Raw genomic sequence first — 56,440 nt, 5'->3', positions numbered from 1 at the left:
TTTGTATGTTAAAAAACGAGCCTCATTGCGATGCCAATCAGTACTTGAAGATAGTTGTACGAAAGGTTGTGCAATATTTCTTTGTCTAATCTGCTTTCTGTTGTCACAGACTTTCCAAAGAGCCATAAAATGTTTAAATCTAATGATTGCTCTTGCTTTTGAATTTCCAAAAAACGTTGGCTTTCTCCCTCCATGTAAGAGATAACTCATTTAATTTAGTGAAAATGGATGAAATTTCCATTTATTTCAATACGTTTTGAATCCGTTTTTTTTAAATATTTTAATCACAGGATCTTCCATTGGTTTTTTTCTAACACTGATGAATCAGAATAAATAAGAGATTTAGTAACGATCGGGATTAGCCGCTGGAAAAGATATTTAATGTTCTGATATCTGCTCTAATCGAATAAAGTTTAGAAGATTCAATTGAAAATTTTAAGTTACTACTTTATCTTTGTTAAAACTTTAACCACTTACATGATTACTATTTGTATTAAAATAAAAACATAATTCAAGTTTAAGTATTTTGGATTAAAATAAAGGATACATACATGACAATTGATACATAACACAGGATACATGATACACGATACAAAATACAGAATACAATGCAAAATACAGAAAAATAACACAGAATACCGAATATTGTATACACAAAATACAGGACACATGATACGATACAGAATACACCATATAGGGTACACGATACAGGATATACGATACAGGATACACGATACAGGATACACGATACAGGATACACGATACAGGATACACGATGCAGGATACACGATACATGATACAGGATACAAGATACAGGGTACACGATACAGGATACACGATACAGGATACAGGATACAGGATACACGATACAGGATACACGATACAGGATTCACGATACAGGATACACGATACACGATACACGATACAACATATGATACCTTACGGATTGGAAATTATAAATCTCTAAAAGAAAGCAAATCAAACGTTTACGCAATGATTTCTGGCGGAAGTGATATTGTTATCAATAATTTGAACAATCAACTCAAACTGATTCATTTATAAAAAATCTATTTTCTGTAGCTCGCATTTCAGTGATTCAAATTTTCTTTATATCACAGCTCTAAACATGTTTGTTTAGAAAAGATACTTAATTAAATGTAAACTAAAAAAGGCGAAACTTAATTTGTTTGTTGTTAAGCCGTAGAAAAAAGCTATTTATCTTTTCATCTAATTACATAGAAACAATAGTGTCTTATTGGTAAACCAGTGTAAAGTGTAAAATACATATGTGTTTTATAGAATTTAGAATATTTTTCGTGTTCAGCGGATTGAACGAAATTACACCTTTTCTCGGTGAACTTTTGTGATGAAAAATAGCTTGGTTCCCTTTTTAAAGTTTGAGGTGTTTGAATTTTAAACGGTACAAAAAATCTGATAAATTAATTTCTTCTAAATATTTGATTTCCAAACACCTTGCCAAATTTTAACCCTTAAAGGAGACATATGCAATACACTAATCAATCTATTTTTTATCTGAGGAAAATACATAAAATTAAAAAAAATGTTCACCACAAAGCAGCGTGCATTTAGAATTATAAACTGTTATAAGCGTTCTATGAATAAGTACACAAGTACCACAGCCTTGATCAGATCACAGCTGGAATGGGAAATGTACAACTGCAGGGTCAAATAAATAAGATCTATATATGGTATTACCTGTAAAGCATTTATTATAATTTCATTAAAGATATTTTCCAATGTCTGGAAACACAAACTCCTTTGAAATCAGGAATAGAGATGGGCATGTTCGACTTTTTTCATTTCGTTCATTCATCTTTCGTGAACGACCCATTTCGTTCGTTCTTTTAATCGTAAAAAAATAATAGATTTTGTTTATTCTCCAAATTATAGTTCATTTTTAATCTATTTCCTTCGTTTTCTCATTGAACGATCGTTCAGTAAAATCGTTCGTTCAGTATAATCGTTCGTTCGATAAAATCATTTGTTAATTCTATAAAAAACGAAAGTTTTTCCAAATCTTTTAGAAAATTCGTTCGTTCAGCATAAAACGATAGTTTTTTATGTTCTTTTTTTAAAAAAACGATCATTTTTCTCATTACCCTGAACAATTCAGTTCGTTTGTCAATCGTTTTCCCATCCATCCATCCATCCATTTCTTTCGTTCTAAAACTTTTGTGCGTTCTAAAGCTTTTGTTCGTTCTAAAACTTTTGTTTGTTCTAAAAAAACTATGCCCACCTCTAACCAGGACTGATGGTGCCCCTGCTCCAGAGCCGGTCAACCGAAATCCTGGACGAACCAAGTTCAAATTTGTCATTATAGGCGATGGTGCAGTAAGTAGATTGTACAATAAAAAAATAACAACCATTGAACCGATATAGAAAATTATTTCAAATCATCTTCAAAAGAATATTGATCTTAATTATTATTTTTGGTTCAAACTTGAATTTAAGTGAAGTTTTCTTTAAGTAAATGCTGCTCCTAAAGAAAACGTAATTTCTATTTTATTTTATTATTACTTTGTGTGTGGCTAGTTCACAATATAAAAAATACTGATTATAATGTGAATACAATTACGAAGTTTGTAAAATTTAAATATTTTGTGATGATTTCAGGTTGGAAAAACATCAGTTTGTCAGGTTTTTAAGGATAAGGTAAATAGATTATGTTCATGCTACAAAAAGTAAATAAAAAAAGGGTTCCCCAAAACCTTTTCTGTTTTTCATTAATTTACAATCATAAAAAGGGTTTTGTTAGAAAGAAGAGTCTTTGCAACAAACTCTGATTTTTTTATCTCAAAATTAATATGAATTCTGTTAGATCAAATAATAAAAGTTTAAAATAACAAAGGTTAATGCTACCTGAGTCCAAATTTAATGAATTTGAGCTGCCCGGCTTAAATCCGCGAAAACCCGGTTTTTATTGAGCGCCGGCTTAAAACTTGAAACATTTGATACAATTTTAAGTGGAACCAACCATATTTAAGCCGCGGCTCAAATTCTTTAAATTCTATGATATATGAATTAGAATGTTTGAGATGTTACAAAGATTCCTTTATTCCAAGACAAAATGAGTTATAAATAGATTATAGAAAATTCTCGAAAATTTTGTTACAGAAAAGAAAACATAAATAAACAGTACTTTTTCAATAAAATTTACTAATTAGGTAATCCTATAATTGATCCGTTTCTTTTTACGTTTTAAGATATTTGTCCTTCTTGGAGCTCCAACTCTTTTAATATTATCGTAATATTTTATTCTCTATAACTTTACATTATACTTAATATTGGCTCTGATAGAATATGTAGCTTGAAAAAACGGACAATATGAAAAATCGTTAACGATAGGAAAAATCGTTTCAGTGCGCATTTTCCTATCGTTGGTCAGTCCATATTTTGCATCTATGGAATATGTATATAAAACTAGCTTGCGAATCCAAAGTTTTCTATATAAGGGTCAACCTATTTAACTAGCTAAGGAATTTTAATCCAAGCTAATAACATTTCCGTGGTTCTGTCGAGTTCCTCAGTCAAAATTTGAGGCAAATCGGTCAAGGGGTTTGTAATTGTATATATGATAGGACATACAAACATCATAGCAGAGATTATAACTTTTTTATATTATATAGCCTTGTAAAATATCTAGCTTAGAAAGCTTGGACTGCAAGGCCAACCTGGTAAAGTAATAAAACTTTTAGAAAATACATTTCAAGAACTAATCAAGCACATTTTAGGAGCCTATTGAAACCAAGAAAAGTTTAAATGTTAAAAACGGAAAGAACTGCTTGTTACAATACAATATTCATAACTTTTGTTTAGAAATTTTCAACTGATATGTATATACCAACAATATTTGAGAACCATACAGTAGACCTAACATATCTAGATAAGGTAAAATCAATATCATTGCTCATGTAAAATATGTAAAATCAATATCAATGCTCATGTAAAATATGTAAAAAATAGTTTGGAAGACTGATTCTAGATGTTAAAAATGGACGGCACTTACAATATAAATTACAAAATAAAAAAATTCTCATATTTGGCAGAAAAAGTTAAATCGCTTGTTGCAAAATGATCAATTTTTGTTGAGTATAAGCGATTTTTTGTCGCTTCATTGGCAGCTATCTAACTGTTGTGCCAAAGAAGTGATTTTTTAGTTTTGTAATTTAGAGTGAAAGGACCGTATAGTAAAACAAAACCTTTGGCCATTCTTGTAGATATATTGTAAATGGTAAAAAAGCAGTGATCAATAGCTCTAAAATTTGATTTGAGAATAATAATTAGAAAAGTTACGATTTTTTCTTGACTTCTGGACGATGCAAGTTGTAATTCTTCATACAAGCCATTGTGAGAGTTCTGACAAATTTTGTTCAGGTTTATCAGATAAATCTCTCTGATACAGCAGCAAATTTTGTTCAGGTTTATCAGATAAATCTGTCTGATACAGCAGCAAATTTTGTTAAGGTTTATCAGATAAATCTGTCTGATACAGCAGCAAATTTTGTTTAGGTTTATCAGATAAATCTGTCTGATACAGCAGGCCAGGAACAGTTTGATAGGATACGAAGGTTGGTTCATTTTAAAGTTTACTTTTTTAAAGATAAACGTTTTTTAAATGACATTAAGATTAAAGATTCACAACAATATTCTTTAAAAACTTTTGTTTGAGCCATAGAAAAAATCTTCGTTTTTCTATCTAAATGATAATTCTTGTTCTGGTTTTCTTTAAACATAAATTGTGGATTTTATGCAGCTGGGAAAAATAACATAATTTAAAAAATTCAATATTATTGTTTAGCTTTTTCCAATTTTTTAAAATTTCAATTGAATTTTCTGACAGGTTTGATTGATGATAATAGAATTTATTAAATTCTAGGAGAACCATACTTGAATTTTTTTAATAAATTGTGTTACACATACTTCTACTTTAAAAAATTTGAAAAATTATCCCGCTTTTCCATTTTTATATTTAGATTATAGTATCCAGGATATTTTTATATTTAGATTACAGTATCCAGAATATTTTTATATTTAGATTACAGTATCCAGATTTTTATATGCAGATTACAGTATCTAGGATATTTTTATATTCAGATTACAGTATCCAGGATATTTTTATATTTAGATTACAGTATCCAGAATATTTTTATATTTAGATTACAGTATCCAGAATATTTTTATATGCAGATTACAGTATCTAGGATATTTTTATATTCAGATTACAGTATCCAGGATATTTTTATATGCAGATTACAGTATCCAGGATATTTCTATATTCAGATTACAGTATCCAGGATATTTCTTCATTCAGATTACAGTATCCAGGAACAGACGTTTTCCTGGTTTGTTTCAGTCTCGCCAGCAAAGATTCTTTTGAAAATGTCAAAAACGTGGTAAACATGTAAACTTTTTAAATTAATGATTATTTTTTAATTTTTTCCAAAATAAAATTAACCATGGTATTTATATAGTAATGAAAATCTTAAAATGTTTTTTAGTGGCTTCCAGAAATAAATCAAGGTAAATAGCTTTTCATCAAAAAAATATTAAAATTTGTATTCAATTAATTGAACTGTCGTAGTAATTTAAAGTGCCCCATCGTTTTAAGGAGGTGCGTCCGATTTACAAGGGTACTCTTGAAACCTTAATATGATAAATAATGTGGAAGGTAGCGTCGTCTTTTCCAGCTCACCCTTTTAGAGAGGTAATGTTGTAAATCGGACATGCCTTCTTCGTTAAATAAAAATCCCTTGAATAACGTTTACAGTCTCTGTAATGAAAATATAATTATCAGCGAATCCAAATGCAATAAAACTGTTGGTTGGAACTAAATCAGATCTTGTAAACCCAGCTTTAGGTGGCACCTTGGCCAGGTACATTCATTCATCATTCATCATCCATCATTTATCATTCATCATTTATCATTCATCATTCATCATTCATCATTCATCATTCATCATTCATCATTCATCATTCATCATTCATCATTCATCATTCATCATTTATCATTCATCATTTATCATTCATCATTCATCATACGTCATTCATCATTCATCATTCATCATTCATCATTCATCATTCATCATTCATCATTCATCATTCATCATTTATCATTCATCATTCATCATTCATCATTCATAATTCATCATTCATCACTCATCATTCATCATTCATCATTCATCATCATCATAATCCATCATTTATCATTCATCAGTCATCATTTATCATTCATCATTCATCATTCATCATTCATCATTCATCATTCATCATTCATCATTCATCATTCATCATTCATCGTTCATCATTCGTCATTCGTCATTCATCATTCATCATTCATTATTCATCATTCATCATTCATCATTCATCATTCATCATTCATCTTTCATCTTTCATCTTTCATCATTCATCATTCATCATACATCATTCATCATTCATCATTCATCATTCATCAATCATCATTCATCATTCATCATTCATCATTCATCATTTATCGTTCATCGTTCATCATTCATCATTCATCATTCATCATTCATTATTCAGCATTCATCATTCATCATTCATAATTCATCATTCATCATTCATCATTTATCATTCATCTTTCATTTCTCATCATTCATCATTCATCACTCATCAATCATCATTCATAATTAATCTTTTATCATTAATCATTCATAATTCATTTGGTCAGCATTTTGTTCTTAATCATCTGAGCTGAAATCTTTAGAATTGTGAATAACGTGATCAATGCAATTGATCTTCTCTTTTTGTTAATTTCAAGATTAATTTCATCTTAAATTTATATCAACATATATGTGTATAAAGATAAACCAATCGAGTGGGGTTTGGAGATTCCAGAACATCAGCCAATCACAAAGGTCGGAAAATTTAAAATTTTGCGCGCCATTTAAGTGAACTCTTATTGGTCGGAAACTGACAGAGAGAGAGAAAGAAAGAAAAAGAGCGGATTGAGAAGGAAATTAAAAGTGTCCACATTGGATATTGAGATGACGCGATCGGATTAACGGTATCCAATTCTAAAGTTTTCAGCTCTGATTTTCAGTCCTTTATATGTATTTACTTCTGTTCTAATTATATATATAAGGCGGTTCTCAAGAAAAACTGAGATAGTTATGAAACGAGATGTCGAAAAACTGTTAAACCGTGGTTTAGTGGATGGATTAATTGATTGCAGGTGTGTAATATTACGTTGCATTTGAGAACATGGATATAGGTGCTGTCAATGTTAGTTGGAGTTGAGAAAACCGGTTCATAAACTTGAGAATGCCACAAAGTTTTAGATGATCCGTCCTCACTCGTTAAAACCACAGAACAGGTAGCATAGAAAGGATTATTGACGCGGACCACCCTGTCTGAGTGGCCTTGAAGGGATTAGTTAACCAAACAGCTGCATATTGGTGTATATTTCTGAGTAATCAATCAATCGACCTGTAAAGGTTGGGGTCATTGTATATGCTGTTCACCATTATTGTCTGCACAACAACTCTCCACTCTAATGATTATTCAATTATTGATCACTAATTAACCAACTTTGTGATATATCAAGATGCAATACAATACTCAGTCAAATTTGCCAAAAATTGCAATGTAATACAGTTTAAGAATTCAACACGCAAAATATTAATCTTAAGTAGAATTGAAAAAATAGTTTGAGTTGTGCTTTTATGTGTGACGCGGCTGGATTTTTTAAAATCACACTTTAAAGGCCCTAAAAATACCATTTAAAAAGTAGTTTTGCCCGGAAGAGTCAAATGTGGTGATACGGAAGGGGAAATAGTGGTGGCTCATGGCTGCCGGAAGAGAAAAAAGCTAATACGTGGCACGAAAGGGTAAATAGTGGTGGCTCATGGCCGCCTGTCTTCCCCCGCTCATGCACAATGCACATGTGTCTTAATGAATATGATCCTTGTACGCTAACTGTTTTGTGATAAACATTTTTCTAAATATTGTTTTATATTCCAGAAATATTGATACTTACTTTTCGGAATTCGCAGAAAATAAATATTTACATTAGAATTTTTTAAAACTGCTTTGGACATTGAATATTTAGGATTTTCGAGAAATATATTCAAAGTCAGCTTTGTTGAGTTCAAAATGTACTCTTCGGCAATTTTGTCCCCATTTTAGAAATAAATACATGAGTTCTCGGACGTAGAGGATCAGTTTTAAAGGGTACCGTTGTAAACTTTAAGAACGGAGGGTAAATTGAAGATACTGTCACAATACCATTAATCCTAGTTCAGGCAAAGATTTGTTAACACAAATTCGAAAATATAAGGAAGACGATTTTTCCGACTCAAATGCCGTAGCCTTTTCTCTAGATGCATGTATACTCAAGATCCATTTCCGCCATGAAGCCCACATGTAACCCCCGCTTCTTCTCCCCCCCCCCCTTCTACAGATCCCAGCCTCGGCAGTCAGCTATAAACACTCAAGACATTCACAACTCCGTCTCAACCCTGGCTCCTTCATGATGATGATGCAGATACTCAGCGCAACGCACCTGTTGATCTGCCCCACCAACATGAAGCTCTACATCACCCCCCATGACTCCTTCAGGCTGATGATGCAGATACTGAACTAAAAGCAGGCGTGCTTTCACCTCTGATCTCCCTATTAACTTCTTGAGAAGCTTACTTAGGAAACTAAAACGGATCTGACCGAAGTTTCTGCTATCTCGAGTTGCATTGCCTTCGATCCATTGATAAGCCCTGTTGTCCCAGTTCCCGGATCTGCTCCACCAACATGAAGCTCTACAACACTTCCATGAAGCGCCATCTAATATCCAGCATTAATTCCTTTGTTAATTTCTAAATCAACCAATTTTAACTCCGCCTTAAATGCAAATATTTCAAAACACTCGTTTTTTAAATAAATGTTAGAAATATCCATTTTAGATCTCTTTATTTTATTATAGTGACTTTTCAAGTCAACAAGATTATTTAAGATAAGATTGTTTAAATTTGTTTTCATTTTATATCTGTCAGTTTCGATTTTTGGAAGGTTTGCTGTCAAAATTGAAAAATTTGGCCCAGAAAAAAAAAATGGCGACATTTACGATAGTTTAAAACCCACCAACTTACACAGATAATTGTCCGCAACATTTTTCGTTTTTTGAGGTACAATGAAAATGAAGGGTTAAAATCACGACCCACTGGTGTAACCGTGTACATTTGAATGTCCGGTGTACATTTCCGAGCTGGGCCAACCTTTGCAGTCCCACTGTACCGCAAATTTAGAATTACTTTAAAGCGACAGAGGAGTGTGAAATATAAACTTATGACTAGAGAAGTGAGGCGAATGTCTTATATTTAGAACCAAAAAATTAAATATTAACATCCTATAACAGGTTAAAAAAATATACCTTCGAGACAGAATTTAAAAAAAAATAGTTAAAATCCTAAGTTTCATTTTATCTTTTACATGTTTAGTGCAAAACTAGGAAGCGACAGTATAGACCCAGTTTTTAAAAAGGTATTGTTTTATTTCAATTTTTTTAAATGATAATTTTGATTTTAATAAGAAATGAATTTAATGTAAAAAGTCTTAAAAAATAAGGCCTTAATCATAATTGTTTTTTTTTCTCTTAATAATTTGTTAGTTCTTTATACTGATTTTTAAAACTTTTTTTCAAATCCAGCTTTAATCTCTTGCAATTGTTTAGCCGCACCTTTAAAGTGTTTTTACACCTTGATCTGAGTAATATCTAAGTATAGTGCAGGTCGACGTCCTAAGAAAGGAAGAAAGAAGGAATGAAAAGAATGGAGTACACTTTTTATATGAAAAATACACACCCTGTATAATCAAATATGCATAATTTCTTCATATTTAGGCCATGCATCTGCTTTTGTTTGGTCCTGAAGAATGCACTAAATTTTCATTTAATTGTAAACTATTCTAGAAGAGATTCGAGAATTTTATATAAAACCTTCCGTTACATAAAATAATTATATTTTAAATATAAATTTATTTAAAACTTAACAACATCAAATTATTCCTATTGGTTCTGAATATGAGTTAGAAACCAATTTTATTATTTAAAAAGATAAACAAGGTATGAAATAATATAACGCGGATCTAGGTTCACTCCAAATAATTGAAGTAACAAAATAAATCAAATGATTTCTTCACACCACCCTGGAAAAAGTACTTTTACTTCCCCATTAAAGCATGAATTAGCTACGATGACTAAATTTTCCAGGGCTCTAAAAACTAGACTGATTTTCCTGAGGTTTGTAAACTAGACTGATTTTCCTGAGGTTTGTAAACTAGACTGATTTTCCAAAGGTTTGTAAACTAGACTGATTTTCGGTGTGGATTTTTTAACTAAGTGCCCCCCCTTGACTAGCTTTGACTAGGTTAATTACCTCTCTATATGACTAGCTCATTATTTATATCACTGTGGTTTTCTCCCCTGAATCGTTGTCATGCCAGGTTCAGATTTCGGGGATTTTGGCGAAAAAACTTATACTTCAATTCCAATAAATGCCGTTTTGACATATTTTAGCGCCAGATTTGTTCACTCAATATACTTTTTGCAATTCCATTAGATATGTGACAAAAAATGGGACCGTGTTCACTTTTCTGAACTGAATAACGTTTCTGCGTTTCTAAAAACGGTTTCCAGTAATATCACTTCACATTGTCCAAGATCCATCCTCGAAACTGGGATATTCTGAAATAAAAGGTTTAAAGGGACTGTAAGCTTAATATCAAGTGTGACCCTCTATGCAAAAGATGGCAATGCCCGATTTACAAAGGTACTCTTGAAACCTTAATCTGATCGAAAATGTGAAAGATACCGTTTTCTCTACTGGAAAAGTGTATTTTTCTGTTAGTTTCTCGATTGCTACTTATAAGAAGAATTGTGCGCAAGTCACTTTCACAGAGAATACACAAATGAGAAAAAAACAGTTTAAAGAAACAAAACCATTGATATATATTTCATACTTGATTAGACAACAGTTTCAAGGGTACCGTTGTAAATCGGGCATTGCCATATTTGCATGAAGTGTCAGTTAAAATTATGCTTACCTAGTTCCACTAAAACTTTATTAGGAAAATAACAATAATAAGTTTTGTATAAAAAGTAGTAAATTTAATTACCTTGTACATACACCTGGTAGATTAGGTTCGGCACAACCAATGCCCCAACTAAAAATATATTTTTTTTAATCTTTACTCTAATCTTTAAAAAAAAGAAATAAAACATTTTTCTTTTTCTAAGAGTTTCAAGAAAAATTCTAATTTTGACAATTGGCAGAGAAAGACAATTACTGTTTTTCCTCTGAACAAAAGAAATATAACAGTTGTTAAATTTAATTTTTAGTTCTAGTGTTATGAAGGGGGAGTTTTAATACAAAGCGAACAACAAATAAGCTAAATTTATGACTTCAAATTATATAAAAAAAAATTAAGCTCGCTGTTCATACAATTTCATTGCATTTGTAGTGAGAACAAAAAAATAATTGAAATACAAAGACGAATTTAAGACAACAGTTATGACTTTAAATAGTCCAATGAACATGACCCTAAGCAATGATGCAGTGAAAAAGACCCATTTAACTTTATAATTAGTTTTATAAGTTTCTAATAAAACTACTTTCTTTATATTGCCAGAATATCGTCTTCCTAACCCATAGATTTTTGGTTCTCACTGTAAACTTAAGTCCCATGGAAAATTAAGCATGAAAGAAAGTCACAGATCGACACAAACTTTCAACATGATTTTAAAATAGCATTGACATTTTAAAAAATGTTTTACCTAATAATGCCCGCGAGGAACCATCTTCCATCCTTCCCCTTCACAACTAAGGGTCCTCCTGAATCACCCTGTAAAAAGTAAAAACATTTTTAAGGTTTTCTTTTTTTGTATTAACCCTAGCTCTACATGACGTCCAATTATTTATTGCAAAATCCAGTTATTAAACAAAATATGTGCGAAAACCAGGGAAAATAATTGCCATATTTTCAAAACCTAAACATGTTATTAAAGAAAAACTGAAAATGTAAAATTAATTTTTAACGGGCAAAAAACTGTGCAAAATTGCTTTTCAAAACATCTGCAATCTGCTTCCAATTTTGTCATAAGCTTTTCGAAGAGCTAAATAATGTTTAAATCAAATGACTAGAAGTTGTTCTGAATATACTCGTATTTCAAGATCTGAATATTTTATTATTTCGTAAAAATTTTGTTATAGTTGATCAAAATGCAAATCTTTGAAATATCAAAGATTTACACCACCAGGTCGCAGAGATCTGGGATTAGAAAATTGTAGTTTGAGGCAAGTAATTATTTCTATAAGTTTATTTAGTTAATGTTCAAAGAGAAATGTTTACTAATAAAAAAGCGTACAGTTATGAAAACGCTCAAATTCAACAAATTTGAAAAATAAATTCCTAAATTATCATTTTTTTGACTAACCTGACAAGAATCCCGTCCCCCTGTTTCATATCCAGCACACATAAATATATCTGGTATAACCTAAACATATCCAATATCCAGCACACATAAATATATCTGGTATCATCTAACATATCCAATCAGCACATATAAATATATCTGGTATCATCTAACATATCCATCTAATCACATATTTCCTGAAAGAAACTATTTAGCCATGCCATAAATCTAGAGTCTTTTAGTCAGATAGATGAATAGACATGTAGGCAGAGTTAATATTAGGCAGGAGGATAGGTAGACAAGAAGACATGTAGGCAGGTAACAGATAGACAGAAAGACAGATGGACAGATAGACAGATAGACCGTTAGACAGTTAGACAGTTAGACAGTTAGACAGTTAGACCGATAGACAGATAGACATATAGACAGATAGACAGATAGACAGATAGACAGATAGACAGATAGACAGATAGACAGATAGACAGATAGACAGATAGACAGATAGACAGATAAACAGATAAACAGATAAACAGATAGACAGATAGACAGATAGACATATAGACAGATAGACAGATAGACAGTAAGACAGTAAGACAGATAGGCATGTGGACAGATAGACACGTGGACAGATAGACAAAGGTAGACAGGTAGACAGAGAGACAGGTAGAAAGCATGACAGAGAGACAGGAAGAAAGGTAGAGGTAGACAGGTATACATGTGGACAGATATACACAGGTAGACAGGTAGACAGGTACACAGGTAGACAGGTACACAGGTAGACAGGTACACAGGTAGACAGGTACACAGGTAGACAGGTACACAGGTACAGAGGTATACAGGTACAAGGTAGACAGATAGACAGGTAGACAAAAAGACGACCTACCTCGTGTCTTCCCGCTGCTAGAAACATACTTTTACATCTTTCATTCGATACAATGGGAACTGAAACCTAAAAGAAAAGATTATATATATTTATTGTATTTAACTATAAAATAATCAACCAGTGGCCGAATTTAAAGAATTTGAGCGGCGGTTTAAATTTGAGCCGCGGCTTAAATATGATTGGTTCCACCTAAAATTGTATCAAATGTTTCAAGATTTGAGCCGCCGCTTAATTTAAACCGGGTTTTGGCAGATTTAAACCACTGCTTAAGTTCAGAGCAGTTTCAGTGTGTCATATTTATTACTACAAATGATTCTGATTGCTCCTTTTTACATGATGAAACTGGTGTTTTAACAACAAAAATTGTATTTAGTTGCACTTTCTTAGTCTATATTGTTTTTTCTTTTAAAATTCGGTTGTTTTTTTCTTTTATTTTATTATGAATTGTATTTAGGGATTTGTTAACTTGTAATTAATCAATTTTTAGTAATGTGTCCTAAACATATCCAGAACAGAGTTTTTGCCACAACTTTGGATTTTCTAATCCCATTATCTTAGCAGCCCAAGGTCGTAGACCTTAGATATATCAAACTATGAAGTCTGTAAGATCATATAATCCACGTTAGAAATATCAAAGAATTACATCATTAGGTTGCAAGGATTAGAAAATTTGTTTGTGGCAAAGTCTCAGTTCCTTCGTCAATTATAATAATTACAAATTGCAACGTCCTCAGCAATATTTCTCCTTAATGAAATAATACGACAATCATTAAGTTGTTTACTACTGAAACTACTAGAATTGAAAATTGAATTGTACAAAAGCGTCATACATTGTCATACATTGTCGAAAGAATTTTATTTTAGTCTATTTTCCAGCAGTTGTTCAGTACAAGGTTCAGTAAATTGTTCATATAATTTCATTTTATTTTTATTTTGTATTTAGAATGATTTTACCATCCTTGAAGTACGTGTTAGCGATGGTTTTATATTTTAACACATGAGTGAATTCATTATTTGGTTTCAACTGTAAATTATACAAACTAATATTTTTATTTGAATATTAATTGAATGCACGAAAAGTAGAATTTAACATTATTAGGTCCTTGCTAGATACTTGGGGTACATGCATCGTTTTCTTCAACGGACGAATTTTTTTTTTAACGATGGTGTCGTTAAGAAATATTTACAAACCTTGGACCAACGAATTAAATCGTTCATAGAAACTAAAATAGAAATAGAAAAACAAAAACGATCGATTTCTAAATAGTTCGTTCGGAGATACTTGAAAAAAAAACTTATTTTTTTCAGTTAAGGAACAATTCGTTCGAACAAACTTTTAAAAAAACTATCGTTTTTTTACTAAACTACCGATTTTATTGCATGAAAAATTTTACAGAAAGAACGATCACACTGATTGCATGAACTTTTAAATAGCTTTCCGAAGCGAAGTCCTGTAAAAAGTTTGGTATTCCTAAGTCCTTGGTGTACTTACATGTTGTAAAATAGAAGGAAGAACTCCTTTCTCACTTAACCTGCCCCATCCAGCTACTGTTCCAAATTCACCTGAACAAATATCAAATCAAATAATTTTAATGTAACAGAGTGGCATGTCTGATTCACGATGGTATCTTTAAAAAATTTGTCTGGTCAAGAATGAATGAGATATCCATGAGTTTCTCTCTAGATATTGGTTATTTCGATTTTTCTATCAAAGTTATTATAAAAGAAAAGGAGATTTACTCCAAAGCTTTCTGACTCTCACTGAGATATGCAATGGATATGAAAATAATTGTAATATTTAATGTTAATATAACAAAACAAAATGTTAACAGAATTACTTCCGAAAAGTGTCCAGAACAAAATCTTTCTTATGTAAAAGTAAAAACACACTCGACATTATATCACCCTGGACTAACCAGGGCAAGATTCCATCGGTTTCTTCAATTTGAATTCAATCGTGTTTTGGTATATAATTTAACAATCTTTAAAATTACGGTAATCACTTTTTCCGCCCCTGCACCCCCCCCCCCATAATAAAATAAAAAATAAAAGCAAAACATGTATCTTGATAACGTCAAATTGTGCTCGAAACTGTCACTTTGCAGGGAAGAGAACTGAACAGTTAAATCAGTTTCCTGGCTCTCATTGTCAGTATATGCAGGAAATCATGAAAATACTAATAATTTTGATAATAAAAACATTAATAATACCTATAAGCAGATCATCGTTTCCTGGTAGACATATTGGAATAATGTTATCAGCAAACTTAATTCTTTTCTCAGCTCTAACCAGCGCTAGATCATTCTCATACGTGAAGAAATTATACTTCGGGTGTACAATCTAAAATATAAAGAGAGTTTAAATGTGTTGAAGAGACTGTACGCGTAATTTCAAGTGACCCTCCATTTATAGAGAGGCATGCCTGATTCACATCGGTACACTCAAGGAATAGGAATAAAGGGAAAGGAAATGGCGCTGGTTTCGTATGAGAAAGCTAGTCGCACTGCTAGTGCACACTCTAGGTTACAGTGTACACGTACACTCCGTTCTGGTGTACACTCTAGGTTACAGTGTACACGTACACTCCGTCCTGGTGTACACTTGCGCGGTTTCTGAGCACTAAACTTGCCGCTACATAAATATCTGAATAACAACGCAATCCTTGATCATACAAAAGTTTCAAGGGTATTGTTGTAAATCGGACATGGCACTCTATAAATGAAAGGTCATTTGAAATTACGCTTACAGTCCCTTTAATTAGATTAGGAAGCAAAAATAGAGACTTCTGTGCCGACAACACAGGGTTTCCCTTGAAGAATGAGATATCAGTGACGACTGTACAGAATTTTATTTTTTACGTTTATAATTTGCCCTTAACTTTTTTTTTCGTATGCTTACTCATTAAATTTACCATAAAATATACCATTAAATGTACCTTTAAATATACCATTAAATATACCATTAAATATATCATTAAATATACCATTAAATATATCATTAAATACACCATTAAATATACCATTAAATATACCATTAAATATGCCAATTATTATACCATTATTATACCATAAAATATACCATGAAATATACCATAAAATGACTATATAAAGGACAGAAACCCAATAAATTTGTACCTTCAGATTTTTATAGTAAAAGAGTTCTAGGTCGTCTTTAAAATTTCATTCTTTGTGGTTAACCCTTTAATATCCGAGCCAATTGCAGAATAAGTTTAGGTTATCATATTTTTATACAACAACTTTTATTTTGTGTCAGGATGTATGGCTTCGTTTTTTTTTAAAACAACTCGAATTCAAAATAATGAGTTGTGATTGAACAATTTAGCATGAATTTTATATTTTTTAAAACTTTCATTTAATTCTTTGATAGCTTTATAAAAATAAAACCTTACGCTACAGTTTGAAAATGTTAATTTTCTCATTATTTGAAACGTTAAATTATTTATGTTATTTTCTTCAGTGTTCTTTCTTTCCCAAGAAAATTATGATAAACTTTGCTTTAAAAGTATAATGCTTGGTCGACAGGGTGGGTGGTTGGTATTTTTTAAACTGCAGTAGCAGTACTAAACTATTTAGAGAAAAGTTAGACGTATAGAAATGTCCTGAGAAGAAATTGGAAAACACATTTAAGAAATTGAATAATTAAAGAGAGATAATGGAGTTTAGAAAACAAGACTTAATACTTTATAATGCCTTTCAGATAAATTACAAACTAGAGATTAGTCTTGTGATGATAATCTTCTCGTTAAAGGAACTCTTGACGAAATTTCAAGTAAACCGGTCCATTAACAAATTGATAATAAACTTCTAAGTTTTAAGATTGACAAATATAACCTTTAGTCATAAATAGGATTAGCCATTTGTCAGATTCAGAATCTACAGGGTGTCATAATAAACATGGGAATACAGAGACAATTGGAAATCGTCTTCGTTTCCAATAGTTGATAAATGCCAAAAAGTGTATCTTGAAAAGATTGTATTTCTTAATAGATATGGTAGCTTGTTTATTGTGACGCCCTGTAGCTTAATATATATCAGCCTGTTTATTGGGACACCCTGTATCTTAACAACTGTTGAATTCTCACAATTTCCTTCTCTACCCTGAAACCACAATTTCAATTAGAACTTTCCCTGCATGATAAATAATCTGTAAAGACGACCTTTTTAATCGCTTTTACTTCAAGATGAGGATTAGGCTCCGACTCTGACGAGAAATCCCATTCTCCCAACCTCAATCGGATCTGAGATATCGTCAAACTAAAAAGAATTAATTAACTTTGTGTATTTTTACAAAGAAAAAGCTATTATTTAAATGCAAAATAGGACGAGGGAGGAATCCCCCGGCTGCCAATAAGCCTCCGATATAAAGACCGAGCCTCCTATATTTTCTATGCAGTACGAGCCTCTGCCATACAATATAGAGCCTCCTGTATCCACCTACAACAAGCAGACCCATTTTAATGTATTGCGCATGCATATTACTGTATAGTTGAGGCACATCTTTATATGGGTAAACCAGGTACAAAGAAATCACTTCAATTACTTTTCGATAGTAATTAAAAATATATAAAAATTTAACTCGCAATGTAAATTAAAAAATAAAAGTTGACAAATAAATATTATTGAGCGGGAAGTTTACAGTTAAGGCTTTAGATTACTGATTATTTAACATACGGTAAGCACAATAACACTGCAGTTGAATACGAAAATAAGTCTTAGACTCAAAATGGATTTTAAATATTTCAATGGACATTAGACATGAAACACATCATTTATGCAATGCTCTTTATACACATACCCAAAACTCCATTTACTTGAAATGTTGATTTTTAAGTTACTGGAAACACTAATTGCCTTTCCTTTTAAACAACATCAATGATCAAATAATTAACTATAGAATTTTAAATGTCGTCTTCTTATTTCACAATTTTATCTTAATCTCAAACATAGTCCGGTCCAAGCAACTATATAAAGGAACGCCCAACTCAGATGTACGCAAATTATGTACTGTACACTGTGGGAGGAATGCAAACGAACCCAGTGCCCCCAGAGAAGTTGAAGGGAAAGGACTAAAGCTCTGATGTGACATTTCAGTCCAACAAAAAACAAGTTAACATATCAAGTTATAGCGAATACTTATGATTTGATTGGCTTTCTGGTCAATGTGGAAAATACAATAGCAATATATTCTTATTCCAACCCTTGGGCCCTTTTCCCTCAAAAATGATGCGTTGCCCCTGAATTCTTTGTTTTGATCTCCTCCCACTACAGTACACAGATTTGACGCATCAGATATGACGGTTCTTGGTCTATATATTTCTTGGTCCGGTCAATGTTTTTCACCTTTTAGAATAAACGTTATCGAAAATTTTAACTTTTTAATAAATTTTCAGATGAAAACATTTAAACACAAAATTTAACCTAAATGGTATAAATGTCGTAGACACATAAAACTACAAACTTGCCCCAAATTATTGTGCAATTTCACAATGTTTTATCTTTATTTAAAGGGACTGCTGACATAATTTTAAATGACTCTCAAATGTTGGGGGAAATTGTCAGAATAAAAAAAAATTTCAAAAAAAGAAGGAAAAAAATATTCCCACAATCTTGACCAGAAAAGGTCCTCTCATTTATATGAGGAATTATAAGTCGGACATACCATCTACAATTAAATTATCACGTCAACTCTTTAATAAAAAATATTTTATTAAAAAATGCTTACTCATCTACACAATGTCCCGCTGTTGCAACCCAATACTCGTTTAGCAGTGCTCCTCCACATCTATGCGTAGACGATCCAAAAATATTCAAAAAGGAAGTTCGGCGCACAGACACCTAGATTGTTTGCATTATTAATATTGTTCAGAGCTAATAATTATAAAAAGATGCCATTTTACTGTAGATAAATGTATGATTTGATTATTATTATTATCATTATTATTGTCATTTTTATCATTATTATTATTCGCAATTTTAGTTCCAAAATTCATAAAAACAAAATTCTTGATTTGGAAAACGACATTTATTAGGCATTGCATTCTGGTATCATAGTTTTTCAGAATTAAAAACTTTTAAATTGTCAATAATTTATCATTTAAATAATAGCTGCTTATTGTTTTAACTCTGGGTAATAATCCCATTTTTTCTAAATTTAAAAAATGTAATTTTTTATACTTTTTATGATGAGAAATTGTAGAGAATGATCTATATATAGATATATGTAGATATATATATTTATACATCTATATATATGTAGATAGATATAACACAATATAAATCATCAAACACCAATTGAATTTCAACTCGTGTAAGAGAAATTTATAAAAATAAACTGCCTGAAAAAGATTTCAAAATCCGAATTTGTAAACCCGGTTTCTAAAAAAGTGAAATTTATTTATTGCGTGGTGCAAGAATATTGTTTTTAAAAGGATTGAAGAAGAAATTTACATTTATAGTTTCATCGTTGCATAATTCGAAGAAGTACAATATAAAACGATATTTTGCTTGGTTAACGTAACGCTGAATTAAAAAAAAAGCTAATTCGTTAAAGAAATAATTTAAAAACAACGATTGTTTTAAAAACGATTGTCTGTTTTTTTCGTCGTAAGCGAAACGATATCTTCTTCGTTTTTAGTGTTTGTCTAAAGACCACTGACCTGCCAAGGGAATTGACCATAGCAAGCTCTGCTTCCATTAACAATCCTACCCTCAGAGCAGTGATCTGGCATAGTAGGCTGACCGCAGCTGCTCCTAGGGCTGCTCTCCGCACTTACAGCAGCTGATGAGGGCCGCAGGGTCAGCACAGAACTTAAAGAAAATGTTCAATATTTTCTCATTTATTCCCTACAATGAGAACCAGAAAACTCTGGAATAAAAGGCGACTTTTAGACTCAAGTTATAACTTTAAGTAGTCCAATGAACATAATGAGACACAGCATATGGAGCAGTGTAAACACTGAACAGACCCATATTAAACTAAATTACTGATTTAATAAGTGTCCAGTAAAACTATTTACTTTGTAACAATATCAAATAGATGTAAGGATTGTAACAATAGGATTGCCATATTTCTATTCCACAACTCTAACTGGTTATCACTGTATAGAATGATATGTTGGGTGAGCTTAAATTCAAAATTTGTTTTTGTAAATAAAATGGGTGCTAATTCCATATTTTGAAGAAATAATAAAATTTCGGGTAAAAACTGTTGTTGCTCACTTTTTCATTTTTTCTCATTTTTTATTTTTTTAACATCTTTTGATAAAAATTGCATTTACAAGTTTAATTCCATATTTTTTTACATTTTTATATTTCTTTACGTTAGTAATTGGAAAACGTTGCAGTTAAATTTTCTTTAATTTTATTACGAAATGTAACAAAAGATTTTGTAAGTTTGTCAAGTTTTTTCTTAAAATTTGCCGCGGACAATTTTAGACATATATTATTTGAACTAATAATATGCCTTAACTAATAACTGCCTTGATACAAAGAAAGGCCGGAATAATGTCAAAGTTTTTTCAATATGCCCTCTGATGCTATATTTGTATGGCTAAACGTATACTGCTAATTGTTTAATTCTATCTCCAGCCATTTTATTTTTGGTTTTTACATGTCATTTATAATTTTCCAATTAATTTTCCAACTTAATTTGTTGCTCAACCACGCGCGACATTTTTAATACTTTTTTTTTACTTATTGACATAAGCCAAGTATGGTTTGAATTAGTTGGCGTTTATCAAAAACAAGTTTTGTTTTAGTTCCGTATACAGAGAGAACCAGAAAATATTGGTAAAGGAAGATGACTTTCAAACTAAAAGTATGACTTAAAATAGTCCAAGGAAAAACGACGATATCTACCGCATTATAGATCTTAGAAAAGTATTAAAGGGAGAGACCGGCTATGTACGGTAGTCAAACAGAGTATGCAGTATTGTGAAAAAATCTTTAGGATTCATTTGAGACATATAAAATTTTTCCACGATCTATTATTACTGAGTTTCAGTGTATAGTCGACGTTCAAAATCATGAATCTGGTGGGTACCTTTTCAAAATCGGTTTTTTAAAATTATAAAATAACGACGACATAAAATAAAGTAAAAATTATTAATAATTCTGAAAACGTATCCATCCATCCAGGATTTAAAGATCTTTTTTATATGTCTCATATGAATCCTAAAGAATTTGTTCACAACACTGCATACTCAGTTCAACTACTTTACACAGCCGGTCTGTCCCTTTAAGGGCATTCCGTTGTGAATCGGGTATACCCCTCATTCTTATATGGAGGGCCACTTGAAATTACAACAATAAATTCCCATTAAAGGGAGTGACCGTCCATATAATGTAGTTGAACTGAGTATGCAGTGTTGTGGAAAACTTCTTACAGATTCATTTGAAACATATCAAAATTTTTAAAGATCTGTAAATTATTAAATTCAAACTCAGGATTTTTCGAATCTTTAAAAAGTTTAATATGTCTCTTAAATGAATCCGAAATAAGTTTTCCACAACACTGCATACTCAGTTAAACTACCTTACATAGCCGGTCACTCCCTTCTAAATACCTGATGGTAAATGCAGGTGTGGTTGGAGTTTGAAAGACAGGGAGTGCCATTTCTGTTGTTGTAGTTGGAGCTGTTGTTGTGGTGGTTGGTGTAGTACTTGTTGTGGTTGTTGTTGTTGTTGTTGTGGTTGTTGTTGTGCTAGTACTAGTCGTAGTAGTGCTAGTACTAGCTTCTCTTAATGGAGCTGTCTGCTCAGCACTGTATTTGAGTAAACCTCCAGGTTTAGGCGGACGTGTTGGACGTGTAGGTGTAGATTTGGTAGACCAACCCCAGTCCTAAAAAAGTGAACAGTCAAATAATATTGTTCCCTCTCTTTGTAGACAATAAGATGCAAAATGTAGTTTTTAAACAGTTAGTATTAGTAAATTAGATCAATAGACATTTCACAATAACAATATTAGTTTTGTAGTTTGTAAGAAATCTGAAAGAAGCCAGACTGAACCTTTTTTGTTAACGATTAAATAAGAGAAAATTAAATAGAAAACTGTAATGGGCTCTATGTAAATATGGATTAGGAAGCGACTGTTAGATTATTAATAATGGTGATAAGTATTTTCCCAAAAGCATTTTCCAATGTAGCAGAGCGCTGAGGCGAGGATTGGCTAAGGGTCGATTGCTGCGGCTAGAACAGGCTACAGGGCCGATTGCTGCGGCTAGAACAGGCTACAGGGTCGAGTGCTACGGCTAGAACAGGCTACAGGGTCGAGTGCTGCGGCTAGAATAGACTACAGGGTCAAGTGCTGCGGCTAGAACAGGCTACAGGGTCGAGTGTTTCGACTAGAACAGGCTACAGGGTCGAGTGCTGCGGCTAGAACAGGCTACAGGGTCGAGTGCTTCGGCTAGAACAGGGTAGAGTGCTGCGCAAGTTGCCACTTGTGAAATTACACAGTTAGAAAGTTTCCATTTGGGAAAATACTTTTGGGAAGCTGTCGCTTAGGGAAAAACCTTGGGAAATTACCTAACATCTTAAGTACATCAAGACAAACTAGTTTTTTACTTTAAAACTACATAAAATACCATAATATTAATTAATTGCCTTCCTATTTCACAGTTTTATGTATCCCACTGTATGTCCCAAATTGATTACCTCTGGCTCATTGTTTACAGGATCTCTCTCCTCCACGTGATTATTTTCAGGAAAATATTTATCATCTTTTTTATCCCAGCTTTGTGGTCGACCCGTCGGAGGTTTCCTGGGCAGGGATGAAGGCCAGATCAACGTGGAAGGTTTGGTAGGTCGCGGCGGTCTTGTCAAATCGTAACTATCTTCAGCAGGTTCCTCCATTCCACTTAGGATACCCACGCGATTTATACTGGGCCTTGGAGGTCTGGAAATTATAAAAAATATAAAAAGTAAAAGACGACATTTCTAATTTGATTTGTTTTATTGATTAATTGATTTAACTACCTTTTTGGCCTAGGCGGGCGAAAGTAGGTGTTACCACTGTTAAGTGAGGTAAAACCTGAATAGTGAATTATTGTTAATTATTTATATAAAATCTTCTTTCACTTCAAATAATTTTTATAATGTAGAGAAAAAATTGGGGTCGATTTTTTAGTAATATGTTTGAATATAAATATTTATTATACATTCATCAGATATTAACTTCTAAAAAGCGGAATAAAAGCTTAGATTTTTTAACTCCGAAATAGAAACTAAGATATTGTATTTTCTAATGGTTATAAATTACAGATTTATTTTTACGGTGTTTCTCAACCTTATGAACCTTAACAAAGACGACTTTCAATCAACTATATATACAGGTAATGTATGGCCATATTAATTTCAAATCAGGTCGACCAGTAATTTTAAGAAATTGATTTTGATAATGGTTTAGTGATAACCAGAAAACAACGGAATAGGAAGACGACATTATAGCAATAATTATAAGGGTATTTGATGCAAATAATTTTACTAGACACGTGTTAAATCACTAATTTAGTTAAATGGTCTTTTTACTTTGCACAATTTCTGTGTCTCATATTCATTGGCCTTTTTAAAGTAAAAATTATATAATCTAAAAGTCGTCTTTTTATTTCAGCTAGTTTTCTGGTTATCACTGTAAAAAATGTTTTAACCAACCTGGCGTTGTTTTTGGAGAATATGGAGGCTTGGTGGTTGGAGGAGGAGAGTTAGAAGATGAATAGGAGGAGGCAGGATAGAAGGATGAATGAGATGAATGGGATGAAGGATATGGATTGGAAGCTTGAGAATATGAGGATGATGAGGATGAATATGAGGAAGATGAAGATGGATATGACGAGGATGAGGATGAATATGAGGAAGATGAGGACGGATATATATCGGATGATGCTATATCATTGTCCCTTGTATCATGAATACAACAACTACCAAACATAAAACCATCCATACACATCCCCAGGTGTTGCCCATCAGTCTAAAAAAAAATTTATTTTTTTAATTGGTTTCTTTAATCGTTAATTAAAGGAATTGAGTCTTTGCCACAAACTCTAACTTTTGCAACCTAATGGTGTGATTTTCAAAAATAAATTATTCGATCTATCATAATTCATAACTAAAGTCTATGTGATCGGGCTGCAAAGACATGGCCCATGGAGATTAGAAAATCAAAGTTCTCTGGCAAAGACTCATAAACAGTTAAACAAACAAAAATAAATGGAAAAAAATTTAAAACAGAATCTTTAAATTAAAATAAAATAAATTAAATAAAAATACGGTAATGCATCTAAGTTTTTTAATAATTATTTTATCAAATTTCGAACCACTACCAATAAAACGGTTGTCACTATACTGTTCGAAAAAAAGAAAGTTTGATTCCCCCCCCCCAAAAAAAAAAAAAAAATTAAATCAGAAACTTTGTTTTTGTCATCGAAAAAAATGACACTCACTCCATGACTCATGGTTGCGAAAATATAATAATATAAAAATACATTTAAAAGAAATATTTTGTGTACTTTTAATAGATTATTCTGCAACCAGGAAACAAGGGGATTGGTCGCGCTTGGATGATCTCTAGGGTGGAGGGATGAATATAAATATGGATGGATGAGTGGATGACAAAGGAAAATCTCAAGGTGGAAAATGTTCAAGGTTGTATGTATCCTGTAATCAGGGTTCAACGAATCCAACACGGATCAAAGATTTCGATGAGAAAAAACATCTATGAAAAAATGTTTAAGTTTTCAAAGTATGATTTATCAAAATACAAATTGATTTCAGAATTAGCCCCTCCCCCTTCCCCCCTTCTCCCTTCAATCTTGATTTTTTATTCCCAGTTTGAAAAAAAAGGTATTCTAGAGAGATGCCAATTTATAATTTTTCGAAATTTCTATTGAATGAATGATACTTTATTCATTCTACTTTTACAAATATCATTTAGAATCCTTGGTTGGAATATTGGACCAATCCCTTAATATTAGAATCCTTGATTGTATTACTGGACCAATTCATTGTAATTAGAATCCTTGGTTGTATTATTGGACCAATCCCTTTATATTAGAATTTTTGGTTGTATTACTAGACCAATCCCTTGAAATTGGAATCCTTGGTTGTATTATTGGACCAATCCCTTGATATTAGTATCCTTGGTTGGATTATTGGATCAATCCCATGAAATTAGAATCCTTGATTGTATTATTGGACCAAAATCCCTTGATATTCGAATCGTTGGTTGTATTATTGAAACAATCCCTTAAAAATAGAATGCTTGGTTGTATTATTGAAACAATCCCTTGATATTAAAATCGTTGGTTGTATTATTGAAACAATCCCTTGATATAAGAATTCTTGGTTGTATTATTGAAACAATCCCTTGATATAAGAATCGTTGGTTGTATTATTGGACCAATCCCTTGATATTAAAATCCTTGGTTGTATTATTGAAACAATCCCTTGATATAAGAATCGTTGGTTGTATTATTGAAACAATCCCTTGATATTAGAATCCTTGGTTGTATTATTGAAACAATCCCTTAAAATTAGAATCCTTGGTTGTATTATTGGACCAATCCCTTGATATTAGAATTCTTGGTTGTATTATTGAAACAATCCCTTGATATTAGAATCCTTGGTTGTATTATTGGACCAATCCCTTGATATTAAAATCCTTGGTTGTATTATTGAAACAATCCCTTGATATTAGAATTCTTGGTTGTATTTAAGACTAAGATGAATGAAGGATTACGGTAAGGATAGCTCGTATACTTGTGTGTATGAAAAACCAAGGTTAAATCAATAGAAACGTGAAAAGAATTCATTGAACAATTAGATATGGGCAACAGTTCATGAACTTCATGCTGTTAGGATTAGAATAGATTTACAGTAGGCGCTATACACTATAATTTAAAAATCTCACGCTCTCAAGCAAAAATCTATGAGAATTTTGCCAATTATCTGTTAAAAACTAAATCCAACATTAAATGCTTTAAAGTGCTAGAATGTACATGCAAAGGACTACAGAAAAGCATAAATGAGTAAGAGCGGTAAAATCTAAGCCCAAGGCGTTGCGATACTTCTAAATTGATAAGACTGTTTATAAGCAGACTGAATCTATGTGACTATTATTACATATAGACATTAGAGGTCTACAAGCAATATCACATCTATGCAGGTTTCTTATGCCACCCCCCCTTCCCCCTCCCCAAATTTCTAGAGTTAAATGTCAAGGTGTATATTAAGTATGATTGTAAAATTCAACTTTCAAGTTTGGTTCTGAATATTAAATTTAAAGAGCCTAATAATATTTCATATTCCTATATGAATTTACCCCCCCCCCCCCATTGCACTCTACTTTTTAAACTATACCTGGAGATCTTTTAAAATTATTAAAAAGAGTCAGTGCAGTCTAAAAACTTTGCATCACTTTTTTTTTAAGATGTCAAAGATGTACCAGGATTGAAAGCCTTTTTAATGATCAAGTGTGAAATAGATATTCTTTTAATATTTTCAATTCTGGTTTCTCCGTAAAATTGTCTTGCGTATTTATGCTGCAGAGGGAATAAAGAAAATTAAACAATGAATAATGAATTGAACAATGAATTAAAAACGGGACTAATTTATTTTATTGATTCTCATTTAGAAATTTAAAGGGACTCGTTGTGAATCGGACATTTCCCTTGTTTAATGGAGCTGGTCGCATTTAATTAAGTCTACAGTCTTTTTAAGTCGCAAATAAGTCCCGGAAGAAAATGTGCGTTAATACGTCATCAATAAACCTGTAATCGTAGGTCAGAGGTTTGTTTCCTGTCTCGATAAACATTAAATTATCATAGTTTAGAATTAGACATCTGAATTCACAGAATGCAAAATGTTCTTGTCTAGTACACATGATAAGATCTAGAAGTACTGTACAATATGTTTTCTATATCACGCTACCATTGTACAATATTGTACAATATGTTTTCTATATCACGCTTCCATTGTACAATATTGTACAATATGTTTTCTATATCACGCTACCATTTCCGTCTTCCGTTCAACTCTCTTTTCTTATCATAACTTTATATCATCTTACTTCCTTCCTCCTCCTCCTTTCCTCATACTATTTTCTCAAATTTAAGGGACTGCAGTTGGAATTTCAAGTGACCCTGCATTTATAAGTTGGAATGATCGATTCACAACGATAAACTTTACACCAACAACAAAACATATTGTTAAAGGGACTGTAAGCGTAACTTCAAGTGGCCCTCCATGAAAGGATGGCAATGCCTAATTTACAACAGTACCCCTAACAGCTTTGTATGATGAAGTATGAATTAGAATTGTCCCTTTAACGCAGCTATCTTTTTCATCTTAATATGAATCCATCGAATTGCATTTGACAATTGTAGGTTGTAATTTATGAATGATTAGTTTTAAATTTAATTGAATTATTTACGGTCTGAGCAAAATAATGCAACATAGGTGAATTTGTATGGACGCTACGCTCTTGGGTGTTAACTGTTACATGTTTCTAAAGATTTTTTCCTCATAGACGCAACAGATAGAAGTAAAATTAGAAGTGATCAAGAAATTGAATTCGATATCAGTATAAACCCTTTCATTTTTCCATTTTTCCCGAACACTCCCTTTAAGCCTAATCCCTCCTGATCCCCTCCTAATCCCCTCCTGATCCCCTCCTGATCCCCTCCCTGGTCTCAATTAGATGACAATAGTTATTAAATAATAGTGGATAAAGGGAGGGGTGTCCTTCAAAATCATACTGTGACCTTAAAGGTTGATAAATAGATAGAGAGTAAAAACATTAGAAATAAAAACCAAGTGGGTCGTGCTTTACAGATAAGTAGATCAGATCAAGAAAGATAACCATGGTTAATACATAATAGATAATAATACTTTAATAGATAACGATAAAAGATGGCTGTTTGATATTTAAAGAAAACAAAATAAAGATTTCACTTTTATACATAAAGAAAATAATTTTAGAAATAAAGATAACAGGTTGATAGATAAAGATAAATAAAGATACCAGTTTGATAGATAAAGATACCAGTTTGATAGCTAAAGATTACAGCTCAATAGATAAAAATACCAGATTGATAGACAAATTTACCAGTTTTGATAGATAACGATTATAGTTTAATAGATAAACGTAACTGCTTGATTGAAAGGTCTGTATGATTGTTGTCAATTTTCAGATTGAAAGCAAAAATAAATTTTAAGAATTCTTCTTAAACTTTTACTGCTTACAAAATCCCTCTAAAACTGAATGAATTAATAAAAAATGGTAAAAAGTACGTTTAAAGGATAAAAAGTTACCTTTAAGCACTCCCACACAAACATGCATGTTCCTTGTATGCCTGACACCTCACATGGCTTCGGAGAAATTTTGTAGCCATCTAAGCAAATAAAAATATCTTAGAGCCGAAATTATCTTTTTACATTATGCATTTTTTAGAGTGACCAAAAATTTAGATTTTCAGCCAGTTTATCATAAAATATTGGGATCTTGCCCTTTAATTTATATTTTTCATGTGGCAGACCAACACATAATTCAAAACATGTGAATGAATACATAATGTTGACAAAAGCAACAGATTCAAGGTTTGGTTCAAATACTGATTGGTAAACTGCTGGCGGATTTCCAAAATCTGATCCAATTATTATTGATTAAATGAATTTGTGTGCATAAATTATCATTAAATATATTCACGGACAAGGTCATAAACAAGGCCGGGCATTCAACTAAATTATTAAAAATTAACTAAATCATTTTTTAGAACTCTGGATAAAAGTTTAACATTTTTTAAAGATATTAGTTTTGAGACTACATTTTAGGGCGTTGGGTCACACTCAACTTTTAATTTTAAAACCAGGCTAACAATATTTTCGTGGTTCTACCGAGTTCCCCAAGCAAACTTTGAGACAAATCGGTCATGGAGTTCTTGAGTTATGCTTGTATATCCATACATATCTATAAACAAAGATTACTATACTTTATATATATAACACATATAAATATTAAAGTTTCTTTTAATGAAACCCTTTTTAGAGTTTTTTTACCAACAAATATCTGAAAAATAAATCCTTATTTCTTGATTGAAAGGAACTAAACACACCCCAGCACACATTCTAATTTTACAATCCCTATATCTTTGCAACCTTCGATATTTCAATCAAATAGTCTAAGTTTGAAATATCAGAGTTTTAAATCCTCAGATTGAAAGATAAAAGGCGAACAAATTTGAGTTTGAGACAAGTGCTCTCTTCTTTTATTCTTAAATATGTCTAATCCGTATTCCGTGCGTATACTCTATAGAATATAAAGATGTATATCAAATACTGAATATACACATATGTATATTTGGATGAATATTTATGGAATTCTAGAATATACATAAATGTACATGTATATGTATTGTATATGTATATGAATATGTATATGTATATGCACCGAATACTAGAATATACACATATGTAAATGTATATGAATATGTATATGTATATGTATACCAAAAACTAGAATATACATATAAGTATATGTACCGAATACTGGAATAAAGCAGTTTAGATTATATCAGATATCTTCATGCTTCAAGTCTCAAGGTTAACGTACATCCTTAATACTTTACACTTAAAAATGCCCACCTTTTATAGTTTGTTTAATCTTAAACTAAGATTTCCTAAGTTGTGTCTTTTATAGTTTGTTTAATCTAAAACTAAGATTTCCTCAGTTGTGTCTTTTATAGTTTGTTTAATCTTAAACACAGATTTTCTCGGTTGTGTATTTTAAAGTTTGTTTAATCTAAAACTAAGATTTCCTCATTTGTGTCTTTTATAGTTTGTTTATTCTAAAACTAAGATTTCATCGCTTGTGTCTTTTATAGTTTGTTTAATTAAAACTAAGATTTCCTCAGTTATGTCTTTTATAGTTTGTTTAATCTAAAACTAAGATTTCCTCAGTTGTGTCTTTTATAGTTTGTTTAATTAATCTAAAACTAAGATTTCCTCAGTTGTGTCTTTTATAGTTCTTTAAATCTAAAAGCATTCCTAGAACAATAATAAGAAGATTTGTGTTTATATTATTTTAATTTTAACTATGAAATTTCTAAAAAATTCTAATAAAAAAGTAAAATTTACGATTAACGTGACGAGATAACTTTGTACTTTTTAATCTGCAAAGATTTTATTTCTATATTTCGTAAATTTAACGCTCCATGGAGTTTTAAACCTTTTTTTGCCTTTAGGTGTATTGACAAAATTTTTATCACAGAAAAGGTATAGCACGAAAAACGTAAATTCACAGACAATTCAGTAGTCTGCAAAGATGGTGTGTCTTTTTTAGTAAAGGAACTGAGTTCTAGCCACAATCTTTGAGTTTCTTAACCCCTAATCTTTGCAGCCCAATGTCATAGACCTTTGATATTTCAAACTATGGATTCTGTTAGATCAAATACGTTAAGTTTGAAATATCAAATCAAATCAAATCAAATCAAATCATTTATTAGGCCACAAGTTAACAATATTCATATTAATAAAAATGACTATACAATTACATATATATATTTTGTGGCCGGGGAGCTACAAGATAGCTCAGGCTGTTTTCACACGAGCTCCCGAGGTTCAGAAAAATAATGATTAGATTCAAACATTGTGCAATGTGCCTTTATGGAGCACAAAAATGGCGAAGAGTAGCGGCGGTGGCGGTTGGAGAACAGGAGGCGGAAACATGGCGTCAATCTTTACAGTCACAAATACAAAAAGTTTTAGGCTCAATAATGTAGAAGATTGTTCTTGATCAAGAAATATTATTACTACATGTTATTCTAATCAAGATAAGAGATCAAGAATAAGCTGAATATTTCTTCTGACAAGGATACATATATATGATATTCATTATATGTATCAAGTATTAAAAAATATGAACAGATCATATTGCAGTCCATGGAAACCCCAATTTAATCTAAGAAACTAGAGTTGAACAGGTATAGCAAAATAGCCGATTGCATTCAAAGTTCGATAATCTATCCAGAAAATGTTGCTTAAGTTTATATCTAAATTCATTTTTGCTAGCAATACAAGACAAATCTGGGTCAAGTTCATTCCAACAGGAAGTGAAAGAATACAAGGGAAATCTATTTATAAATAAATTTTTACATCTAGGAACAAAAAATTGATCTCGATTTCTTAAGGGGTATTGGTGCATCTCAATATCTGAATTCCTGGGGAACACTGGATCCATATAGAAAGAAGGAGGGGCGTAACTAAAAGCTATGGAATGCATGAACGAAAGTTTTTGATGAAGAATAAGGTCCGTGAAGGGGAGTATCTTTAATTCATAATATAGAGGTTCAGAATGAGCATTATATCTAGCTTTTGCAATTGTTCTAATACATTTTCTTTGTATAAGACTCAGAGAATTAATATTTTTTAGACTGGTACAGCTTATAAGTGGTAGACAATATAAAAAGTGAGGATGGACAAGAGCATAATAAATACTTTTTAGAGCTGAGGTCAAAGGTTTACACAATCAAGTTGCAAAGATATAGAGATTAGAAAATGTGGGTTTGTGACAAAAACTCAACTCCTTTGACGCACACATAGAGTTTAAGTCTTGCTTGCCATAACATGAATTGACATTTTTACAACTAAATACACATAACACTTATTTCAAACTTTAAATGCTGGTATTAATTAAGCTTAAAATTAAACTAATATCTAGCATCTTTTATAACTGAAATACGTTCATAGTATTTGAAAAACCCTTTATTTGTTTATGGCCTACAGTTATTAAAATGATTCAACATTTAAAAATTTTCTTTAGTCTTCAAAAATGCTAATTTAGTGTTTTGAACAGACTAATATTATGTGGGACACCCTGTATCTGTATAATGCATTTTAGTAGTGCACATATGTTTCAACTTTATAGGATTAAAATAGAAATTAAAACTTTAAAACATTCTGATAATTAAAATAACAAAATATTGTAATGGTAGTCCTATCTTTTTTTTCAAAAGAATTAGGTTTTTGCCAGAAACTCTGCATGGCTTTCTGATATATCTTGGCAACCCAATATTTCAAACTATAAATTCTGTTAGATCAAACTAATTTATTTTTAAATATCAAAGGTTTTCACCATCAGGTTGCAGAGATTAGAACATTAGAGTTGTGGCAAAGAATCAATTCCTTTATAATTTTGTTATCCGATCTAGTTTAGATAAAAAAGAGTAAGTTTGATGTAAATTTATAAATTCAGTTTAACATTTATTGTAGTAATTTCATGAATAAAAGGTTTATGAAGATTTAGGAGAAATCGGATCAAGAATTGATCCGCCCTCCTCCCCCTAGATGAGCGTCACAATTTTGCGTAATATCCGAGAATTGTGACGCTTGGTGACCCTAAAGGCCAACCTGACGCAAAGCTTCGCCCTGTACGCGGCCAGGAAATAAAGCTAACGCCGCGCCGATTAAAGGATGAAACAAATCCAATTATTAACTTGAAAATCAGTTTCAACTCAATAAACACTTTATTTGGAATTATCTATTAACACAACAGCTTTACTACATTGCATTCACTGTAAAATCATGCAGATACAGGCTGAATCAAACCAAACTCAACCAAATCCAAACCGGATCCAACAAACCAAACTCAACCAAAACCAAACCGGATCCAACAAACCAAACTCCACTAAATGAATTTATGACTTCGTTTTTAGAGATTTCTCTCTGATTTTTTGCATGCAGGCCTGAATTGTGATCTGGTTTTTGAATCAAACACCAAAGTGGAGAAAAAATAATTTTCCCCCTAATTTGTCCCGCATTTTTCGGGCCTTTTTTCAAAAACTTTGTGTTAAAAACTGAATTGATTGATGTGGGGTGTCTAAAGTCATTAATATTAGGTCGGGAAACTCAATTCTGGATTTTATAATGCATTTCCCGCTCTCCTTATAACATTTCCCCCCCCCTTTCCCGCATTTTCCCCCTCCTAAAGGCCAAAGAAGCCTTCTGACTTTATTACTAGAGATTTCTCTCTGTTTTTTTGCATGCAGACCTGAATTGTGATCTAGTTTTTGAATCAAACACCAAAGTGGAGAAAAAATAATTTTCCCCCTCATTTTTCCCGCATTTTCCGGTACTTTTTTCAAAAACTTTGTGTTAAAAACTGAATTGATTAAACTGAGAAATTGAGTCTTTGACAAAAGCTTAAATTTTCGAATCCCTACACATATCTTTGCAGTCTTTGATATTTCAAACTTAGATTATTTGATCTAACGAAAACATAGTTTGATATATCTAAGATCAATGACATTGGGTTGCAAAGATATAAGGATCAAAGTGTGTGGCAAAGATTCAATTCCTTTGTTAAAAATAATTCTTATTTTGGACTAAATGGTATATACATAATTTTATAAGCAATCAAAAATTGACATTCTTAATGTATTTTATATAATGTGTGTATAATTTATTTAGTTTATTAATCTATTCTTTTTTCAAAGTTTGCAAATGTTTATAAAATAATCCTTTATTCTAAGGTAAGTGATTCAATCTTTAAACTTAAATATAAAATAATATTGTAGATACATTATAATCATACTTAGAAAGAGTGGTTTTCTTAGCTATGAATATGTTTAATCTTTTGGATAGTATTATATTTCATAATTTTTGTCAAATGGAAATAAATCCAATATAGCAATTTGTTATTGGAAATCCGCAAAAACTATTAGGAAAATCTAGAACATCTACTGGCTATTGGGGAAACATCTACTGACCTAGGATTAAACTGAACCAGAGTCAAGCAAACTTAGGCAAATTTAACCAAACTTAGACAAAGGAATTGAGTTTTTGCCAAAAACTCTGATTTACTAATCTCTTTATCTTTGTAACCCAATGTCGTAGACCTTAGATATTTCAAACTATTAATACTTATGGATAAAATAATCTAAGTTTGAAATATCAAAGGTTTGCGCCATCAGGTTGCAAAGATATTGGGATCAGAAGATTTGAGTTTGTGGCAAAAACTCAATTCCTTTAACCAAACATATCCAAATTGAAACAAACATAACCAAATTTAACCAAACATACCCAAATTCAACCAAACTTATTCAATGTTAACCCAATTTAACCAATGTCAACCAAACTTAGCCAATATTAATTTAACTTAGTAAAACTTAACCAAACTTGGCCAAATTTAACCCAACTTAGCCGATTTCAACGAACTTAGCCAATTTCAACGTGAACCAAATCAAAATCTCTCCATAAACCCCGAAATCAAAGTATTCCTACCATCTGTCCTGGACTGCCGGGGAACGCCTTCTAGTGGAAAAGGAACCAGATGCTCCGCCTCCTCGTCATCTTGATCAACAACCTCCTGATTAACCACACCTTGAACACTCCTGGCTATTAAAGCTGAAATATTTCCCCTGGCTCCTGAATCTAATGATCTTGCTCTGGCTAAATGCTCCAGCTCCGTGCTCCCTGCTCCCAAAGAGACAACATGTTTGCTCCCAACTGCAAGGGAGCAAGGTAGGATGAATGAAAGGGCTCCCACCACTTTCCACCATCCTCTCCTCACCATAGCACAGCAAGCTAAAAACAATAAATTTCAGATTTAAAAAAATCTAAATGTAATATAACAACAATATGAAAGTGTGTTTACTGTTGTGTAAAACTTTTTTTTAACCTATCAGAAGCAAAAAGCAATAAGAAGAAAAATTGGAGAGCCGTTAAAAGACCAAATTATAAAAGACAAAATTTGTAATTAGGAAGATGGCGCCCTATACTACAAGTATAAGGAGTAAAGTTTGAGAATTTAAGCTTTTTTAAAGGAAATTATTTTAAACTTTTTATCTTTGAAATTGACAACTTAGTTAGTGAATAATGTTAAAACTTTAAAAGTATCAAACCTGCAGTCTATGTTTGAGATCGTTTTCTTGTAGGCATTAGGAGGGTTTTTAGGTTTTTAGAAACCGTTTCTACGAGGTCTTTTTAGGTAAGGTTTCATAGGTGCTCCGGGAACACCTTAAAAAATATAAAATGAATGAGAAAGTAGCGCAAACTGTTTGATATTTAGTTAAAATTGTAAAAATAATTAACCTTAAATCTTTAAAACCTCTTTATTATCTCTTATTCATTTTATTCTGTTAAGGTCTGAAAATATTTTTTATAGCATATTATTTTTTGTATTACAAAATAATTTTTAATACTGTGGTATTAAGGTTACAGACCTTATTTTGTTTTTCTTGTGTTTTTTAATATCTATAATTAGATTCTTGCTTATTTTCATTTCATGTTCTATGGAAAGTAATTAATATCTAATGATTTTTTTTTCTGAAGGTTTTACAGATTACTGCAGATAAAACCCTAATCGGAGAAAAAATAATTTAAGATTTGTTCGACATTTTATAATATTTTATACTAGCTCAAGCGGAATAAAAATAGAATTAATTTTTTTTAAAAAGATTGATTTTTTTGCCTTTGTTACCCCCAGAGTACTCATGGGTTTCCTCAAAATGTTCAGTCAATATGGATTAGCCGTTTTGCCAGCTAAATCTAATATATAAATATATATAAATATGAGAGAATTTATATCGATTAAGATCAACTGAAGCGTAGTAGAATGTACAAACATGAAATCAACGTGTTTTTTTATTTTCCTATTCAAATATTCAGAGAGAGTCTTTGAAATTATTCTTATAAAGACTCTTATTCGCTACAATATCTAAATATGTATAGTAGTAATCTCTGTTTGTATGTCCAATCATAACTCAGGGACCCCTTGACCGGTTGGCCTCAAATTTTGATCGAGGAACTCGGAAGAAACACGGAAATGTTCTTAGTTTAGTTTTGAGATTCTAAGTTGGATGGATCGACTTGTATAGGAGAAAATAGCTAAATCGTAACTTGCGAGCAAGCCCGGGTAAACAGTGGGAGTAACTATGAAAACTCTGGGCAAAGCTGGGTTCTCAAGTTAGTTAAAACATAAGATTCATGTTTTCACCTACTTCTCAGTAAATGCAAAGTACTCTTGACTCTTGAGAGTTTACAGTCACAACAAATCCAGTTCGTGGATTTGTGTTGGTTGGTTCGCGGATTTCTGTGTTATTGAACTTGACACTGTTTAAACCTTAATTGTTTATTTTACGGTTTACTACAAGGAGGGGTAGTGGGGGGGGGGGGCTGATAAATTTTGTCAATTCACTACAAAGTTCTTTTCACATAATAAATGTCAGCTATTAATTTTTTTACTGCTGAAATGTGTTGTTTAAATTCATTTGTAGGTTATGTAAAATAGTCTTTTTACATCGAAAGTATAATTTTATAATTTTTTTTAAAATGATAACATTTTTTTCGAAGTTGACAAATTTTATTAATTTTAAAAAAATTAATTAATTAATTCACCTGGCTAAAATTTTAAAAGATGTGGCATTGTTGGTTCTTTAATTTTTCTTAACCTTGAACTGAAATCATTTAAGCCGTAGGTTGGAAAATTAGTTAAAATATAAATAATAATCCTAACACATGCCGACATTTTCTACACAACAAACTTACATTTTCTTAAAATGTCAAATTTAAACACAGCTGGATGCAAATATAAACGAATTAGAAAATTTGAATCTTCGGAGTTATCAATTTGTTCCAACGTGTAGTTTGAGACTTTATTTGTGGGTTAAATTAAGATTTATAATTGGCTATTTTTCTTTTATCCGTGAAACAAATAAAAAAAATTTAATATCAATTTTGAATAACAAAGAGTTAAAAATGTTATGATACTAACTTTTTGAAAACAATTATATTTTGTACAGCTCCAAACAATCATATTTTTTACAGCTCCAAACAATCCTATTTTGTAAAGCTCCCAAACAATTATATTTTGTAAAGCTCCAAACAGTTATATTTTGTACAGCTCCCAACAATTATATTTTGTACAGCTACAAACAATTATATTTTGTACAGCTATAAACAATTATATTTTGTACAGCTCCAAACAATTTTACTTTGTACAGCTCCAAACAATTATATTTTGTACAGCCCCAAACAATTATATTTTGTACAGCTCCAAACATTTATATTTTGTACAGCTCCAAACAATTATATTTTGTACAGCTCCAAACAGTTATATTTTGTACAGCTTCAAACAATTATATTTTGTACAGCTCCAAACTATTATATTTTGTACAGCTCCAAACAATTATATTTTGTAAAGCTCCAAACAATTATATTTTGTACAGCTCCAAACAATTATATTTTGTACAGCTCCAAACAATTATATTTTGTACAGCTCCAAACTAAAATAGATGGAAGGAGTAGTTCCTTAATAATGAGAAATACTAAGGAATTGAGTCTTTATCCCAAACTATGATTTTCTAATCTCTATATCTTTTTAATCCAATGCCGTAGACCTTAGATATTTCAAACTATGGATTCTGTTAGATGAAAAAATCAAAGTTTGAAATATCAAAGGTTTACACCATCAGGTGGAAAAATATAGGTATTAGCAAATCAGAGTTTGTTACAAAGACTTAATTCCTTTATTTTACACATTCTAGAAATTCAAAACTTGATTGTGTTTCTCTAAAGCTTATAGCTCTTTAATAGAAACTTTGATAAAGCAGATCTCAATCTCAATCAATGCCCGGCCCCAAGGAGCATGACCTAGAAGGTCTGCCCTACGACCTATGATTATGCATGCTTTGCAGACGGTCTCCATTTGTATAAGAAATATTCAGAATAGGTTATTGTGTACGCGGTAATTGTACATCAGACAAATATTTCTTATTCACATGAAGTACCGTCTGCAAAGCATGTATAATCATATAGTAGGGTGGGTCACGTCAGTTGTATCTCCCTTCTATTTGATACTCCTAGCCCGGCCCCTTATATCTCACCAATATTGCGCCCCACTTTCCTGTAAATAATGTTAGATTTTAACTGTTGTTCTCATTTTTAATTTTGGCGGATTTTTATTTTCGAATTGACGCTTTTTCAAACAAAACCATCTAATTTTTAGAAACTTGTTTACAATTTTGATGCTCCATAAACCTTCCCTGGGGTCATGTGAGGTCCATACAAAATTTGGCCCCGAACAAAAAAACAGACATGTACAGACAAGCAAAGTATATAAATGGAATCCTTGAAGCTAAAGATGTTACAAATACTTTATTACAGAATTTGGTAGAAAATCTATATTTAATCTTAACATCTTTTAAATTGAAACTAATCAAAATTATTTCACCGAATTTTTTTATAGAATTTTTGTAAGGTTCAATGGTTACTTTAAAACCTTTTATTAAAAAGATTATAATTTCTATGAAATTTATGAAAGCATATTTAAACAGAAAACATAAATTCCATTTTTTATTAAATCTCAGCTTCAATTGGATTAAAAATATAAAATATTTTTTTTGAGTACACCCATTTTAAAGAGAGTTGAGAAGGAATAGCAAGAAATATGATTAAAATTTTATAAATCAATTTAGAAAATGATTTTTTGTTTTGACCTAGCAAAGGAAGAGCCAGTAGGAACAAATATTGTAAACAAACTTCATTGTTTACTATACTGTTGTTTACCTAACCTTAAACCAGTTCTAAAACATAAATGTAAANGGGGGGGTATAGATACAAATTATACCCACCACTCTGCCCATTAATCATGTTTTTTATTTGTATTTTATAATATAAACTTGTAATGTAAGAATCCTTCAAATATTTGTATATATCATAGAACTACAAATTGGTAGGATCAAGTCACATTATTATCACTCCACTTTTATAATCACAATAAAAATTTTATCTGCATGTGAGAAAAAAAGTAAATACGCCAATAATATTTGTAAAACTATCTGTTCTAATTCACATAAAAATTTTTAAATAAAGTTTGAAAATAAATTGAACGCGCGTATTTGTACGACATTGTGCGCAGTGCGCTGGCGTATTCAAACTGAGCTATGTGCGCGTAAATTTGGTCCGTTTCCGCGCACACTGCTTTAAAGGGAGTGTTCGCGAAAAATGAAAGGGGTAAAGGCTTACGGCGAAAAATAACAATATTTTTCGACACATTCGTTTTTAGTTGATATTTTATAATATTCTTTATTTCTTATGATATGAGAGTTGATTTTTAGAACATTTATTCCTTTTTCGAGGATTTTTGATAATGAAGACGACATTTTAATGTTTTCCGGGAATGTTCGAAAATCCAGCGCCAGCGAAATATTATTTTTTTTAAATCAAAAATATTATGAAATATTAACTTTATACAAATGCGTCGAAAAATAATCGATAACTATTGTTTGTAATATCTGAATGATTTATTTGGAAATAAATTGATTATTTTACGATCCGAGTTGAAAGTTTCAACTTTCCGAATTTGTATGGACGCTACATTACAATCAATATTAGTAGCGATCAAAGGCGCTTATTTTTCGCCGTAAGCCAATACCCCCTCTTATTTTTCGCGAACACTCCCTTTAAGGCCATCATATAGCTTCCAACTAATTATATTGTTTACATTGGTTTATTGGGAAGAAATTAGAACGTTCACAGTATACAGTACATCGGATTGGAAAGTACGATACATCAGATTAAAGATTATTACAAATTTATAGTACAGCTACTACAATTAATTGGATAGTATATGGATAGTTTAGTACAGTACAGTAGATTAAATAGTAAAGACAGTAGATTGGATAGTACAATTATTACAATAGATTAAGTAATGTAGTACAGTATATCAGATAGTGAGGTACAGTATATTAAATAGTAAAATACAGTAGATTGAATGTACAGTACAGTAGATTGGATAATACAGTACAGTGAATTGCATAGTAAATGTACAGTAGATTGGATAGTACAGTACAGTAGATTGGATAATACAGTACAGTAGATTGGATAGTATAGTACAGTAGATTGGATAGTATAGTACAGTAGATTGGATAGTATAGTACAGTAGATTGGATAGTATAGTACAGTAGATTAGATAGTACAGTACAGTAGATTGGATAGTATAGTACAGTAGATTGGATAGTATAGTATAGAAGTTTTAAAATAATATTAAAATTGTTGAACTTTTTTTTGGCATTGTGCCACTTTTTTTAATATGCTAAAATCCCGTTCTTTCAACCTAATTGGTAGTTTTTACGAATAATATATAAATAATTAAATTAAATTAGTTTTTGGTTTTATTGGTATGATTTAATTTTTAACTTGTTATTTTGTTTATTAGATAGATAAAATCTTTAGTTCCCTCTATTATCTATTATATAGTTAAACAGAGTGTTCCAAAAAAAAGGGAATTAAGTGACGACTTCTATATCGTCTTTGTTCCGTGCGGCATTTTAACGTTAACACAATTTTAGTAGTATCTCAGTTAAACACTTAACATCTAAAACTACTAGAATTGCAAAATGTGGTATTTTTGCTTTGTAAAAATTATTGACAAATCTGCCCAAATCCCCAATTAGTAAATTGTTTAAATGTTATAAGTATCCGTCAATTTTGAATATATAAAGAAGGCAGACCACATTTTGAAGAGCTCAGATATACAACATTATTACGATACACTTTTTGTCATTTTATCAACTCAAAATCAAAGAAGACTTGACTCTCAAATTGTCTCTCAAATCCCATGTTTATTGGGACACCCTGTACAATATAAAAATAATATACAAGATACTTCCGCAGATCTTCATACTTGATTGTGTAACAATACATTTTATACTTCCCTGCTTACAGAAGTTCCCCGAATTACAGGAAATATAAGAACAAGAAAGAAATAAAGAAAAAAAGAAAGAAAGAAAGAAAGAAAGAAAGAAAGAAAGAAAGAAAGAAAGAAAGAAAGAAAGAAAGAAAGAAGAAACATAAGATATAAAAAGAAGAAATTTAAATTACAACAAAGTAAAGTAAGCTGCATGTAAGATTAATATTTAAATGTTTTCAATTATAACAAATCTTTTGGCAGAGCTATTGAAAAGAACAACATTAGTTTAACCAGTGTCCGAATTTAATGAATTTGAGCCGCGGCTTAAATCTGCCAAAAACCGGTTTCAATTAAGCGCCGGCTGAAATCTTGCAAAATTGAATACAATTTTAAATGGAACCAACCATATTTGAGCCGCGGCTCAAATTCTTTAAATTCGTCCTCGGGTAAGCTTGATTTTTTTTGTATACTTGTGCGTAAAATCAAAAAAATTACGAGGTCACAAAGTCATACCAGTAAATAAAGAAAGAAAGAAAGAAATCCAAAATATAAAACAAAACACATAAAAAATAAAGAACAATAGAAAAACTAGACTTAAAAGACGGGTGGTTAGTGTAAGAGCATGGTTTGTTCGAAGCTTTTAAAAGCTTTGTCTTATTAAAGGGAGTGTTCGCGAAAAATGAAAGGGGGTTGATATTGCATTATATTTTGTATTTTTCATGATCTGAGAGTTACTTTTGAAAGCATTTATTCCTGTTTCGAGGATTTTTGATAATGAATACGACATTTTCATATTTTCCAGGAATGTTCGAAAATCCAGTGCCAGCGAAAATTATTTTTAAAAAGAATTAAAATATTATGAAATATTAACTATATACGAATGCGTCGAAAATAATCGATGTTTGTAATATCTGAATGATTTGTTTGGAATTAAATTGATTTGTTTACGATCTGAGTTGAACGTTGCATCTTTCTGAATTTGTATGGACACTACGTTCTTCGGTGTGAGTCGTTTTTAACAATTTTCTCCTTATAGACGCAACAGATAGAAGTAAGATTAGTAGCTCCTTCAACAATATGATGTGGTTCTACCCGACCCCCTTCAACAATATGATGTGGTTCTACCCGACCCCCTTCAACAATATGATGTGGTTCTACCCGACCCCCTTCAACAATATGATGGGGTTCTACCATCCCCGTTCTAAAACATTTCAACAAAAGAAAGAAATATAATACCAATACAAACAATTAAATCATTACTATATTTTCCTGCAGTAATTACATGATTTTTTCAATCATATTTAAAAACAATTTGTAGTGACACCCGGTCATATTAAAAGAGTTGGCAGTTTAAAAGAAGTTTTCTAATATAGAGCGAATGAAACTTTGCGAATTTTCAACCAAATTCCGCAGATTTTCCAGTAGTAGTATAAAGCAAATATACAAAGTTTTAGAACATTCATCTTAGGGTTAGAGGTTCAGGAATTTTACATTCTTTACCTCAAAATACTTATCAACTCCATGTTTTAACTCGAAAATTAAAAAATGCTTGTCCCTTAAATATGTTTTCTAGTTAAAAAAAAATACATCTGTTCAATTTATATCTCAATGTTTCATATATTCAATTCATAATCAGGTTAATTACCATAATTTTATCAGCGACAAGGAAAGGTCATAACGCAAAAATTCCGCACTTTAAGTGAACATTATTTGTTAAGCCGCAAGTTTCCGCTTTTTTGCACGAAATTCCGTAATAATCTCTTTCGTGCAAAAATGCGGAATTTGTGTGATATAAAGAATTTACCAAAATTCCGCTTAAAAACTACGCAAAAATTCTGCGAAAATAATTTTACAAAAAAATGGGCAAATAATGCACGAAAATCAATTGCTCAAATTGCTAGGAAAAAGTTGAAACTTCTAATGCAGGACGGTAACTTTATGAGCAGAGATTTCCACGGAGTGGAAAATTTATCTGTGAAATTTTCTGGTTTTGTGCAATTATTTGTTAAGCCGCAAATTTTCGCTTTTTTTGCACGAAATTCCGTATTAATCTGTTTCGTGCAAAAATGCGGAATTTGTGTGATATGAAGAATTCACCTAAATTCCGCTTAAAAATTATGCGAAAATAATTTTACAACAAAAAATGAGCAAATAATGCAAGAAAAAGAATTGCTCAAATTGCTAGGGAAAAGTTGAAACTTCTAATGCTGGACGGTAACTTTATGAGCAGAAATTTCCACGGAGTGGAAAATTTATCTGTGAAATTTTCTGGTTTTGTGTAATATTTTTTTGCGGAATCTTTAGAGCGGAATTGCGCATCAATTGTGGTTGCTTCTTCAAAATTAATTTTTTTACGTAAAAATGTGGATTTCCACTTAAAAGTTTGCGGAATACTCAAGAAAATTTGCGCAATTTTGCGCAAAAGTTTGCTTCAGATGAAAACCGTACATAATTACTTTTACTTTGATTCAATTAATCAATGCAATCAGTCAACACACTCAACAGTAAAAACTCTATATTTGTAAAATAAAGCAACTTACTTCTAATGTTAGGCATAAATAGAAAATTAAATTTCTTTATGTTAAGGTTTTTTTCGTGAACTTTCGTAATATAATAATGTGAAGAAAAAAAAAGAAAAAAATAACATATTTTAAGTTTAGAAAAAGCATGTACAATGTACATCTTTATAAAAATCTTGTTTTTGGTAAGCATCAATTTTCATTGAATTCCGATAATTTTTTAACAGTTGTTCACTCAGGTCCATGTTAAAACAAGCTCTTTATAATCTAACGAAATGTTATTAACTCTCAGAAAAATTTAGTGGTATCAAATGTACATAGCTGTTGGGATGTTTGCATTTTGTAATTGTTAACGAAATGTGAAAAGGAATTGAGTTTTTGCCACACACTCAAATTTACTACTCCCATTATATTTTCAACCTGATGTTGTTAGCCTTTGATATTTCAAACTTAGATTATTTGAACTGAAAGAATTTATAGTTTGAAATATTTAAGTTCTACAACAAAATAGGGATTAAAAGATCATAGTTTGTGACATAAGACTCAATTTTCATTTAACAATTATAAATTAATAAAACAGCCACTTCCCCCCTTTCTCCTCTCTTTTTTAAATCATTTTTTAAAAAGGTGGATTTGAAATGCATAAAATGTCAGAATTCTGAATCTAATGAAACCTTTTGCAAATAGTTTTCAGATGAATAATGGCATTATATTTAGAAAGGTTTACTGAGAATGAAGAAATCCTATGCAGAACCATTTTGGAGAAGAAAAAAAAACGAATAGATTTTATAATATATGTTGCCCGTGAAACTTTAAAAAATTGATCTAAAAACATAGAATTTTGTTAGCCTTCGTTACCCACCCTTAAAATCAGCCAATTTGGTCCAGCAGTTTGGCCAGCCATAGCTATATAACATAATCTAAGAGCTTTATTATATCAATATAGATTGTACCCTTTCTAAATTGTAGAGAACTCTATCTTTAGGTAAGGAAACATGTAGAATATGGCTTAGATCTTTTTTTAGAAATAGAAAACAGTTAAATATTTATTGATAGTTAATCTGTTAAAGCTCTGAAGATGAAAATAAAAAATTATTTTAAATATTATCTAATAATAGTTCTGGTCTATAATTTTCAAAATATTAAAACTTTTAACTTATTTGATTATTAGTGTGCATTTAGAAAAATGTAAAATAAAGACAAAATTATAAATATTTTAATTGTATAGACACCTCTGCTCCAATTTGATCAATATATTTTCAAAGTGCAAACAGCTGCAAAAAAAACTACGACTTCAGTTTTACAAAAACAGCTGAAGAGGATTAAAGTGTTCAAAGGAAAAGTATGCAAAAAGTTTACTTAAATCTATTTTTTAAATATCTGAAAAGTGTTCATTTTGGAGAAATCAATTATATATGTCCTCTCAGCATACGTTTTTTTATAAAACATTTTCTCTTACGATGAAAATTGCACTTACAATATGTGTGTCAATGTGAAATGATTAAAATTATACATGTAACAAAATATGGACAGTGTTTTTTTAATTAAATTTGAAAATTTTAAAATTTGAAAACTCTTGTATTTGTAAACAGTTCCATTAAGTTAGTTTCAAATTGCAGTGTTCCTTGAAATATTTTTAGGTGTGAGTTCCATTAAGTTAGTTTCAAATTGTAGTGTTCCTTTGAATTATTTTCTGGTGTGAGTATTGGTATAATGGTTTGGCGGAAAAGTACAGAATTATGGAATTCAAATCGCATTTAATGTTCAGTAGCTTAGTAACTAAAACTATAATATTTATCAGAGTTTCAGAGTAATTTTTGTAGACTCTCTTTAAATGAATTTACATTACGACCTACCATAGTTTTGTTTCACCCAATATTCATTGTGGATGATTTTGTGTTTTTTCTAAAAAGAAATTTAAAAAATGTAAATTTCTATTGTACCAGATTCAGATATGCTATTATATGCCTTATTACATTTTAGTATTCCAAAATCGACCACATCTTCGCCAGTAAAAAAGATAGTTATTTAAAATTCTCAGATTACATTCACATTCACTGCATATGTATAGTAATGGATACACTAACTTTAAAACGTAATTAAGTAATTATTTTTATCATAGTTAAATTTATATACTTAGTCTAAGAAGGTCAAGGTAATATTAAATTAAATTCATTTTCTTCACTTTAATTTGTTTAAGAGATTTATTTTATTTTTTTAAGATTTAAACAAAAATTCTGGAATTACTGAACGTTTAACGATACAAAAATTAAATATCATTAAAAAGTATAGTCTTTTATTACCAAATTTGAACAAACTAAAATTAACGAACGGTTCAAAAAATGTTTTCATTGTATTTTCTAGACGAAACTGGAATATTCTTGATTAAATTTGTATCTGTAGATGGCACAAAAATCATTAAAGATGAATAAAAACGAACCAAACTATTTTTTAAATCAAAACGTGCCTATACTGCCCTGCACTAGAGCCCCCCAACTTCTATCAATAATATTGAGAACTAAATTGAAAATTCTGGTTATTGACAATATAACTTTCAGTAATCGATAAAATACAGGGGACATTAGTCCAAAAACTAGCACTTGGCCCATTTCTAACACTGAGTGTTAAAAATGGGCACAAATTGAAGCTGGGTTTTTAAGATCCCTGCCCATATTGAGAGTGAACGTCGGTAATAAAAACTAAAAACAACATTTTATTAAGCCTGAAATGGAGACAACTATTTCCAATTTTAAACTATTTTCTGAAATAGAAGTTATAAAAGGATTTATTTTTATATTAAAACCCTTGACCTTCAAGACAATGTCAGGTTTTCCATTTTCGAACATTCCTGAATTTGAATCATTGTCGCGTTTTCAAGACAAAACCCACTTTCCCGCTTTACAAAACTCACTTTCATAACAAAATAAATCACTGAAAACAAAAATTATCTTATGAAAACTAAATTAACTGCTGAATTATTTCTAGAATCTAAGTTTTCACATTTCATTTGTTTTATACGAGAATAAAGCTGATATCATTTACTGAATTCTAAACAAGGAATTTCCCGCATTTCTAGTTAAATCTACAATGTAAGAACAAAATTTCTCTAGATTATTTTCTATTTTGTTTATATTTTACCTTGTTAAAAGACTTGTTTTGTAACGTAAGTGCGTAAATACTTGAAACTTGACATTGATATTGAATTCGAGTAATTGTCTCAAAACCAGGATATGTTCCGAAAACGCGACATGAGCTGAAATCCGGTAATTGTTTCAAAATAGGGATATGTTCTAAAATGAAAACAAAAATCATCAAGAATTAATTATCACACCTTATTATAAGTTTTAAATTGACATTTCTTGCTTTAACAAAAAGTTTTAGCCATTTCTCATCAATGTATGTGTAGTTTTGTTCAACTCGGCTTGGATACAAAGATATAGACGCTTGAAAAAGATAACTTTGCAGATTTGGCCCATTTCTAACACTCAGTGTTAGAAATGGGCTAAGTGTTAGCTTTGGAACTAATTCCCCCTGTAACACGTGAGAAAGTTTTTAAATCTTTAAAATTCAGGATTGCAAGTTCTATTTATATTTGTTCAACGAGCGTACAGAAGAATAATTGACGTCTAAGTTCTCTCTTTTAATTTTAAATATTTCCGAGGATTTTTCTAATTGTAATTTTCATATTTTTTAACTAACATATTTCTAGGAAATTTCAAATTTAAAGATAGAGTTGATGGTTAAACTTTGAACGAGACAAACAAGAAAGAGAAAAACGATATTATAAATATATTATATATCATTTAGAAAATTCAATATTTTTGTATTTTGACATACAACAGCAGTACGTGTTTGGAAACGAGATATTTTAACATATTTTAGAATGCGATGGTACATAGAGTACATATGGTTTTAAAAACAAATAAATGATTTTTGAAAATTAACAAAGAAGTAAAGTCGTCTCTAAAGTCTAATTCTGTGGTTACCTCTGTGCATAAAGGTTGAGTGTTGATAGAACCCGATGTTGAGAGAACCAGAGGTTGAGAGTTGATAGAATCCGAGGTTGAATGTTGATAGAACCCGAGGTTGAGGTAACCCGAGGTTGAGAAAACCCGAGGTTGAGAGAACCCGAGGTTGAGAGTTGATAGAACCCGAGGTTGAATGTTGATAGAACCCGAGGTTGAGAGAACCCGAGGTTGAGAGAACCCGAGGTTGAGAGTTGATAGAATCCCGAGGTTGAATGTTGATAGAACCCGAGGTTGAGAGAATCCGAGGTTGAGAGGTTGAGAGAACCCGAGGTTGAGAGTTGATAGAACCCGAGGTTGAGAGAACCCGAGGTTGAGAGTTGATAGAACCCGAGGTTGAATGTTGATAGAACCCGAGGTTGAGAGAATCCGAGGTTGAGAGTTGATAGAACCCAAGGTTGAGAGAACCCGAGGTTGAGAGAACCCGAGGTTGAGAAAACCTGAGGTTGAGAGAACCCGAGTTTGAGAGAACCCGAGGTTGAGAGAACCCGAGGTTGAGAGAACCCGAGGTTGAGAGTTAATAGAACCCGAGGTTAAATGTTGATAGAACCCGAGGTTGAGAGAACCCAAGGTTGAGAGTTGATAGAACCCGAGGTTGAGAGTTGATAGAACCTGAGGTTGAGAGAACCCAAGGTTGGGAGAACTCGAGGTTGAGAGTTGATAGAACCCGAGGTTGAATGTTGATAGAACCCGAGGTTGAGAGAACCCGAGTTTGAGAGTTGATATAACCCGAGGTTGATTGTTGATAGAACCCGAGGTTGAGAGAAACCGAGGTTGAGAGTTGATAGAACCCGAGGTTGAGAGAACCCGAGGTTGAGAGAACCCGAGGTTGAGAGAACTCGAGGTTGAGAGAAACCGAGGTTGAGAGAACCCGAGGTTGAGAGAACCCGAGGTTGAGAGTTGATAGAATCCGAGGTTGAATGTTGATAGAACCCGAGGTTGAGAGAACCCGAGGTTGAGAGTTGAAAGAACCCGAGGTTGAATGTTGATAGAACCCGAGTTTGAGAGAACCCGAAGTTGAGAGTTGATAGAACCCGAGGTTGAGAGAACCCGAGGTTGAGAGAACCCGAGGTTGAGAGTTGATAGAACCCAAGGTTGAGAGAACCCGAGGTTGAGAGAACCCGAGGTTGAGAGTTTATAGAACCCGAGGTTGAATGTTGATAGAACCCGAGGTTGAGAGTTGATAGAACCCGAGGTTGATAGAACCCAAGGTTGGGAGAACTCGAGGTTGAGAGTTGATAGAACCCAGTGTTGAATGTTGATAGAACCCGAGGTTGAGAGAACCCGAGGTTGAGAGTAGATAGAACCCGAGGTTGAGAGAACCCGAGGTTGAGAGAACCCAATGTTGAGAGAACCCGAGGTTGAGAGAACCCGAGGTTGAGTGTTGATAGAACCCGAGGTTGAGTGTTGATAGAACCCGAGGTAGAGAGTTGATAGAACCCGAGGTTGAGAGTTAATAGAACCAGAGGTTGAGATTTGATAGAACCCGAGGCTGAGAGTTGATAGAAACCGAGTTTGAGTATTGATAGAACCCGAGGTTGAGAGTTGATAAAACCCGAGGTTGAGAGTAAATAGAACCCGAGGTTGAGTGTTGATAGAACCCGAGGATGAGAGGTCGGAACTCTAAAATCTCCGAAACATTCTGAAGGCATCCTTCTGGTAGGACGGAGGTGATAACTTTGAGGCCAAGTCAGTTCCCACGATAGGTTCAGTTCTGCCGATGGTTTAATTCGAATAAAACAATTCGACACATCAATATCATCAATATATACATTTAGCTTTACTGTGTGCTCGCGTTAAAAAATACAAATTGGCTAAACCAATCAGGCCCAACTTTCTGATGTAAAGGAAAGTTAATGGCGGGTCGTAAATAAAAAAATTGTCTTTTAAAAGTTTTAATTTTTCGGAATTTATATATAAGCGAAAACAGAAAAATCCTCTATATTTTACCTTGTTATTTTTAATCAATTGTTAAGACACAAAGAGTTTGTGATCTGTTTATTATGGGATGGTTTTGAAAAAGCACGGCTAGCTAGACAGACGTGAATTTATAGAAAACCTTGTCAAACTTTAAAAACTAAGAAATTTTCCATTTTCAGATTTAATTGTGAAAATAGTTATGGATTTAAACTTAAGAGTCTGGATTAACTTTTTAAACGTAATTTCCCATATTAAATTTGAGATTTACTTTTAAGTCAACGTTTTATTCATATTTACCATAAGCTTTATGTTTAAAATGTTTCAATATACAGCGTGTCCCCCGAAACATGACGAACCATGATTATCTGTAAATCTCTTGTATTTTAAGGTAAATAAAAAGATTAACAACTTTTTGGAAATGCCATGGACTAGGGGAATTTTGTGATCATTGTTTCAAAAATCATCCTTGTTTGTAATTACTGGTGGACAAAAAATGTCCAAAATGTTTAAAAACTCAAAGACGATAATAAAGTCGTCTGTGATGTTTATCGGAAAACCCTGTATAGTGTACGTGGATTTTCTTTGATATAACAATCAGCTGTGCTGTTTAACAAAACTGATATTCCATGTTCCATGTTCATGCTTCAGCTAGGGCCTATTTCTTAAATAGTTTTTTTACAACCCCAAACCAGGTCATTTTGTCAATTTTTCAATTCGTTTTGTTATGGTCATTTATGGTCAGTAAAAAAACATGTCATAACGAATTGAGCAGCAGAGTAAGTGTTTTTTTTGGGGAAATAACAATTCTAATTTTGTTTTTCATTGGAATCTTCTCTATTTATTTTCGAAAACTTCAGCTCGTATAACGACTCAATTCCTTTACAAAATTGTTGTTTCATTTTTTAAAATATTAAGTCTTTTTACGTACCGTTGTCCAGCCAAGTGTCACTTTCCCTTATTTCAGGTTTAAAAATGAGCAAGAAACTGAGACGATTATCAATAACTTCAGGTAAAAATCAACCCATTTAATTTAGAACTTTGAAGCAAAGTTAACTAAGAACCTTCCCGTGGTTCTACCCTGTTATCCATATATAACATTGAGACAAATAGATTACGAGGTTCATGAGTGTTGATCTAATATACACACAAACTGACAGGCTGAGGTCAAAAATATAAAGATAATCTATAGATTAGTGGTTCATCCTCTCAAATATGATAAAGACATTTTTCTAAATTGTTTTTAACAGTAATGCTTGTTTCATTAAAATTATTATAATAGATATATTTGTTTCTCTTTAACCAACTTACGTCACAATCATTTTCCTAATATTATGCCTCAATTCAATGTTTTTTTTGTATATTGTACAATACGCATCCTATCCAGGGATAAAGCAAATAAAACTATAATTCTATTGGAAACTTGAAATTTTAAATCATAACCCAGTTGCTATTGACTTCGAAAGGCCGGCCATTACAGAAGGTTTAAAAGGTTTTTAACAATTATCACTTTTATTACAATTAGATAAAAGTGCGATTGTAAAATTCTCAGATTTTAAATGTTAAAACCCTTAAAAAGTGATGTTAAAAATTATTGAACATCACAAACAAACACATAATTAATAGAGAAATATAAAAAATAACTCTTTTTTATATATAAATTAATAACTAACCATAGCTTAGGAACTTAGCTTATATACCTGCAGTATTTCCTATAAAAGTCAACCCTCTCAACTTAGAACGACTGAACCAATCTGGTCCAAACTTATTGTGGGACCTTTTTTTACCCCAGGGAAGGTTTATGAATGATCGAATTTAAAAAAAATTGCCACTAACAAAATTCGATTTTTCAACAGTTTGAAAATCCACAAATTTTGTTTTTATAAAATCTGCGAGATTTTTTCGTTTTTATTTTACAATGTAAACAAACAGAAAATGTTCACAGTTGAAATAGAAATAGGCGTGAATCGCCCTAAAGTCTAGTATATATATGTATATAGTATATATATATAGTATGTCTGGGTGTTTGTTTGTATCCAATAAAGGTAAAAACGGCTGAACCGATCGAGCCCAAATTTTTGGTGGGACCTCACATGTCCCCAGGGAAGGTTTATGAATAATAATTTTAAAGATTACCCTGCAACAAAATTTCAATGTCGTTAAATTAAGAAAATCCACAAATTTTTTGAATAAAATCCGCGAACATTTTGTTCCTTTTGTTTTACAATGAACACAAAAAGAAAAAGTTCACAGTTGAAATAGAAGATGGGCCATAAAAGTCCATAGTGAAAACATATTATACATATATTTTTGCTTGTATATATGTTAGCTATAGCTGGCCGAACGGCTAAACCGATTGGTCTAAATTTTTTAAGGGAACCCTTAACGAGTACCCCAGAAGTAACATAGGCTAAAAGATTGAATTTATTCTTTTTCAAAAATCGAAATGTTTTTCTTCAAAGTTCTTTTTTTAAGAAATTCCACGAAAAACGCTGGGCATTTAAGCTACTTACGTATACATGTGATGAACAGTTTTTTAAAAAGTAATCACTTTAGTCAATAGTCCAAACCTCGTTTTTTAGGGTTAAACCAGTTCAAGGATTTGGGAGGAGGAGGCATTGGAGGGAAGGTTGGAGGTACAGCAGTCGGAGGGAAGGTTGGAGGTACAGCAGTCGGAGGGAAGGTTGGAGTCACGGGAATTGGAGGCAGAGGTGGATTCAGTGATCGAAGAAGCTCAAAAAGAAGAGAATCAATGAGGGTAAGAATAGATGCATTAAATTTGTTTAGTAGATTTTTTATTTCTATTTCAATAGTATTAATTCTAAAAACATTTAATACATCAGATGTCAGATGGGTCCAATTCTGTAGTTAATTTAATCTTTCAAAGATCATTTTTGTTTTCAGTGATTTATTCTGTAATAGGGGCCAGATTTGATCAAATATTTCTGGAATGGTATCAGAGCATTCTTTTTAAAATTACATTTTCAAAAAAACAACAATAAAGCCATGGCTAGGGGAAAACAAATGAACATGAAGGGAAAAAACTATTCTCATAAAATAAAATGTTTATCCTTTAAAAATTATACTTTTAACTTTTAGTGTTCTATTCTTTCTTAAATGAATCCTAAACAAATTCTCCACAAAACTACATTCTCAGTTCTTTGATACACAAGAGATTAATTATCATTAATAAGAAATATAAAATGGCAGTTATATTACAGTAAAATTGATTTCAAAGTAAAAAATATATTTAAGTAAAAGATTGTGTTAACGAAACAAACTAATAAACTGCAAAAAGTCTTTAATATATAATATAATATATGGTAGAAGACATTTAAAACCATTCACTAATTTTCATGTTTCGTGGTACACCCTGTACTTCAAAACTTCAAAATATAACCACTGCAATTAAAACTCCAGTAACCGAATTTAAAGAATTTGAGCTACGCTTTAAATTTAAGCCGCGGCTTAAATATGGTTGGTTCCACTTAAAATTGTATCAAATGTTTCAAGATTTAAGCCGGCGCTTGATTTAAACCGGGTTATGGTAGATTTAAACCGCATCTCAAATTCTTTAAATTCCATCTCGGTTAATTTAAAGTGCCAGTGTCCGAATTTAATGAATTTGAGTCGCGTCTTTAATCCACCAAAAACCGGTTTAAATTAATACAAGTTTAAGTAAAACCAACCATATTTGAGCCGCGGCTTAAATTTAAGCCGCAGCTCAAATTCTTTAAGGAGGCTATGGATATTGTACAGTACAGTGATAGCACACCGACTATATACGGCAAGACGAGACAGTTCACCAAATGAATCAAATTCTTCTTTCGAAATTATTATGACCATTTTCCGACGCGATAGAGAAAAACCACCAATTAAATATTTTTTAAATTGTTTTTGTGAAAGACTTAAAATGAATTCCGGGAATTCTTTTCGGCCGATTCTCAAAAGAAAATTTCAATTTAAAAATGTTCTCTAAAATTTATTTTTAGAGACTTGAATTGAACTTTTCGAGCGTGTATGATTTTTCTAAGAAGACAGCCATGATTTTGCTTATAATTGAGGCTCACAATGTGTTCCTTTTTTTAAACCACGGGTCCTATCTTGATTTAAACTGTCTATTCTTCTTATATTTTGGTAATTCAAACTTTTGCTACTGGCATGTCACTCTGGTTCATTTCAAGTACCTTGCCGACTTTTAAGCAGCTATAGAGCAATCTGTACAGTACATATACAGACTATTTGACAATACTTAACGACGACCCTCTGTTTAAGTAATTTTTACCATTAAACCATTTTGCTTTAAGTTTAAAATACCTTTCTTTAACTCGTTAATTTGAAATACTTACATAACTGAATTACATTCGTTCAACCGTAAAACTGAACCACATCTATAACTTGCTATAAATAACATATATGTAATTTACACTAAAACAATAGTAGTTGTTTGATCGAAAGGATATTTAAACTTTGATTTTAAATGTAAGACGACATTCATAAACTTTTTAGACTATAAAAAATTTGAAAATAGATTTAAATAAACTTATATTTCTTGATGAAACTTTGTTCGTTATGATGAAAAAACAAAACGAAAAACGATCTTTTTTCGACCGTTTTTTTTAACAAACGATTAAAAACCTGTACTGCAGGTACTGAGCCTAGGATCTGGAAGTACAGACAGTAAAGAGAGTGAAGATATCCCACCTGCAAACCGTGTAGTAGTTCTAGGTAACCATTTCCATTAATCATTAAGAATTTAGCATACAGAGCCCCAAACTTAAAACTCGAGTACGTAATGGAACCCAGTATCGGAAACCCGGTTTTTAAATGGGGTCAGACAGTTTTGTAGATACCAATTTTATTTCTGTTAAGAAATATTATTGCATGCAATTTCTTGACATTATCTTTTTGTTTCCTGATTTCTTAAATTAAAATCTACGCTAATGCATACGATCCCAAAAAGGAAACTTGGGAGTCTCAAAACGATACTCAGTTCAACTTACATGAAAAATAAATCAGAAATACATATTTTCATAACACTAAATATAAAATTAATTATTAGAATGATAACTAGATTGTTTATAAACATCTTGCATAATTGCATAATTGCAACATTTGGTATATCTTGTGACAATACATAGAGAGTTACACATCTTTGCAATGAATGTCGTCTCTGTTCTTCCTTTTCTTAAGAAATGGATCTTACGATTTTGTAATTTACAATATTTGCAAGTTATAAATCTGTAAAAGTGGTGAGGCCGATTTTTAGAAATATTTCAAGCCTAAAAATCTATTTAATAAAGACGATGAGAATTTCACTGCGTTTTAGTTCTCACTGTATGCTTATCTATGAGTTAATAAATCCATCCATTCTTTGTCAATATCTCCCCATTCAGTTTACTGCCCAACCTTCCATTAAGCAGGGTAACCATTAATCTTCTCTTCCATTCCGTTGGAAGTAAAATATCGGGGGCAGTTCTATACATGAAGGTAGGGGGTGCAGAGCCGCCATAAGCGTTGCAAAATGACCTCCTGAGCCTCCTGACTCGCAGAATGATCTTCAGGCCTCGCGAAACCGTCTCCACGCCTTTGCAAATTTTGTCTACGCAACCCATATTGTGGTCTTCGCTTGCTGTGTTTTATTTTATTTTTTTCTTTGATGGCTTATGAAAATCATTCTGCGTATCAGGAGGCTCTGGAGGTAATTTTAGGGGGCTCATGGCGTTTCTGCACCCCCTCCCTCATACATTGCCATCTACCATTCACTCTTACACCACAACATACAGGGTTACTCAGAAGACTGTGGAATAGAAAGAAAATTTTATGAGATCTTGTGTATAATACTAGTTAAAGTGCCCGGCGTTGCCCGTGGAATTTAAAAAACAGTTGAAAAAAAGAGTTTGTAAAAAATCGAATTTCGAAAAAAAATACGGCATTTTTGTTCAGAGGCCGAAACTTACGACATGCTTAACCTTGGTTAAATCAGATTCTAACCATAATAAACTTATCGAAGACGACAGATTCTTGTAACCATGGTTAACTTTAACCAAGGGTAAAATCATTGTAATAGTTTGCGGCATCAGCGCAGCTCTGATTTTAACCCTAGGTTTACCTTGGGTTAAAGTGGGTTTAATCATGTTTAAATGGACGCGCTTTCTAGTTTTAGACTAAAGTTTCTTGATGTCAACATGATCTTGGTTCAAAAATGCACAAATGATTGACACTTTTCATCAAAATTATTGCATTTCTTAGAAAAAAATTTAGCTTTTAAAATAAAAAAGTTAATTTAATAGAAAAGGGTAATCTAATTTTGTAAAGCCATTTATAATAAAAAACTATTTTTCATTTATCATATAAAAATGTTAGTCTATCCATCATGTATAATTTTTTTTAACTCAATCAAACTTTTTTCTTTTATATCCTGAAATTTTGTTCTCTACTTTTTAATTTCAACATTATGTTTTTTTCTCAAAATAAGGAAGAGTTACTCTCTGATATCTTCTTCTAAACCACTGATTTATTTTAATTGTCTCTCTCCTGTAATCACCATAAAAGATTTTTTAAAAAACACTAGAGCATTTTTTATTAAACACATTATTTAATTAATAATATTTTTATATAACAGAAAAATCATTTTTTCTCTTTTTGTGACTTCACCACCTCTAACATTGAGCAGTCCAAGATAGATCATTACTAGAAGGAGATCAGTTTATACTAGATGAAGCAGAACTACGGGGAGCTTCATTCTTAGATGGAGTAGCACTGGATGTAGCAGCAGTCCTAAATATAGAGCATCACTGTATTGGAGGGAACACCATTTCCAGATTGAGATCTCAAGCACCTGAAAAACTCTCAACTAAAACCCACCCGCATAGAACAAACGACCCTGTTTTAGAGTCTGAAAACGACCCGCACGACCCCAAAAACTGGCGCCGGTCCGACTCTGTTTTAGTACTAA

The 56,440-nt window shown here is 31.6% G+C and overlaps 3 protein-coding genes across 10 annotated transcripts; 2 read left to right on the top strand and 1 right to left on the bottom strand.

Moving 5' to 3' along the window:
* Positions 1-1,395: 1,395 nt before the first annotated feature.
* LOC111705000 (cell division control protein 42 homolog) lies at positions 1,396-9,986 on the top strand. 8 transcript variants are annotated; one of them, XM_023477417.1, is made up of 11 exons: positions 1,396-1,801; positions 2,268-2,352; positions 2,635-2,673; positions 3,838-3,909; positions 4,531-4,589; positions 5,333-5,411; positions 5,520-5,541; positions 5,816-5,894; positions 7,124-7,213; positions 9,471-9,513; positions 9,761-9,865. In XM_023477417.1, exons 1-11 carry the CDS (start codon positions 1,758-1,760, stop codon positions 9,854-9,856), a joined length of 708 nt encoding a protein of 235 aa, XP_023333185.1. In that variant the 5' UTR covers positions 1,396-1,757; the 3' UTR covers positions 9,857-9,865. The 8 variants fall into 8 exon arrangements, with proteins under 8 accessions (XP_023333185.1, XP_023333184.1, XP_023333187.1 ...); XM_023477416.1 differs by having other exon boundaries at positions 1,416-1,801; positions 5,333-5,414; XM_023477419.1 differs by having other exon boundaries at positions 1,418-1,783; positions 2,262-2,352; positions 5,333-5,414.
* A 66-nt stretch (positions 9,987-10,052) lies between these two features.
* On the bottom strand, positions 10,053-35,468 carry LOC111704999 (serine proteinase stubble). Its single transcript, XM_023477415.1, has 18 exons — positions 35,423-35,468; positions 35,233-35,347; positions 34,613-34,915; positions 28,649-28,728; positions 23,993-24,308; positions 23,318-23,372; positions 22,997-23,237; positions 21,910-22,184; positions 20,002-20,152; positions 19,068-19,180; positions 17,503-17,599; positions 15,536-15,665; positions 14,818-14,888; positions 13,326-13,391; positions 12,464-12,523; positions 11,804-11,871; positions 11,146-11,193; positions 10,053-10,714 (listed from the first exon to the last, which is right to left on the bottom strand). The coding sequence occupies exons 3-18, from the start codon at positions 34,902-34,904 to the stop codon at positions 10,672-10,674; spliced, it is 2,106 nt and encodes a 701-aa protein (XP_023333183.1). The 5' UTR covers positions 34,905-34,915; positions 35,233-35,347; positions 35,423-35,468; the 3' UTR covers positions 10,053-10,671.
* A 14,942-nt stretch (positions 35,469-50,410) lies between these two features.
* On the top strand, positions 50,411-54,210 carry LOC111705005 (uncharacterized; the record flags this gene model as incomplete). The annotated part of the gene is given in 3 exon segments (XM_023477431.1): positions 50,411-50,494; positions 52,065-52,240; positions 54,132-54,210. Coding segments are annotated over 3 exon segments (292 nt in total), but the record flags the coding sequence as incomplete, so codon positions are not given.
* Positions 54,211-56,440: the final 2,230 nt, after the last annotated feature.

The sequence above is a fragment of the Eurytemora carolleeae genome, unplaced genomic scaffold (genome assembly GCF_000591075.1).
Source record: "Eurytemora carolleeae unplaced genomic scaffold, Eaff_2.0 scaffold637, whole genome shotgun sequence".
NCBI classification, from domain to species: Eukaryota; Metazoa; Arthropoda; class Copepoda; order Calanoida; family Temoridae; genus Eurytemora; species Eurytemora carolleeae.
The sequence above is the reverse complement of the archived record's forward strand: the minus strand, read 5'-3'. Positions and strand labels throughout refer to the sequence as shown.

Excerpts from the sequence above, each read along its gene's own strand:
- LOC111705000 (XM_023477416.1), top strand. The coding sequence starts at position 1,758 with ATGTCTGGAAACACAAACTCCTTTGAAATCAGGAATAGAGATGG. Across the intron at positions 4,590-5,332 it reads CAGTTTGATAGGATACGAAG|ATTACAGTATCCAGGAACAG; the intron begins GTTGGTTCATTT and ends TTCTTCATTCAG. Across the intron at positions 5,415-5,519 it reads TTGAAAATGTCAAAAACGTG|TGGCTTCCAGAAATAAATCA; the intron begins GTAAACATGTAA and ends AATGTTTTTTAG.
- LOC111704999 (XM_023477415.1), bottom strand. The coding sequence starts at position 34,904 with ATGGTGAGGAGAGGATGGTGGAAAGTGGTGGGAGCCCTTTCATTCATC. Across the intron at positions 22,185-22,996 it reads CTGTAAACAATGAGCCAGAG|GACTGGGGTTGGTCTACCAA; the intron begins GTAATCAATTTG and ends TCACTTTTTTAG. Across the intron at positions 20,153-21,909 it reads ACACCTGCATTTACCATCAG|TTCTGTGCTGACCCTGCGGC; the intron begins GTATTTAGAAGG and ends ATTTTCTTTAAG.